Genomic DNA, 72,089 nt, shown 5'->3' on the forward strand with positions numbered 1-72,089 from the left:
TGCCATATGAGGAGCGGCTGAGGAATTTGGGTCTGTACTCAATGGAGTTTAGAAGGATGGAAGATGAAACTTACAAAATACTGAGGCCTAGATAGAGTGGACGCGGAGAAGATGTTTCCACTTGTTGGAGAAAGAAGAACCTGAGGGCACAGGCTCAGACTAAAAACTGAGATGAGGAGGAATTTCTTCAGCCAGAGGGTGGTGAATCTGTGGAACTCTTTGCCGCAAAAGGCTGTGGAGGCCAAATTATTGAGTGTCTTTAAGAAAAAGATAGATTCTTTTTTTAAGTTCTTTTTTTAATATAAATTTAGAGTACCCAATTAATTTTTCCAATTAAGGGGCAATTTAGTGTGGCTAATCCACCTACCCTGCACATCTTTGGGTTGTGGGGTGAGACCCTCGCAGACACGGGGAGAATGTGCGAACTCCACACGGACAGTGACCTGGGGCCGGGATCGAACCCGGGTCCTCAGCGACGTGAGGCAGCAGTCCTAACCACTATGCGACTGTGCCGCACGAGAGATAGATAGGTTCTGGATTAATTAGGGGATCAGACGTTACAGGGAGAAGCAAGAGAATGGAGATGATAAACATATCAGCCATGATTGAATGGTGGATCAGGCCCGATGGGCCAAATGGTCTAATTCTGCTCCTATACCTTATAGTCAGATGGTCCTCCTGTCCTCCTCTGCAGAACTACAGGACCATCTCAACCTCTATCCAACTCCACTACCAAGGCCTCCAGCACTCCATCCGTGGCGCAAAGAAAACTAGAATTAGGAGGAGGAGAAGGCTATTCGGCCCATCGAGCCTATTCCGTCATTCGATAAGATCATTTCACAGAATCACAGAATCTTTACAGTGCAGAAGGAGTCCATTCAGCCCATTAAGTCTGCAGTGGCTGTCTGAAAGAGCATTCTACCTAGTCCCACTGCCTTGCCTTATCTCTTATCATGGCTGATCTGATTGCGGCCTCAACGTCACTGACCAGTCTGTCCCCCAGAACCCTTGACTCCCTTGTCATCCTCAAATCTGTCTAACTCTCCCTTGAATATCCTCGGTGACCAGGCACCACAGCTCTCTGGGAAAGAGAAACCACCCTCTGAGACAAACAAATTCTCCTTATCACAGGCTTGAATGCGTGACTCCTAATTTTTAAACTGTGCTGTCTGATTCTAGACCCCCCCCCGCCACCCCCCCCCACCCTCCACCCACCCCCCCCCGCAACCATTTCCCGCCCCCGACAAGGGGAAACATCCTCTTAGCATCCAGCCTCAGAATCTTACATGTTTTAACAAGATCACCTCTCATTCTTCTAAACTCCAATGGATACAAGGCTCAACCTATTCAACCTTTCCTCATAAGCTCACACCTTCATCCCAGGAATTAGTCGAGTGAACCATCTCTGAACTGCTTCCAATGCAATTACATTTCTTAAGTAGGGGGACCAAAGCTGCACACAGTGCTTCAGATGCGGCTCCCCACTGAGTGAAATGAAATGAAAATCGCTTATTGTCACAAGTAGGCTTCAAATGAAGTTACTGTGAAAAGCCCCTAGTCACCACATTCCGGCGCCTCTTCGGGGAGCTGCAGAGGCAGCCAGCAGCATGTACTCAATTAGACGCTACAATTATGGAAAAGAGGGGCAGCACCAAATTTACTCACTGTCTACCTTCCCACAGAATTGGAGCAGGTAGGTCATAACTTGTGAATCCTCCCCCCTGCACGTGGTAAATGGTGCACACTGACTTTAGCCCTACATATCAATTACTATTTGGGTTTTATATTCGTACCTGGCAGGTAAAATGCAGCTAAAGCACCATGAAAACCTTGATTTTATTTATTAGCTGTTGTCAGATAAGAGTCAGTAAAGCAATGACCAAAGACAGTTAATTTGAAGTTAATTTTTCGGGAGTTGGGAACCTCTGACCCAAGATGTTCCACTCGAGACGATGGGCGCGATTTAACTCATTAGCGAGATTGAAGTTGAATGTAATGTTTAGTGCTCCTTTTTAAAATGTGAAGCTGGCACAATGGTCGCTGAGGGGAACTGAGGAGGTGAGTGGCCGTTTCCATTATCGGGCATACAGCTCAAGGGCACTGGAGCTCCGGTCCCGTGCTCGGGGTGGGGGGTTGGTCTTGGTCAGCGGGGGGGCGGGGGGGCTGAAGCATTCCGGGTCGTCTGTGAGGCCTTCACGCTATCTTTAAATATTGTCGATACCCAGGGCGGCACGGTGGGACAATGGTTAGCACTGCTGCCTATGACGCTGAGGACCTGGGTTCGGATCCCAGCCCTGGGTCACTCCCCATGTCTGCGTGGGTTTCACCCCCCCCAACCCAAAAGATGTGCAGGGTAGGTGGATTGGCCACACTAAATTGCCCCTTAATTGGAAAAAAACTAATTGGGTAATCTCAATTTATTTTTAAAAATATTGTGGATACCCGTTACATCCTGTCTGTCCTACCAAACACTTCCAGGTCCGAGCCCTGTTCTTGGTTATTTGCTGAAGGTCACTTTAACTCCCTTTGACTGTGAGCAAGCTCCAGCTTCACAGCTGCAGGGCTGTTGCTAATAAGAAATTGGCCTTGTTAGTTGTGAGAGCACTTCACAGCTCTCAAATGGCTTCTCTTGGTACACATGCCATGTCTCAAATGATGATTATTGCATCGTATTTCAATCAAACTTTGAAGCCTGAACAGTTTACCTGAACTCTCGAAGCGTCAGCACCAGAGAGGCAGCAGCCAACAATCAAACACTCAAGCACTGGGGATACCCTCATAACCAAAGGATGAGTGTGTGGATCGGAGGAGGCACCTGAGCACAGTCTCCCTAATGTTCCCTGCAGGGGTCTGGGTCTAGGAGCTCCTGCTGTGGGCCGGGGGTGAGTGTGCAGAGTGACGATTTCCAGCACAACTTAATCACTGGATGACTCTGAGAAGGTGGGGCACATGAAGATGGGGGAGGAGGATTTGGAGGTCCCAGGGTGGAAGCCCGAAATGTTTATCTCCTCTAATTCATACAGATTCAAAAATAGATGTTGGTGTGAGTCCCGCAGAGGAGGCCCACACGGTGCTGATGGCAGCCCAGGCGGCCAAACACCAGAGAAGGCAGCTGCGTTGCGGAGGCTGGAGGAGCCACCCCATGTGCAGGGGGCTGTCACACACCCTGAAGACCCGGCCTCCCATCAGGCCGAGGAGGAACCCAGAGGGGGAGGCCAGCAATGGCCCAAGGTGTACAAGCATCATTGATCTTTCGAGGAGATGACAGATAGCATGTGCCGCAGGGAACTGCGTCTCAACTCACCTGTGCCACATCTTCAGGAACTTGGCACTCCGTGGTGGAGAAGGACACCCGTTCCCGGTGGCTGGAAATGTCGCCGCAGCCCCGAAATTCGGTGCCGCAGGTTCATTCCAGGGCTCGAGTGGGGACTTCTGCGGCATTTCACAAGCTACAATTAACAAGTGCATCCTTGAGGTCACGAATGCTTTGTATGCCCAGGCATCAGACTTTATCAACTTTGAGCTGTGCCAAGCCCACTAAGATGCCCGGGCTGCAGGATTCTGCACCATTGCCAGGATGCCCCAAGTCCAGGGGGTAATTGATGACATGCGTGTCATCCTTCTCGCACCGGGGCACCAGGGAGTGCCTTCATTAATAAGAAGGGGTTCCTCTCGCTGAATGAGCAAGTCATGTGCAATCACCGCCTCCGGATCATGCACATGTGTGCACACTTTCCAGGAAGCATGCATGATAGATACGTCATGCATGGAGATCCCCAGTGTCGTCGAGGACAACCCCAGCCTGACGGGTTGGCTCTTGAGGTGCTGAGATCCTGGCTGAGTAAGCTAATGCAGAGGCTGGAGATTGAGATGGAGACCTGATATAATGAGGCCCATGTTGCCACCGGTGCTGTCATTGGGCAGTGTTTCTAACTGTTGCCCTCCACAACCAGGCAGAGGTGGGGCAACAAGCTGGAGGAGGAGGAGGAGGAGGAACATGTGGAGTTGGAAGACGAGCCCAGGTAGAATCTGCAGGAGGATCCGGAGGATGAAGGACGGGTGGCGGCAAGGATTCAGCATGCCTAGAGGATCAGGGAGGCCCTCATCCTCACCTGATTCTCACAGGGCAAGGCTTGGTCCATCAGCTCCCCCCCTCCCCCCATTCCCTTCCTCCCCATTCCCCTCCGACCTCCCCATTCCCCTCCCCCACCATTCCCTTCCACTCCCATACCCCTCCACCTCCATTCCCTTCCTCCCCATTCCCCTCCTCCCCCATTCCCCTCCTTCCTCCCCCATTCCCCTCCTTCCTCCTCCATTCCTCTCCTTTCTCCCCATTCCCCTCTTCCTCCCCCATTCCTCTCCTTCCTCCCCGATTCCCATCCTTCCTCCCCCATTCCTCTCCTTTCTCCCCATTCCCCTCTTCCTCCCCATTCCCCTATTCCTCCCCCATTCCCATCCTTCCTCCTCCATTCCTCTCCTTTCTCCCCTTTCCCCTCTTCCTCCCCCATTCCCCTATTCCTCCCCCATTCCTCTCCTTCCTCCCCATTCCTCTCCTTTCTCCCCAATCCCCTCCTTCCTCACAGAGAAAGCTTCAAACTCCTTTAAGAGCTTCATGACCCCTTCCATGCTGGGGGGGGGAGTTCAAGATTCAGAGGAGCAGGTGATCCGCATAGAGTGAGACTCTATACTCTCTGTCCCCCCTCTGGACACCTCTCCAGCCTTTCATCGTTCTGAGGGCGATCGCTAGTGTCTCGATTGCCAGAGTGAACAGGAGCGGGGACAGTGGGCACCCTGCCTCGTGCCTCTGTGCAGCTGGAAGTATTTAGAGCTGGTGGTGTTTGATGTCCGCTTGCCATGGGAGTTCTGTACAGCGATGAACCTTGGCCCAAATCCAAGCCGTTCCAGTACCTCTATGAGGTACATCCACTCTATTCTGTCGGAGGCCTTTTCTGCGTCCAGGGAGACGATCACCTCTGGTGTTCTCTCCCCGGATGATGTCATTATCACGTTCAGCAGGCGCCTGATGTTCGATGTTAGCTCCCTGTCCTTGACAAAGCCCGTCCGGCCCTCCGCGACCTTGTCTTATCGGCAAGGAGGATGTGTCCCGCCCCCATGGGGGGGGGGGCGTTGTGCCTGGCGCCTCTCCAGCCTCACATCCATGTAATCCATGTAGTGTGGAGCGTAGTCGGAGATTACGATTGCGGAGTATTCCGGTCTTACTACCCCTGGGATCACAGATTTCTTTGCCAATCGCTTAGGCAGGGTGTTTGGCCAGGAATTGTGCATCCATATTGAGCAGTGAGATGGGTCGGTGGGACCCGCACTCAGTCGGGTCTTTGTTCTTTTTGGCTATCAGCGATATTGAGGCTTGTGCCAGTGTTGGTGGCAGTGAGCCCCTTACCAGCGAGTCTGTGAACCTCTCCCACATCGGGCCCCAGAGCCGTCCCCGCCTGCATGGAGTTGATACTCTCCATGACTTCTCGCAGTTCTAATGGTGCTTCCAGGCTCCATCTCCTATCTTCCCCCATGACTGGCATGTCCAGTTCATCAAGGAACCGCTTCATCCCCAAGACCCCTTGGGGGCTCAGAGGTATACAACCCCTTTGTAGAAGTCTCAAAAGACGCATTGATCCTTTCCGGTGTGGCGACTAACCTGCCGTTGTTGTCCCTAACCTGAGCTATTTCCCAGGGCTGGTTTAGCACACTGGGCTAAATCGCTGGCTTTTAAAGCAGACCAAGCAGGCCAGCAGCACGGTTCAATTCCCGTACCAGCCTCCCCAAACAGGCGCCGGAATGTGGCGACTAGGGGCTTTTCACAGTAACTTCATTGAAGCCTACTTGTGATAATAAGTGATTTTCATTTCATTCGTGACTGCCTGCTTTTTCAGCTGGCGAGCCAGCAAGCGGCTGGCTTTATCTCCACATTCGTAAAAGGTCCCGCAGGTCTGGCGGAGCTAGTGCACTGCTTTCCCCGTGGAAAGCAGATCAAAGTCCATTTGTAGCTTCTTCCTCTCCACCAGTAGCTCCATGGTAGGGGCCGCAGAGTACCGCGGGTCCATCTCCACTATAGAGCTGACCAGTTGCTGTCAAGCTGCCCTCTATTTCCTATCTCTGGGCATTTTATACGCAATAATTTCTCCCCTTATCAGTGCCAGAACGTGGAGGGTGAGACCTCCCCATTCTGGTTGTTGATAACGCACCTGCCTGTGGCCTGTGATATTGTTTCGCAAAATGTCTTATCGGCAAGGAGGACGTGTCCCGCCCCCATGGGGGGGGGGGGTTATTCGGAAGAACTGAAGACTACCATTGTCTCCTTGGTGGCAGGCCCATGTTGATCTCCAGCGCTTCCTCCTCCCTGACGGTGCCCGTAGGGCCCTGGGGGGTATCCGTGGGTTGGAGGGGCTGCTGGAGTGAGCTCCAAAGGCCACTGCATCACCTGGCGCTGTCAATCCTGGCACCTCCCTGTTGTCTGTCCCATGGTGTCAACGCCCTGAGTGATGCTCCAGAGTGACTGGGCCACACTCTGCAGTGCACCAGCAATGTCCACATGCGTCAGAGACACATCGCTCAGCAACTGGGACATGATGTAAACGCCCTCGGCCATGGTCATCACTGACTGATCCAAGTCTTGGGCACCACCATCCAAGATGCTGATCTCGTGCTGGAGGCTTTCCACTGCGATCACCACCCTAACAATGTTGGTATCGGTGCCACGAATTGTTGGCATCATCTCCTGCACACGTAGCTTTTGGGACTCCTCAAATCGGCTACGCATTCACTGGTATGTTACTGACATCCACTCCTGAATCTCACGACCGTATCCTAGCATCTGCATCAGCTCCGGGATAACCTTGTCCAGAGGCTCGGCATCTGGCTGGGACACAGCAGAGTCCTGGGATCTAGTAGACCTCTGACAGGTGTCTGCCTTGGATGTTCCTGCCTCCACCTGATGTGCATCAGTAACTGTGGGGTGCTCACCAGATTGTGCCCAAGAAGCCTGTCCACTAATGTCATCCACCAAGGTTTTCTGTCTCTGCGCTGGTGGAAGGTGTGGGTGATACTTGTGACACCTCGATGGTGGTCTCCTCGGAGCTCTCCTCCAAGGTGGTTGCTTGGGTAACAGGGGGGGAGCTACTCCGGCAGGCCCGGCCCCATCAGGTAGAGATCCTGCAAGATAATGGACATGAGGTCAGTGAGAGGGAAGCATCATTTTGTCTGACATGAACAACTCATTTGAGACAGGTCTTCTGGGAAAAGGGGCAGTGAATCCTCACCTCAGCGGCGCAGGCCAACCTCCTGTCCCTCCTCGGACAACCCCTCAATTTCCAGGGCCTGCTCCTCATAGGGGGTGAGGATTCGGATCTCTGGTACTCCTCCCCCCCCAACCCCGCACACACATCCCATCTTGCCCATTTCCCGCTTATTATTGGCTATCTTCTCCTGCGGGCATGAAGAGAGGGCAATGTGAGTCGTGCACTTGATGGATCAGAGGGGTCTGTAGCAGGTGGCATGTGTGGGCACTGCAACTGGACATGAAGGGGTTGTGCTTGTGGTTGTCAGGGGGTGCTGAGGAACAAAGATGAAGATCGGATGTGGGGAGGGTGTGAGGTGTTCACCAGTGATTTGTCAGGCTGGGTTGGGAATTTGAGGGGTGGCAGGCAGAACTAAGTCCAGGACGGAGGTGGTAACTTACCCATGCAGCTTGGATGTTGGTTCTCCTGGTCATGTTGGTCACACTGACAGCCGCTGCCATTGCCTTCAAGGCGGTAATGAGGGCAGCACAGTAGAATAGTGGTTAGCACAGTTGCTTCACAGCTCCAGGGTCCCAGGTTCGATTCCTGGCTTGTGTCACTGGCTGTGTGGAGTCTGCATGTTCTCCCCGTGACTGCGTGGGTTTCCTCCAGGTGCTCCGGTTTCCTCCCACAGCCCAAAGATGTGCAGGTTAGGTGGATTGGCTATGCTAAATTGCCCTTAGTGTCCAAAAAAGGTTAGGTGGGGTTACGGGGATAGGGTGGAGGTGAGGGGAGAGGGTGGAGGTGTGGGCTTGGGTGGGGTGCTCTTTCCAAGGGCTGGTGCAGACTCGATGGACCAAATGGCCTCCTTCTGCACTGCAAATTCTATGAATAAATTATATTCTATCTATTCTATTGGTGACCCTGTTGCTTGTCCTCTGACCCCAAGGGGGGAACAGGATGTCCCATCTTGCATCGATGGTGTCAAGAAATCTGTCCAGGATTACATCCCCAAAACGAGGAGGGGGTCTGCGCAGTGCGAGGCTTGTGTGTTGACTGTTGGTGAGTAGTGAGGGAGCATTTAAAAGTAGCTTCCCCTTGTTAGCGGCAAGACGCTGGAGCACGAGTCTGGCAAATCAAACTGCGAGACAGAAAGTAATGGCGAGACGCCATGGGGCCTCATTTTCGGTACTAAGTGCCGTTGAATATGGGTTACGATCTCGCCAACGCGGCTATCAAGAAACACCCTGTCAATCGCGCCCAAAATGACACATTGACGGGATTCTCTGGCCGCATCCACCTGGCGACCGGAAATTCCATTCCAAGCTCAATGAACCTTTACAAGGTCCACGTTCCACCCCTGGCAATCTTGCGGTGGGCAGGGCAGGGCGGAAGAATCCGGCCCTTAGAATTTTTTCAGCTAACCACAGATTCAGCACAGATGTTGCCAGATCGGCCCAATATTTCCAGCAATTGTCTTCTAATTTCAGATTTCCTGTATCTGAAGTTTTTTTGCTTTTGTCTCTGAGTATTTTCACAGTACTGCACAAGTAAATCCAATAATATTCTTCAAAGTTTCACCATTTATCCAACTATTGTCTTATGGACTTAACCTTTAGTGCCAAATTGCTCAGTTTGAGTGAGAGTTCAAGGCGGCCATTGGAAACATTTTCAAAACATAGTTGGGATGACTTCCTCTATTTACTGTTTTCTGCTAACTGCTTTTTGCTGACGGAATGTTTCTATTGAGAGTTAATGGTAAACTGTTTTTCATTCACTTTTTTAGTCTGATTCCACCGAGTTGTGACTTGGAAGGTGAACCTGACTACTGCCTCCACCTTTCATCGACATGAAATGAAATGAAAAGCGCTTATTGTCACAAGTAGGCTTCAAATGAAGTTACTGTGAAAAGCCCCTAGTCGCCACATTCCAGCGCCTGTTCGGGGAGGCTGTTACGGGAATTGAACCGTGCTGCTGGCCTGCCTTGGTCTGCTTTCAAAGCCAGCGATTTAACCCTGTGCTGTCTCGTCGAGCTTCTGATCCCAGGAAAAATGGAATTGGGAAGATCTGAAATAAAAAAGGAAGATGGTGGAAATGGAGCAGGGGCTGGTTTAGCACAGTGGACCAAACAGCTGGCTTGTAATGCAGAACAAGGCCAGCAGCACGGTTCAATTCCCGTACCGGCCTCCCCAAACAGGTGCCGGATTGTGGCGACTAGGGGCTTTTCACAGTAAGTTCATTGAAGCCTACTTGTGACAATAAGCGGTTATTATTATTATTAGCAAGTCAAGCTGCATCTAAAAATATATAGGTTAGTTTTTCGGTGCCAATGAAGGACCAGACCTAAAATATGAAATATATTTTTTAAAATTTCAAATGTTATACTCATTTGTCACACATACCCACACATTTTTGCCATCTAGTTATTCATTTAGTTACATTCTGCCAGAAAAGGCTAAACTCTATTTATAAGGTCCATTGACTTGACCTCATTATTTATTAACACAAGATATTATAAACCCTTACAATGGTCCTGCCACAATCAGCATCACTTAATTACAACCTTGTTTATTGTGGGAGGCTAAGTTTATTCAAACCACTTCAAGCCCTTTCCATTTTATGCCCCAGTGATTCCATTTTACATTACTTAAGGAGGAAGGTGGTAGAGTTGTCAGTTCAATACGTTCAATTAAAGAATATATGAATTTGGATTTAATTTTATTTTAATTCTTTCAAGCATGTAAACTTCACTTTTCCTTCTGGTTTGCCCATTTAAGACAGAGATGAAGAGGAATGTCTTCACTCGGAGGGTAGTGAATCTGTAGTGAATCTGTGGACTTCTTTACCACAGACGGCTATGGCGGCTGGGTTGTTAAGTGTGTTCCAGGCTCAGATATTCAGATTTTTAATCAACAAGAGAATCACGAGTTATGGGGATACGGCGGTAAAGTGGAGTTGAGGATTATATCAGATCAGCCATGATGTTATGGAATGGTGGAACAGACACGATGGGCCAAGTGGCCGACTTCTGCAGTACATCTTATGGTTGAGCGATTTTCATGAAGATCAAGGCGTAGATTTCTCCTCCTGGGTTAGGTGCGCAGAGATGGGAAAATTCCTGGCCATTTATAAATGGCCCCTCGCAATTGGTATTTTTGTTCTGGGGTGGGAGGAGAGGGGTTGGGGAATGGGATTGGTGAGTGGGCTGGATTGCAAATTAGGCCCACCACCCCCTGAGTGAGTACAGGGGCAGAGGCAAGCTGGGAAAATGACCTGACTCCGTGCTCCGGCACTTGGGGTGGGATTTTCCCATCCCACCTGCAATGGGAATCATTGCTGGTGGGACGGGAAATTTGATGGACCAGCAAAAGGTCCGTTGCCTTCAGGCAGGAATATCTGGTCTCACGGCAGGCAAAACTGGAAAATACCAGCCTTTGTTTAAGTTATTTTTTAAAAGATTTTAAAAAACAGCACTCCAGACCTCACCCCCAACAGACTCCCCATGCCCCATTTATGCCAACACATAGAACATAGCAGCGCAGTACAGGCCCTTCAGCCCTCGATGTTGCACCGAACTGTGAAACTACTCTAAAGCCCATCTACACTATTCCCTTATCATCCATATGTCTATCCAATGACTATTTGAATACCCTTAGTGTTGGCGAGTCCACTACTGTTGCAGGCAGGGCATGCCACGCACTTACTACTCTCTGAGTAAAGAACCTACCTCTGACATCTGTCCTATATCTATCTCCCCTCAATTTAAAGTAAGAAGTCTTACAAAACCAGGTTAAAGTCCAACAGGTTTGTTTCGATGTCACTAGCTTTCGGAGCGCTGCTCCTTCCTCAGGTGAATGAAGAGGTATGTTCCAGAAACAAATATATAGACAAATTCAAAGATGCCAGACAATGCTTGGACTACGAGCATTAGCAGGTATTTAAATCTTTACAGATCCAGAGATGGGGTAACCCCAGGGTAAAGAGGTGTGAATTGTGTCAAGCCAGGACAGTTGGTAGGATTTCGCAGGCCAGATGGTGGGGGATGAATGTAAGGCGATATGAATCCCAGGTCCCGGTTGAGGCCGCACTCATGTGTGCGGAACTTGGCTATAAGTTTCTGCTCTGCGATTCTGCGTTGTCGCGCGTCCTGAAGGCCGCCTTGGAGAACGCTTACACGGAGATCAGAGGCTGAATGCCCTTGACTGCTGAAGTGTTCCCCGGCTGGAAGGGAACATTCCTGCCTGGTGATTGTCGCGCGATGTCCGTTCATTCGTTGTCGCAGCGTCTGCATGGTCTCGCCAATGTACCATGCTTCGGGACATCCTTTCCTGCAGCGTCATCGATGTATCTGGTGTATAACGTCGGTTGAAGGTCCTGTGCGGTGAGTAGGTCCTGTTCAAACTTGTGCATGAAGATGATGGTGTATTGGGGTGCGTATTTGGTCCCCATGGCTGTTCTATGCGTCTGGATGAAGAACTTGTTGTCGAAGGTGAAGACGACAAGACGAAGGTGAAGGTCCAGAATGAAGCGGATGAGTTGCAGAGTTGCAGAATTGCGTCTGGAGATTGGCAGTTGTCAGTGTTGAGTACTGAGGCTGTTGCTGCAAATTTCCTTTGGACACACGGCGAAGAATCACTGAAACGACGACATGATGACATCAATAAGTTCCATCCAACCATCAGACTCACCATGGACTACTCTCCAAAATCAGTTGCATTCTTGGACACATTTGTCTCCATCAAGGACAGTCACCTCAGCACTTCGCTTTACCGCAAACCCACGGATAACCTCACAATGCTCCACTTCTCCAGGTTCCACCCTAAACACATTAAAGAAGCCATCCCCTATGGACAAGCTCTCCGTATACACAGGATCTGCTCAGACGAGGAGGAGCGTAACAGACATCTACAGACGTTGAAAGATGCCCTCGTACGAACGGAATATGGCGCTCGACTCATCGATCGACAGTTCCAACGCGCCACAGCAAAAAACCGCACCGACCTCCTCAGAAGACAAACATGGGACACAACTGACAGAATACCCTTCGTCGTCCAGTACTTTCCCGGAGCGGAGAAACTACGACATCTTCTTCACAGCCTTCAACACGTCATCGATGAAGATGAACATCTTGCCAAGGTCATCCCCACACCCCCACTACTTGCCTTCAAACAACCGCGCAACCTCAAACAAACCACTGTTTGCAGCAAACTACCCAGCCTTCAGAACAGTGACCACGACACCACACAACCCTGCCATGGAAATCTCTGCAAGACGTGCCAGATCATCAACATGGATACCACCAATACACGTGAGAGAACCACCCACCAGGTACGCGGTACATACTCGTGCGACTCGGCCAACCTTGTCTACCTTATACGCTGCAGGAAAGAATGTCCCGAAGCATGGTACATTGGCGAGACCACGCAGACGCTGCGACAACGAATGAACGGTCATCGCGCGACAATCACCAGGCAGGAATGTTCCCTTCCAGTCGGGGAACACTTCAGCAGTCAAGGGCATTCAGCCTCTGATCTCCGGGTAAGCGTTCTCCAAGGCGGCCTTCAGGACGTGCGACAACGCAGAATCGCCGAGCAGAAGTTCCGCACACATGAGTGCGGCCTCAACCGGGGCCTGGGATTCAAAAGAACAAAGAACAAAGAAATGTACAGCACAGGAACAGGCCCTTCGGCCCTCCAAGCCCGTGCCGACCATACTGCCCGACTAAACTACAATCTTCTACACTTCCTGGGTCCGTATCCTTCTATTCCCATCCTATTCATGTCGCCTTACATTCATCTGCCACCAACTGGCCTGCGAAATCCTACCAACTGTCCTGGCTTGACACAATTCACACCTCTTTAACCTGGGGTTACCCCATCTCTGGATCTGTAAAGATTTAATCACCTGCTAATGGTCGCATTCCAAGCATTGTCTGGCATCTTTGAATCTGTCTATATATATGTTTCTGGAACAAACCTCTTCATTCACCTGAGGAAGGAGCAGCGCTCCGAAAGCTAGTGACATTGAAACAAACCTGTTGGACTTTAATCTGGTGTTGTAAGACTTCTTACTGATCTCACCCCAGTCCAACGCCGGCACCTCCACATCATCTCAATTTAAAGCTATGTCCCCTCGTGCTAGACATCACCATCCGAGGAAAAAGGCTCTCACTGTCCACCCTATCCAATCCTCTGATCATCTTGTATGCCTCAATTAAGTCACCTCTTAACCTTCTTCTCTCTGACGAAAACAGCCTCAAGTCCCTCAGCCTCAACTCCCTCCCTCATGCCCCCAGCCACCCACTGTATGCCGACTCTTGCCCCTCTATGCACCTTTATGGATCTTGCTAACATCTATGCCTCCCCGCCCAATGTTCCCATGACCTTTTATTGCCCCTGTGCCAACTTAGTGCCAACTCAGTTGGTTGAACAGCCAATCTGGAGCAGATTGGTGCCAACAGCACATGGTTTGACCCCATTCCAGCTTGGGTGGGTGCAGAAACTGCTGCTATGCCCTACCCATGGTGGAGGTTTGGGAGCTGTGAGCCAGACCTGCCTTTGGGCAGAGATCTGAAGAAGATAAGTGTGCATGGATTGTACTGGCAAGGTTATGAGACGATATTACAGCAGGCAACTGGGTTGCTGGGACAGGAAGAGGATAAAGGTGTGATCTACCAAATGGGAACTGAGTCCCGTAGCCCTGTGCTTAGCTGGGTGTTTCCTGGGGTTCGGAGAGCTGAGAAACACCACGCTATCGAATGGCCATTCGGGTAGATTGGGGGCCTCAGCAGGAATTCACGGCGGAGGCCACAGTTCCGTTTTCTGCACTGAGGAGCTCTGCTCGCCAGAACTCCTCAGTGCAAGGAGAGATCGGGATGCCATTTCTAAATAGTGTCTGGATTTTCTGATCTACTCAAGCCCCAACTCACCTATAAGGGGGTCCTTGGGCATCATACGGACTGGCAAGAGCACCCCCGGGCCCTATTCCTATCACTGGAGAAATGGCACCTTGGCACTGCCAGCCTGGCAGCGCCTCTGCCAGTGGCACCTGGGCACCTTGGCATTGCCAGGGTGGCACCAGCAGTGCCAGGGTGCCACCCTGCCCAGATGGCAAGCACCTGCGAACCTCCGATCACCTGGGGGACCTTCACAAGTGCCATTCCATCTGATCCCTGTTTGTGGAGACCAGAGCTGAACGGCACTTGCCCCAGGTCTCCAAGGTAAGGGGATTAGATCCCATACCTGGGTAGATCGTAGGAGAGCATATTAAAGTGAGAATAGCTGTCTCACTCTAATATGGAGATTTTCTAAAAAGTGATCCTGCCCACAACGGACGGGATTCACATTGCGACGCCTCGCGAGATCCCCTTAGATTTGTGAGGCGTGGCGAGCTGGGTAGATCCGGGAAGAGGGAACTCCCGGCATCTACCGGCTGTGCCGCGCTGCCTTTCAGGCTCAACACGGCGGGTAGATCGCACCCTGAGTGTTTATTTCTTTTTTTTTAAATGAATGACATTTCTGGCTCTCTTGCTCATCCTCTCTGCCATTTCACAGAAAGTTATTGGTGACAAGAATTACAATTGCCTTAAGTGCCTATAACTAAGTTTACTTCGCAATGTGAGAATAAACAGATTCTGTAATGAGGAGTATGGAGCACTCAACTATTTATCTTAGGTATCTTAGGAAAATAAAGTCCCAGATCTCCATTCGTGTTCACTTGCAGAATAAACTAGATATTCCCCTGGTGCCCATTGTGTATTCTCAAGGCATCTGCCCCACTTTAAATTGGAATCCATTTCACCACCAACACAGTTAAAGCTTGGTATTTGTGTTAGGACTTAACACTGATGAAAACTGACAGAGAATCACAGTTTGCAAATTTGAATTGAGAAACAAACATAGCAACATTTAGCGCAAGTTTATTTACACTTAGCCAGTTTGACACAGATACTAAATCATAATTAACATATTCCGAGATGCCACCAATATTTTTATTTGACAGGTGAGCAACAAAGATTTGGGGCGGGATTCTCCGTCAGCCAGATTCGGGAAACGCGATTGGGTGGAGAATCAGCCGAAAATGATGGCTGGCGCCGGGTGCCTGACGGAATGCCATGCCCCGGTGCCTCGCCAGCAGCATCAATGCGTTTAACGTCGCACGTACAGTCAATGCCATTGGCATATCATTAACGGGCCCGACACAATATTGTCTGGGGCTCCCACGATGCTCCGCCTCTGTCAGGGGGAATTACTGATGGCAAGTTTCAATTTTGGTGGGGATTCGGGGATTGATGGGGAGGGGGAAGGGCAGGGTAAAAGGGCGATGTGCCGTGCCCAACCTGGGGGACTTGCCTGTGCCCGCATCCAACATCCGCCCATTCCCCCCCCCCCCCCTCCCTTACCCAGTGGCCCCTCTGCAGCCTGTCCAGTCCAGCCCATCCCTCACGTCCTCCTGAAAGCGCACCAAGACTGTTTGGAACTTTTGTGCACAGGTGTTTATTTTGAACATAAAAGGTGGAACAGGCGAACACCTCTACAATTCTACAATATTTTGTGCTTAAGCCCCTAATAATATCCTGTATCCTGCACCCGTGCCAACTTAACTAGTGTCTACCTTTCTGGCCTTATGGGCCCTAACGTTACGTCTAGGTGGAATCCCAGGGGAAGCCTCCTTTCCGTCCAGGAAACAGAGTTACAGAGTTTCCCATCTATTCTCCACGGCGCCCATTAAAGTCTCGAGCTCTGCGTCTGCAAACCAAGGTGCCGCTCTCCATGCTGCCATCTTGTTGGCTGGAATGAGTGTGTGTGGGGAGTGGAGTGCTTCTATGCAGCTGCAACTTGTCAGCCTCTCGAGTGGCAATCCCGACCCCGGTGAATCCAACATCGTTTTTCATTGGAATTGTACTCTGCGAGGAGCACGAGGAAGACAAGCATTCCCACCCTGTAGGTCCTGTGTGGGATATTACAGGGCTGATACCATGAAAGGCACTATATCAATGCAAATCTTTCTTTCCTGGAATATTGTCTTAAACCCAACTACCTTCAGTTGTTTCATCAATGACCTTCCTTCCATCATAAAATCAGAAGTGGGGATGTTTGCGCATGACTGCAAAATATTCAGCACCATTTCCGACTCCTCAGAAACTGAAGCAGTTCATGTCCAAATGTAGCAAGACTTGGACAATATCCAGGCTTAGTCTGACAAGTGGCAAGTAATATTCACACCACACAAGTGCCAGGCAATGACCATCTCCAACAAGAGAGAATCATTACCCCTTGACATTCAATAGCATCACTATCGCTGAATCCCCCACAATCAACATCCTGGGGGGTTACTATTGATCAGAAACTGAACTGGAATAGCCAGTAAATACTACAAAGCTTTGACAAAAGGTCATCTGGACTCGAACCGTTAGCTCTTTTCTCTCCGTACAGATGCTGCCAGACCTGCTGAGATTTTCCAGCATTTTCTCTTTGGTTTCAGATTCCAGCATCTGCAGTAATTTGCTTTTATCCAAGGTTCTTTCGGCAGCACCTTCCAAATCTTCGACTACTTCCATCTAGAAGAACAAGGGCAGCAGCTACCTGGGAACCCCACCACCTGGAGGATCTCCTCCAAGTCACTCACCACCCTGACTTGGAAATATATCGCTGTCCTTTCACTATCATCCTGGACTAAAATCCTGGAATTCCCTCCCTAATAGCACAGTGGGTGTGCCTACACCTCAGAGAATGCAGCGGTTCACGAAGGCAATTCACCACCACCTGCTGAAGGGCAACTAGAGATGAGCAATAAATGCTGGCCAACCAGTGACGTCCACGTCCCGTAAATGAATTTTAAATAATTTATTCCAGTTTTCTGCTCTTGCCTTTTCCCAATGATCCAATTGCAATAATTACTCTCTATGTAAAGAGCCACATGGATAATCATAGAATCATAGAATTTACAGTGCAGAAGGAGGCCATTCGGCCCTTCGAGTTTGCACAGGCCCTTGGAAAGAGGACCCTACCCAAGCCTGGTAGCATGGTAGCACAGTGGTTAGCACAGTTGCTTCACAGTTCCAGGGTCCCAGGTTCGATTCCCGGCTAGGGTCACTGTCTCTGCGGAGTCTGCACATCCTCCCCGTGTCGGCGTGGGTTTCCTCCGGGTGCTCCGGTTTCCTCCCAAAGTTCAAAGATGTGCAGGTTAGGCAGATTGGCCATGATAAATTGCCCTTAGTATCTAAAAAGGTTAGGTGGGGTTGATGAAATGAAATGAATGAAATGAAAATCGCTTATTGTCACAAGTAGGCTTCAAATGAAGTTACTGTGAAAAGCCCCTAGTCGCCACATTCCGGCGCCTGTTCGGGAAGGCTGTTACAGGAATCGAACCGTGCTGCTGGCCTACCTTGGTCTGCTTTCTAAGCCAGCGATTTAGCCCTGTGCTAAACAGTTAATAGGGTGGAGGCATGGGCTAAGTGGGGTGCTCTTTCCAAGGTCCGGTGCACACTCGATGGGCTGAATGACCTCCTTCTGCACTATAAATTCTATTCCTATGACTAAGCCCACACCTCCACCGTATCCCAGTAATCCCATTCAAACTTTTTGGACACTCAGGGCAATTTAGCATGGCCAATCCACCTAACCTGCACATCTTTGGGCTGTGGGAGGAAACCGGAGCACCCGGAGGAAACCCACGCAGTCACATGGGGAATGTGCAGACTCCACACAGTCAGTGACCCAAGCCGGTAATCGAGCCTGGGACCCTGGAGCTGTGAAGCAACTGTGCTAACCACTCTCACTCTACGATGGAGAGTGTGTTCACTCACTGATGGCTGAGCTGCTGATGCAGTCAGCACAAAGTTGGGTAAAAGATCCCCCAACATTGACGGAGTAGGGCCAATTCGAATTCTGAACAGGCAGTGGAGAAATGATGTGCAAATGAAATGTAAATGCAATGTGGGCAACATCAACTACTTCAAGTTTGATTATGCAACTTGTTGAGCAATGAATGGTTCGGGAATTGGGTAATAATTAGAAGCCTCTACTCCCCTCCCAACTCTTACCTTTTAATTTAATTCTGATAAACGATTAAGGCGGACAGATGTATGCTCCATGGTGCTCAAAAAATTGATGGTGTCTTGGAAATACATATATTTGAGACTTTGCACTAACTACTCCATTCTGTTCATTTGTGTTAGTTGTTGGAAAACTGCCATCTGCATTGCCAACTTCCCAAATCCTACTGGCACAGCCACACCAAGTAGCGTGCCAGCCTATAGTGCTGGCACGAATTGTAAAATATCAATTGTGAATGGTGCTGGCAAGTTATCGCAAAAGCACATTTGAGGCAGCAATATAAAGTCGGTCTCCTTGGCTTGTATGAGAAGCACGGGATCAGAGCTATTGGAGTTTAGTGCATTGAGTTTAGAAAACAAACTAATATCAGCAGTATCTTCTAGACAAACTTCATTTTTCTTTAAATGGCACAGCTACCCAAATTAATATTTAAGATATTTCCCCTAAATATGAATATATTTATGTAATGATGTAAAGTATTGCCATGAACATCTGCCATGACAGTCAGAGTCTGATTGTTACTCCTCTCCTAGTTCAAAGTTCAGCTCCTCATTTTTCACCTGACCTCCCAACTCAAGCTGGGTGTAAACTGTCCAGTGCAACTGGTGCCCGAGTCCTTGTGTCAGGGCGGTTGCAAAGTCAAGGGTAAGGAAACCCCGCCCCATTTTTACAACACTAGCTGTCAGAAAGCAGTTGGGCATAAATGTCTATGAGAAGCCAGGGTGAAGGTAGGTTTGTAAGGTAAATGGGTAAGATTTGGGTTTGCGGGAGTGGCGGGGAGGGGGATGGTGTCAGGTGGTCAGCGGCATGTTTAGTTGGTGGAGAGTTTGGCTGGTTGGGATGGGGATCAGGTGGTCAAAGGTGGTCGGGAAGGTCGAGTGGGGGGTCGGGTGGTCAGTTGGAGGTGGGGCTGGGTGCTCATTGTGTAGTTTGGGTGGTCTGTGGTGGGGGTGGGTGTCAGGTAGTCAGTGGGGGGGTTGAGTGTTCAGGAAGTGTTGGCAATGTGTTCGGAAAATATTAGCAATTACGTCTGGGCAATGTGGATCGGGTGGTCAGTGGGTGGAGATGGATATTCGGGGGTCGTGTGGTCACAGGGTGGGGTTGGATAGGTGGGGGTGGGGTCAGATGGGTAGCAGGGTATCATCAGTGGGGGGTGGTCAGAATGGATGTCAGGTGGTCAGGGTGGTGCAATGTGAGAGTCGGGATAGTCTGGAGGGTAAGGGTTCAGTGGGGCAGTGGGACATATATGGGGAATCCTGTGTGGGTTCTTTGGTGTGGGAGAGCCCTGGGAGCGTTTGGAGGGGATGGGTGGAGATGCCCCATTGCAGGTCGAAGGAGGGGAGGATCAGTACCATAGTTACCCAGCGGGCAGAAATAGATTTAACATTTCCTGGATAACTATTCAGCTAAGACAGTCAGAACCACCCAAAGTTTGCAATTCAGAACATTTTTGGATAGTGCCCAGTGCTACACATATATTAGGCCATGACCATCGGCAACAAAGAAATTCTACTATCTCCCCTTCACATTCAGTGGTATTACCATCACTGAATTACCATTGAGCAGAAACTGAAGTGAACCAGCCATGCCAATACTGTGGCTACAAGAGCAGGTCAGAGGCTGTGAATTCTGCAGTGACTCCCCAAAGACGGTCCACTATCTACAAGGCGCAAGTCAGACATGTGATGAAATACTGTCCACTTGCATGGACGAGTGCAGCTCCAACAACACTCAAGAAACTTGACACCTAATATACTTTAAGAAGGGAAGGAAATCTGCCATCCTTACCTGGTCTGGCCTACATATGCCTACAGACCCACAGCAATGTGGTTGATTATTAAAAATGCCTCTGAAATGGCCTAACAAGCCACTCAGTTCAAGGGGAATTAGAGATTGGCAATAAATGCTGGCCCAGTCAGTAATGCCCCGTATTCAATGAATAGAAAACAAATACCATTCTAGAGAAAGCAACCAATTTGATTGACACTCCATCCACTACCTTAGACATTCACTCCTGCCATCTTTCCATGGTTTACATTGTTTCTGTCTTGGCAAACACCAGATGAGCTAACAAGATCATTTTAGCTTCTCGTTGAATTATGGTATCTGGTAATGACTATAAAAATTTGAAACATCATATAGGACTCGGAAATTATGGAATAAAGTGAGGGGAAGGCTATCACCAGAATAATAATCAGATTGGTAAAGCTTATTGTGATTAATTGCCCAGATGTTAAACATGATACATTATAATTACTTGAATGCTTGCTGCAGTAACATGTCATGTTTCCAGTTCGAATTATAATCCCTTGCTTGTTAAATAAAAAAGTCTTTGACTGTTCTCCTAATTGAACGAATTTTAATTTGTTCGCTATTTTCTAAACAAAGAACAGAAAAACGATGAAGAGTTGTCCTTACTCATCAGCATTGTCAGATTGAGAAAGCACATCTGCCTGGACACAGAGAAAAAAAAATGACAACTGTAATTAAAGTGTAAGATGAAAATGCAAAGTATGCTGCACAATTTGAAATTGCTCTGTGTCTGATGGTGTTGTCCTTTTAAATAAAACCCAATCAGTACCAGAGAAGCCGTCAGCTAATTAGGTGAACATCTGTCTTTCAGTCTCAATGCCTTTGCTGAGTCTTGTTCCCCAAGCACAGCTGTCAAGGTCTGTCACAGCTGTCCGAGGAAGAGATTGAGGAATCAGAGGGACTGAAAGCACATATAATCGTGTCATGGAACTGGGACCAGACCATGAAATAAATGCAGCTTACAGTGCGTGAAAAACTTGACACAGACATCAAAAGGGCCATATTGTAGCAATCAATCAAGTGTTCTTACATTGTCGAAATGGGGTCATGCATGCCCAGATTCAGGAATTCTGCTGAAAGAATAATCGGGAAACAAAGAAATTTTAATCTGCACTGTGTTCTAAAATGGGACAAAGTGTCAGTAACCCAGTATGAGTTTTAATTATACAGGTGAACTTCTTTTCAGATCATCCCCATGTCGTTAACATAAATCCTTATCATTAACAGTAGTTCAGCGAGAAAGATCATTGGCATGTGGCATAAATGTGTTATGAGCCCGCTTTCCACTACCACTAATTCCACCCCCATCATGCAAAAACAAGTTATTTCATCTTGGAGAAGGAAAAGTTGATGCTTGTTGTCTAACTTGCGCTTGTGGAATTATGCCTGCTATAATGACGATAGAATTACGATTGGTGGACATGAAGATATTTGTCTTGCATTCCTATTCCGATAATCTTTTTTTCTGTGTTAATTCGCAGAATGTGGCAGTCGCTGGCCAGTCACTGGAATGAGAAGACATCTAAAATTAACCTTTCCAAGTCTCATAGAAAAACATTGGGCATGTATTGATGCTCCTTTATCATCAGTAGGTCAATATCCTGCAATTTCCTATCTAACACCATTATGAGAGCACCATTGAAAGTGGACTGCACGGGTGCAAGTAAATAGCCCACCATCACCTTCTCAGGACAATGGGAGATGGGCAACACAAGTGTGGCCTTTCATAATAGTCTCAGCTCTAAAGATGCAAAAGGTTGTGTGATATAATTCAGTTATGGAATAATTCAGTTACTCACCTCCCTATCTGTCCATCCACCACTCACACGTTTATGTACTGTCAGGCTCCTTCCTCATAGCCTCGCCCCCTCCCACCCACCCGCACCCCCCCCCCCCCCCCCCCCGCCCCCCCCCCCCCCTCCACAAGGTCACCGATCATCAGAGGAACACAAGCCATTGACACTCATTCTAATCTCTTTTTTCCTTCCTTTCAGGAGAAGAGATGTCAGTACATAAGGGAGAAGGAGAGAACTGGACAGGGCCTCTCCAAACTTCTTGCAGCTGACAAGTGTAAGAGGAAGAGACACCGGAGATCAGTGGAGTTTCAGCATCCTTGGCGACTAGAGAATAGCTGCTCCCGGCTACCTGCTGACTCAGTTAATTAAAAGTCACCTACATGACATACTGCACTCAGAGAATGAAATCTAATCAGCTTCAGAGTGATAACTTGCAGCATATTCCTACCTTTTCCAGGATTAGTAAATGTCCTTTATCTTCCACAGGGTCTCCACAGATGTAGCAGCAGTCAATGGAAGGTGCTAACAATAATTCCTTGGAAGAGTTTAGTCCTTCTGAGGGTGCATCATCGCAGGACTGGTACAGAACTATACCCCAGCTCAGATACTCACACTTGGGCAGGACGAGTAGGACAGATAATGTGTCTTCACTTGTTGACTCACTTCACAATTGAACAAGATAAGATCAGGGAGAGAGAGACAGCAGTGAAGACTCCATGTTGGAGGGCACAGCCCTCTCTAAGCGTGGTTTAGCTGGGCACAGATGCAGTACTTCAAGGGCTGGTGATTAAGTAGATAGGCACTGAGCAGCAGCAGACAACGTGTGATGCACAGGCAAGCCTTCAAAGTGGAATCACCGCCATTACAGAGTTGGGAAGAGTTGACCTCAAGCATGAGGGTGAGTTGCTGTCACAGGCCATGAAGACAATTCTCTCTTCTGTGGACAGACTGATCAGTGGCATCATACCAAACAATCAAATGAGTGCATGCATGTTTCATTACCACGGTGCAGACTTTGGTTGCCAATTTGCTGGATTCTCCGGTTTTGCGGTGAAGTGCCAATGGCGGAGTGGGAACTGTGGCATTCTACGATGCCAAAATCAGGGGCTAGCAGCGGGGCCGGGTAAAACTCCTGGTTCCCGTGCCAAAAACGGCCGGAGAATGGCCGGGTCCTTGACCGCGCACGCGCACGACAACGACCTGCAGCAGTCACACTGTACAACACGGCGCCGGCTGCGGACAGATCAAACCTGCCAGATAATGCCCCCCTGGAACCCCCCTTGCCACCACCGCCCCACTTCCCACCAGTCCCCCAGCCATTGCCGAAGCCTCCCCCCCCAACCAGTGGCATGGCTCCCTCCCCCCCCCCCCCGACTGTGGCAGCGCTGGACACAGTCCGCAGCCGCCACGCGAGGTTGGCGAAAACTGAGCACAAGTGATCCGCGCCGTCATGAACTCGGCCCATCGGGGGCGGAGCATCAGGGGAGGTCCTTCAGGTGACATCCCGAGGCTGTCCCAATGGTTTTCAGCGTACTCCACGATGACACTCTTTTGGAGCGGGCGGAGCATACAAAAACAGGCGCCACCCCCGATTCGATCGTAATAAAGGATTTTCCGCCTGATCGCCGATTACGCTATCGGTGTTGGGCAACGGAGAATCCCACCCAATTTGTCTGCCACCTTAAATGGGCTGACAAGTACCTTAGCCTTGGCATCCCAATGCTGAACCTCACTGTATCAAAGTTCTCTCCAGCATGGCGGAGCAGTAAAGTAGCTGTGTATGAAAAGGTGAAAGTAGAGACACCGCCTTTGACTTCTCCCCTGAGTCCATCTATCAATCAGAGCAGCGCAGCGAGCACCAGAGGCCAAAGAGAGAGCGAACCTGCTGGGGAGCAGCTGATCGGAGTGGCAGGAAAACTTTAAAACTGAATCCAGAGGAAGAGCTCCTGAGGTGAAGCCAGAGAGTGATGTGGGGCAAGAGAAGCAGCTGATTGGGTCAGTGGGGGCAGCTGTGGGCCAGAACTTGGGTCAGTGGGGGCAGGTGTGAGCCAGGACTTGGGTCAGTGGGGGCAGGTGTGAGCCAGGACTTGGGTCAGTGGCAACAGGTGTGAACCAGGACTTGGGTCAGTGGGGGCAGGTGTGGTTCAGGATTTGGATCAGTGGGGACAGGTGTGAGCCAGGACTTGAGTCAGTGGGGACAGGTGTGGTTCAGGATTTGGATCAATGGGGACAGGTGTGGGTCAGGACTTGGGTCAGTGGGGGCAGGTGTGAGCCAGGACTTGGGTCAATGGGGGCAGGTGTGGTTCAGGATTTGGATCAGTGGGGACAGGTGTGGGTCAGGACTTGGGTCAGTGGGGGCAGGTGTGGGTCAGGACTTGGGTCAGTGGGGGCAGGTGTGAGCCAGGACTTGGGTCAGTGGGGGCAGGTGTGAGCCAGGACTTGGGTCAATGGGGGCAGGTGTGGTTCAGGATTTGGATCAGTGGGGACAGGTGTGGGTCAGGACTTGGGTCAGTGGGGGCAGGTGTGGGCCAGGACTTGAGTCAGTGGGGGCAGGTGTGGGTCGGGAATTGGGTCAGTGGGGGCAGGTGTGGGCCAGGACTTGGGTCAGTGGGGACAGGTGTGGGCCAGGACTTGGGTCAGTGGGGGCAGGTGTGGGCCAGGACTTGGGTCAGTGGGGGCAGGTGTGGCCAGGATCCAAGGGATAGCAGTGCAGGAGCCTCAGCCCTTCTCCCTGTCCGACAGGTATGAGATTCTTGCTCCTTGTGTGGATGAGAGAGGGGACTGTCGGGCGGATAAACAAACTGACCATGGCACCATGGTTCAGGGAGCCATTCAAGTGGGGGGAGATAAGACAAATATAATCATGGTTGGAGACAGTACAGTAAGGGAAATTGACTCTGCTCTTTGTAGCCAGAACTTGTAGAAGACTGTGTTGCTTGCCTGGTGCCAGGCATCAGGACATTTGCTCCAGGCTGGAGAGTAACTTGCGATGGGATGGGGAGGATCCGGTGGTTGTGGTCCACATGGGGGCCAACAACAGAAAATGAGGAAGGAGGTTCTGTATAGGCAGTTTAAGGAGTCAGGCACTAAATTAAAGAATAGAATCTCCAAGGTTACAATCTCTGGATTATTACCTGAGCCACGTGCAAATTGGCAAAGGGAATGTAAAATTAGAGAGATGAATATGTGGCTCAAAGACTGGTGTGGGAGAAGTTGGGCAGCACGGTAGCATTGTGGATAGCACAAATGCTTCACAGCTCCAGGGTCCCAGGTTCGACTCCGGCTTGGGTCACTGTCTGTGCGGAGTCTGCACATCCTCCCCGTGTGTGCGTGGGTTTCTTCCGGGTGCTCCAGTTTCCTCCCACAGTCCAAAGATGTGCGGGTTAGGTGGATTGGCCATGCTAAATTGCCCATAGTGTCCAAAATTGCCCTTAGTGTAGGGTGGGGCGACTGGTTATGGGGATGGGGTGGAGGTGTGGACCTTGGGTAGGGTGCTCTTTCCAAGAGCCGGTGCAGACTCGATGGGCCGAATGGCCTCCTTCTGCACTGTACATTCTATGATAATCTATGATAAGTGGGCATCAGTCTGTGAGACATTGGCACCAGTACTGGGGAAAGTGCAGGCTGTACTATTGGGACGGCCTAGATCTGAACCAGGCTGGGACCAGTGTTCTTGAGGACGTTATAACTAGATAAGTAGGGAGGGCTTTAAACTAAAGAGTGGGGTGAGGGTTCAGTTGCTTGGAAAATTAAGAAGTCAAAGTTAAAGGTAGGTGTGCAGGTTAGTGGCCAGTCTGGCTGTCAACAGGAAACAACAGGTCGGGACAGATCATGTGAATATTATATTGCACCAAGGACTCATACAAGACCCCTAACAAGGAGGGGGAGGGTTCCAAAAAATGGAAGGTTTGGAAAATCAGGGATATATGAGAGAGCGGTGGCACAGGACAGTGTGGGAGAACTTAACTGTCATAGTGTGACAGGCCGGGACAGGAACCGTAAACAATATTAGGCAACACAGAGCAAATCCAGAGTTGTAAACAGCTGTAAAAAAAAATCAAAGCTCATATTTTATCTCTGAATGCACAACACATTTGCAACAAGTTAGATTTGTAAAAAAATTAATTCAGAGTACCCAATTCATTTGTTCAATTAAGGGGCAATTTAGCGTGGCCAATCCAATGCAAGCATGGGGAGAATGTGCAAACTCCACACGGACAGTGACCCAGACCCGGGATCGAACCTGGGACTGCAGCGCCGTGAGGCAGCAGGGCTAACCCACTGCGCCACCTTGCATAAATGGGGATGTATAAGGGCAGCACGGTAGCATTGTGGATAGCACAATTGCTTCACAGCTGCTCCAGGGTCCCAGGTTCGATTCCCGGCTTGGGTCACTGTCTGTGCGGAGTCTGCACATCCTCCCCGTGTGTGCGTGGGTTTCCTCCCACAGTCCAAAGATGTGCAGGTTAGGTGGATTAGCCATGCTAAAATTGCTCTTAGTGTCCAAAATTGCCCTTAAGTATTGGGTGGGGTTACTGGGTTATGGGGATAGGGTGGAGGTGTGGACCTTGGGTGGGGTGCTCTTTCCAAGAGCCGGTGCAGACTCGATGGGCCGTATGGCCTCCTTCTGCACTGTAAATTCTATGATAATTCTATGATATCAAGGGCATGTTTGAAGGGAACTGCAACTATCATGGGAGATTTTAATCTGCATATTGATTGGACAGACCAAGCCAGCAAGGGTAGTGTCGATGAAGAATTTGTGGAGTGCATCAGAGATGACTTTTTAGAGCAGTATGTTGTGGAACCTACCCGGGAATGGGTTATTTTAGATTTGATTTTGTATAATGAAGAAGGATTAATAAGGGCTCTTGTGGTTAAGGGTCCCCTCAGGGGTAGTGACCACAATATGATAGAATTCCAGATACAGTTTGAAGGAGAACGCCGTAGGTCCATAACCAGTGTCTTCAACTTAAATAAGGGCAATTATAATGTTATGGAGGGGAATTGTCTAAGGTGAACTCGGTAAACAAGCTGTGGTAAAGATCAGTAGATGAGCAGTGACAGATATTCAAGCAGCTGGTCCATAATGCTCAACAAGAGTTTATCTCAATCAAAAAGAGGGATTCCATGAGAAAGAGGCAAAATCCATGGTTAACAAAGGAGGTCAAGGATAATGTTAAATTGAAAAACAGGATATACAAAGTGGCAAAGGATCATGGTGGATGACTGGGAGGTTTTTAGGATTCAGCAGCAAAAGACTAAAAAGCTCATAAGATGGGATAAAATGAATTTTGAGAGAAAACTTGCATGCAGTATTGATACAAACAGTTGGAGTTTCTATGGATACATAAATAGGAAGTGGGCGGCTAAGGTAAATGTGGAACCTCTACTGAATGAGGCTGGTGAATTAATAATAGCAATCAAAGAAATGTCAAATATGTTAAATAGATTTTTTACATCAGTCTTCACCATGGAAGACATTGCAAATATCCCTAGGATATTAGATGGGCTTGTGGTGATATGCCTGTATGTAATATCACAAGTAACTGGTGATGTGACCTCCAACCAGCAGGTGGCGGTACTGACACGCCAGGCACACCATGCAGTCTCCAGACAGTGGTCATGTGACCAGGCACTCGAATATAAGTGGAGGCACATCCGGCCATCACCAGAAAGAAGATTGAGAGAGTAATAAGATGTACATGTGAATGGTCAGTGCTAGATACAAGTTCCAGAGGAGTAGTTAGCAGACTCCATGATAACGTGCTCTGTGTCAGATTGCTATCTTGTCACACGAGACTCAATAAAGGATTCTGGTTTGGACAAGTCGAAGTGTTTGGTGGATTTCTTCGTAAAGAACAAAGGACCAAACACAACAGGGCTGATTTCAAATAACATGGTAGAACTTACAAAAATTCCAATCACAGGGGATGGAGTATCAGAGAAACTCAAGCTGCTAAAGGTAGACAAATCACTGGGAACCAACGAACTGCACGCTAAGGTTTTAATGGAAGTGGCTGCAGAGATAGTGGGCCCATTGGTTGAAATTTTTCATAACTTGCTAAATTCTGGGAGGGTACCGGAAGATTGGAAAACAACCAATGTGACTCCCTTGTTCAAAAAGGGAGAAAGGCAGAGGGCAGGGAACTATAGGCCAATTAGTTTAACATCTATTATTGCCAAGACGCTGGAGTCAATAATCAAGAGGAAATAGCTAATCATTTAGGAAAGCTGAATATAATGAAACATAGAACATAGAACAGTACAGCACAGTACAGGCCCTTCGGCCCACGATATTGTGCTGACCATTTATCCTAATCTAAGATCAACTTAATCTACACCCCTTCAATTTACTGATGTCCATGTGCCTGTCCAAGAGTCGGTTAAATGTCCCTAATGACTCTGACTCCACCACCTCCGCTGGCAGGGCATTCCACGCACCCACCACTCTCTCTGTAAAGAACCTACCCCTGACATCTCCCCTATATCTTCCTCCAATCACCTTAAAATTATGTCCCCTCGTGACATCCATTTCCACCCTGGGGAAAAGTCTCTGGCTATCCACTCTATCTATGCCTCTCATCACCTTGTACACCTCTATCAAGTCACCTCTCTGCCTTCTTCGCTCCAGTGAGAAAAGCCCTAGCCCCTTCAACGTTTCTTCACAAGACATGCCCTCCAGTCCAGGCAGCAAGCTGGTAAATCCTGGTAAATCTCCTCTGCACCCTCTCCAAAGCATCCACATCCTTCCTATAATGAGGCGACCAGAATTGGTCACAATATTCCAAGTGTGGTTTAACCAGTATTACAGGCGGAATACTTTCCATCCACTACCACTCGCTGTCTTCTTTCAGCCAGCCAATTCTGTATCCAGACAGCCAAATTTCCTTGTATCCCATGCCCCCTAACTTTCTGGATGAGCCTACCATGGGGAACCTTATCAAATGCCTTACTGAAATCCATATACACCATATCCACTGCCCGATCTTCATCATGTTGTGTCTTGTCACATCCTCAAAGAATTCAATGAGGCTTGTGAAGCATGACCTGCCCCTCACAAAGCCATGCTGACTATCTTTAATCAAACTATGTTTTTCTAAATAATCATAAAACCTGGGCGGGATTCTCTGATCCTGAGGCTATGTGTTGACGCCGTCGTAAACGCCATCGCGTTTTACGACGGCATCAACAGGCCCCCAGGAGCAGTGATCCTGAGCCCTACAGGAGGCCAGCAGGGGACTGGAGCGACCCACACCGCTCCAGCTGCCGATACCAGCGTCAAATGGGCGCCGCGGGTCTGTGCATGCGCGGCAGCTCCCTTCTCCGCGCCGACGCCAACGCAACATGGCGTAGGGCTCCAGGGGCCGGCACGGAGCAAATGAGGCCCCCACCACTAGAGGCCGGCCTGCCGATTGGTAGGCCTCGATCGCGAGCCAGGCCATGGTGGAGGCCACCCTGGGGTCGGACCACCCCCCCCGCCCCGGCCAAGCCACTCCCCGCAGGATGAATCCCGAGGTTCTGCCAGGTAAGACCAGATGTGAACGGCGCTGGCGGGACTCGGGTTTTTTTGGGCGGCTCCTCGGCCCATCCCGGGCGGAGAATTGCCAGGGGGACCGCGTAGAACTGCCCTCGACCGGTGACGTGCCGATTCGCGCCCGGCCCGGCAATTCTCCGACCCGGCGTGGGCTGAGAGAATACCGCCCCTATCTCTCAGAATCCTTTCCAATATTTTGCTCACCACAGACATAAGACTGACTGGTCTGTAATTCCCAGGGATTTCCCTCTTCCTTTCTTGAAAGGAGAACAACATTCGCCTCCCTCCAATCATCCGGTACTTCTCCAGTGGAGAGTAAGGATGCAAAGATCATCGCCAACAGCGCAAAATCTCCTCCCTCGCTTCCCGTAGTAACCTTGGGTATACCCCATCAGGCCCAGAGGACTTATCTATCCTGATGCTTTTCTAAATTTCCAGCACATCCTCCTTCTTAATATCAACCTGTTTGAGTCTATTAACCTGGTTCACGCTGTTCTCATGAGCAACCAGTAGCAATCCTGAGATTACTATTCTGCTCGTCCTGCTCTTTAGTTTCCAACCTAACTCCCTAAAATCACTTTTTAGATCCTCATCTCTTTTTTTAGCTATGCCATTGGTGACTATGTGCACCAGGACTTCTGATTGCTCACCCTTCCCCTTAAGAATCGGGTAGACTCGATCCGAGACATCCCTGACCCTGGCACCCGGCAGGCAACATACCTTCTGGGAGTCTCACTCGCAACCACCAGAATCGCCTATCCTTCACCTAACCATTGAGTCTCCTATCACTATCGCTTTTCTATTCTCCCCTCTTCCCTTCTGAGCCACAGAGCCAGGCGCAGTGCCAGAGACCTGGCCGCTAGGGCCTTCCCCAGTAGGTCAACCCCCCAACAGCATCCAAAATGGTATATTTGTTTTGAAGGGGAACGGCCACGAGGGATCCCTGCACTGTCAGCTCATTCCCTTTCCTTCCCCTGACTGTAACCCAGCTACTCTTGTCCTGAACCTTGGGTGTGGCTACCTCCCTGTAACTCCTCTCTATCACCCCCTCTGCCTCCCGGATGACCTGAAGTTCATCCAGCTCCAGCTCCAGTTCCCTAACGCGGTCTCTGAGGAGCTGGAGTTGGGTGCACTTCCCGCAGGTGTAGTCTGTGGGGACACCAGTGGTGTCCCTCATCCCCACATCCTGCAGGAGGAGCATACAACTGCCCTAGCCTCCATCCCCTCCGATCTGAATTCCCGAAGAGATTTAAAAGGAAAAGAAAAGATGAAATGCCCATTAGGCCCTTAAAAATATAAACTGCTGCTACTCTCTCAAGTGAATCCTCTAAAATTGGTGATTCTGCTAAATGATACAAAGATAGCTTGCTGCCCCCCAAAAAACAAAAAAGCAAACAAAAAACAACAACTCTTACCTTACAGAATGTAGCTGCCCTGTGCACCAACTGGAACTCCGCCCTCCGACTCTGCTCCCAGTCAGCACTCTGCAAACTCTCGGCTCCCTTCACGCTCTTTGAGGAAATGTAGGAAATGAAATGAAAGGAGCACCTTGCTCCCTCCTTTCCTAACTCCTTCAGTCACCAAACTCTCACTATAGCACTCAAATGCACCCAAATTCAGCACTCCAGTGCAAAAAAAACGCTAGTCAACATGGTTTTATGAAAAACAAATCATGTTTGCCAAATTTGCCAGAATTCTTTGAGGATGTAACAGGGAGAGTAGATACAGGGGAACCTGTAGTTGTAGTGTATTTAGATTTCCAAAAGGCATTTGACAAGGTGCCGCATAAGAGACTGCTACATAAAGTAATAGCCCATCTAATGGGAGGAAGTGTGTTAGCATGGATTGAAACTGGTTGTCACATAGAAATCAGAAAGTTGGAATAAATGGGTTCTTTTCAGAGTATAAAGATGTAACTAGTGGAGTACCGCCCGTAACTGTTGACTATTTACATTAATCACCTGGAGGAAGGAACAGAATGTAAGGTTTCCAAATTTGCCAATGGTATAAAAATAGGTGGAAGGGCATGTTGTGATGAGGATATTGTGATTCTGCAAAGAGATACAGCTAGATTGGGTGAGTGGGTGAAAACCTGGCAAATGGAATTTAATGTGGGCAAGTGTGAGGTCATGGACTTCGGTAGGAAGAATCAAAAGGCAGACTATTATCTAAATGGAGAGAGACCACAGGTGAGTGAGGTGCAGAGGGATCTAGGTGTTCTCGTGCGTGAATCACAAAAAGCTAGCAGGCAGGTCCAACATGTAATTAAAATGCAAACAGCATTTGGGCCTTTATTGCAAAGGGGTTGGAGTTTAAAAATAGGGAGGTTTTGTTCAGGGTGTTGGTGAGGTCTCACCTGGAATACTCCATACAGTTTTGGCCCCTTATCTAAAAATGGATATCATAACATTGGAGGTGTCATAATATGCATCTATGTATATAATGGAGTGCAGACAGGCAGTGATTGACACATAGGATGACCAGTAAGTACACAGAACAGAGCAGCCAATCACCAGACAGGACACAACCACTATAAAGCCAGAAGGCACCAGTTTTCCCGCTCTCTCGGGACCCAGCCTCTGAGACAGTCAGAGTTCGTGAGCTGGCCAGTGCAAACACCATGTGGTAGCTAGTAAGTCTGGGTGGGCTGGTATCAGGTCTCCAGTCAAGTCAGCATCGTGTCAACCCACAGTTGAACATGTATAATAGTTTAGGTGTTAAATAAAATCGTGTTGCATCTTATCGAGTGTTGGAGGTCTGTCTCTCGCTACACTGCATCAAGTGCAATCCACATCGACCCAGCCTACTGTAGCCATCTGGGATGGCCACTTCCCGATTACAAAATGGACACTTTGCAAAGATTGCAGGGAAAATGGACAATACTGAGAAAACAAGCAGGTTCCGGGTTTGTCTGCATATTGGAGCCGCAGCTTCCAGACAAGACCAAAACTGTAGGCCCATTAGCATACTAATGGCCCATCTCCGGGAACAAAAGAGTAACATTTGAGTAACCGATACTAAGGCAGACAGCCCGGCGCGAGAGGAGACCAGAACAAAACAGGCCAAAGGCCACCTAGGACACGCCCAGCCATCAGGGCACCCACCCCTTTATTGGATGAAATCGATTGGAATGATCGAGAAATGGCCCAATTGATTGGGGCCAAGTTCAAGGCCCGCCCAAAAGAGCGAGAAGCCCCTTAGGGTATAAGAAGGAGCCCCCAAGAGAGAATCGCTCTCTTGCGGCTCCGGCTCTCACCGAGGGGAGACCTGTCCAACAGCTGCACCAGAAACAAGTAAGTCCAAGGTCAACGCTTGCTAATAGACAGACGACCTTAGCTGTTATCCCGTACCAGTTCCACCCCAGCAGCCTCAGAACCGAACAACGACCATTGTTCCTCTGACTGAGTGGGCGCCCGAAGCTAAGTATAGGCTTTAGCAGTGGTGATAGTTTAGTTTGTAGTATTTGTGCATGATTATATTTAACTGTGTGTGTAAATAAATAAGCATTTGACTTTGAACTAACTAACTGGTGTATCGAGTCTTTGATCAGTATTCGGTTTGAACCTTGTGGCGGTATCGAAAGATACCTGGCGACTCTAGAGCAAACGTAATTAGAATTAAGGAAGGCGACCATATTGACCGCCATATTCAGAGCCAATGAAAGAGAGCAACATTTAGCAACTCTACCCAACACATCAGGAGGCAGTCCGAAGGAAATTCACCAGGATAGATCCTGGAATGAGAGGATTGTCCTTTCAAGAGAGACTAAATAGTCTGGGTCTGTATTCCTTGAAGTTTAGAAGAGTGAGGGGTGACCTTATTCAAACACATAAGTTCCTGAGGGGGCTTGACAGGGTAGATGGTGAGATGTTTTCACTCGTGGGAGAGTCTCGAACATGGGGACATAGCTACAAGATAAAGTGCCGGTCATTTAAAACTGAGGTGGGTAGAGATTTCTTCTCGCAGAGGGTGGTGAATCTCAAGAATTCTAAGCCCAAGAGGGTGGCGTAGGCCACAGGCCCTTCAAGCCTGCCCCACCATTTAATGTGATCATGGCTGATCTATGCCGCCCTCAACTCATTTTCTGTGCCATTTCCCCACAGCCCTCTGTTCCTCGGTCTATCAAATATTTACCCACCTCCACTTTAAACACTCCTAATGATCCCGCCTCCACTACCCCTGCTTCTAATTCTTGTGTTCTCATCTTTTGATGACTGAGTCTAGCTGGAACAGTCCTTAACAACAACCTCACAGGCTCCAAAATGCAGGGAACGTTGTTCAGGATTCTCAGCAGCCAGGGTAGGGATGCGGCAGCCTCTCTTTTCCTCTGCCGAAGACAGGAGTATCGCACTGTGTAGGAATAGCAGGAAAAGGAAAATTAATGGGCTGGATTCTCCGACCGCCGACGCCAAAATTGCGTTCGCGATGGGCCGGGGAATCCCCGATTTACTCGGGGAGTACGCCGCACGCCCTATGGACGGCCTCAGGATGTCACCCCTCGATGGGCCGAGTCCCCGATGGCGTTGCTCGTGTGTCCTCACACCGTTCGGGGACCTCGCGCGGCGGCTGCGGACTGTGTCCAGCGCCGCCACAGCCGGGGGGCGGGGGCAGCCGTTCCGCTGGCAGGGGGGGGCTTTGGCGGGGCCTGGAGGGACTGGTGGGAGATGGTCCTGGGTGGTTACAGGGTGGCAGTTTTTGGCAGGCCAGGTCCGCACCCGGCCAGCGCAACATTGCACAGCGCAGCTGCCTAAGGCCGCCGCCGTACACATGCGCGGCCACGGATCCAGCCATTCTCCAGTCGTATTCATATGCATAGCCGGGGGCTTTACACTGTGCGGCTGCTAGCCCCCCCACTGGATGGAGTTCGGTGCGGGGGCGGCGCCGACTTCCTGATTGTAAGACCAGACGGATCCTGCGGACATAGCTGCAGGATTAGAGAATCCAGCCCAATGTTTTGTGCGCACGGATGTCTGATAAAATGATGCATTGTAAGTTTTTGTTATTTAGTCAGGTCACATAAATGTTAATCTTTTTTTATCACCTTCTAGTGTTGTCCATTCTTGGTGCTTGCTTGTTATGTTGCCCAGCAGCCACATTTTAAATGTGCCAAGAGATCAGTGGACATGGGTGCTGATCAAGTTAATAGATTGAATTATACATTAGTACTTTTTCAGCACTGCCACTTGAATCTTTTACCCAAGCTGGACAAATTTCATTTTGATCACGTTGATGATGTGGAAGCCTTTGGCTGACAGATGGTCTTGGTTGTTCTGCGGGTGCTCAGAAAGCCACATGTGCACGGTCAATGGCGGCCTGCACCCACTTTGCAAAACCGGCGACAGTCACAAAGCTGAGAGCCTGCTCATTCTGACTGGCATCATTGGTGGTAAAGTTGACATAATTTAAAAAGTAGGCCATACTCTTGATAAATAAATGAAATGAATGCAACGTTAACTTGTCAAAGCAGACAGCAAGCTGAAACACCACTCTCTCCTGCGTAGAAACCCTCATCCTCTCCCAGAACTGGATTCAATGTAACCCATTACGACAAGCAACATGGCAGCTGGGCCGACTGAATCGCAGAAGAGGCCACACATCAGTCTCCCGGCAACGGGAAAAGTTCCGGCAATTAAATTGGAGGCGAGGATGGGCTCATGGAAGGAAGGGTAGGTTGGCCAAATTAAAGTCCAAAGAATGAATTCCCAGTCGGTAGTTTGGCGACTCAGCGGGTTTCAGACGGAATCTGGTGGTCTTGTGAATTTCACTCGGTAGTCTTCTATATTGAGGTGGTTTAGAATTGCAGCTGGCTGATCTATCTGCTCTTCTGGGGCGAAATTCTCCCCCAACGGCGCGATGTCCGCCGACTGGCGCCAAAAACGGCGCCAATCAGACGGGCATTGCGCCGTCCCAAAGGTGCGGAATGCTCCGCATCTTTGGTGGCCGAGCCCCAACATTGAGGGGCTAAGCCGACGCCGGAGGGATTTCCGCCCCGCCAGCTGGCGGAAATGGCGTTTGTTGCCCCGCCAGCTGGCGCTGAAATGTGGCGCATGCGCGGGAGCGTCAGCGGGCGCCGACAGTTTCCCGCGCATGCGCAGTGGGGAGAGTCACTTCCGCCTCCGCCATGTTGGAGGCCGTGGCGGAGGCGGAAGGGAAAGAGTGCCCCCACGGCACAGGCCCGCCCGCGGATCGGTGGGCCCCGATCGCGGGCCAGGCCACCGTGGGGGCACCCCCCGGGGTCAGATCGCCCCACGCCCCCCCCAGGACCCCGGAGCCCGCCCACGCCGCCTGGTCCCGCCGGTAAAGACCAGCTTTGATTTACGCCGGCGGGACAGGCAATTTCTGGGCGGGACTTCGGCCCATCCGGGCCGGAGAATTGAGCGGGGGGTTCCGCCAACCAGCGCGGCCCGATTCCCGCCCCCGCCCAATCTCCGGTACCGGAGACTTCGGCGGGGGCGGGATTCACGGCGGCCAACGGCCATTCTCCAACCCGGCGGGGGGTCGGAGAATGACGCCCCAGCTGTCTGCATCTCAGTGGGGTTGGAATGTGGAATGTACATAGCAACAAAGAAAATAGGAATAGTTCATTCGGCCATTCGTCCCTGCTCCGCCATTCAATACGATCATGGCTTATCCTCTATCTAAACACCATATTCCCACACTCTCCCCATATTCCTTGACATATTTAGGGGGCAATTTAACTTTAATGCCAGGTAACCCCGCTATCTAATGGCACCTCGCTATCTGATGGCACTTTGTTGCTATTTCGACCCCTGGCGGGGAACACCCCCACCCGTCACCCCCAAGGCTGCTTTTAGCATCATTTCCTGCAATGAGAAGCTCTAAGTTGGGTAACCATTTTTAAATGGCGCCCCAATCTCTCAACCACCCGACCCGACACGGTGTGTGTCATAATATACACCAGTATATGATGGTGCAGATACACACACACTGATGGACACACAGCAACACCAATCAACACACACAACACCGCAGCCAATCACCAGTTAGAGCACACTCACTATAAAGACAGGGGGCATCAGAGTTCCTGCTCATTCCGGATGCAGCCTCTTACAAGGACAGAGCTTACAGCTTACAGCACAGATCATCACCATGTGCTGAGTGCATAGACTGGTTCAGACAGGCATAGGTCTTTACTTTAATCTAACATCGTGTTAACCCACAGTGAAAGTATGTTCTGATTTGCTATGTTGTAGGTGTAACATAATCGGCTTCCTTGTGGTGCACTTGACAAAGGAAGGTTCAGAAGTGAAGATAACTTCAACACGTTTATTAAACTATTTACACTTCTATTACTCGGGTTCGACACTACTGCTAATCCTACTATAGCTACCCAGACTGACTAACCAGCTGCTGCAATCCACGTGGTGGGTGTAATATTGAATCAACCCTGTGTCTGTTCTCACTGACTGTCTCCACTGGAAATAGGCAGATCATGTGTGTGATGTCCTGTATATATGGGTTGATGTAATGCCTCCCTGTGGTCGTGTCACCTCTGTGTGTATCATGAATGTCCATTGGTCGTGTCCTATCTAACTTATCTATTGGTTGAGTGTGTGTGTGTGATGTTTCTGGTGCTCCCTCTAGTGTCTAGCTAGCCTACATGCATTTACATTGATGCACATCACCACATGTTCAACAGTTTCTAACTTAATAAAATAGTGTTGCACTATTTTAACTGTTGGTGGCCTGTATGTGTTCCACGGATCCAGAACAACCAACACATCATGATACCAGGAGTTGAGGGATATTAGAACTTCTTAGACCTACCTGCAAGTGATCTGCCGTCCACCAGCATAAAGTCATCCTGCAAAATGGACAGCGTCCGCCCGCTGCCGCCGCTCCGCATCACCGGTAACCTGGGGGTCAACTGGAAGATATTCAAACAACGCTTCCAGCTCTACCTGGAAGCCGGGAAGATGTCTCGGACACCAGGAAGATCGGTCTCTTCCTATCCACGGCCGGAGACCATGCCATCCACATTTTCAATTCTCTCACCTTTGCTGATGATGAAGATAAATCAAAATTCAAGACGGTCCTCTTCAAATTTGACACTCACGGCAACATAGAGGTGAATGAAAGTTTCGAGCGCTATGTATTCCAACAGCGTTTGCAGGGTAAGGATGAACCTTTCCAGTCCTTTCTCACCCACCTCCGCATCCTTGTGCAGTCCTGTAATTACAGGCCCACCTCCGACTCCATGATACACGACCAGATCGTTTTCGGTGTTCAGTCGGACCCCCTACGCCAGCAGCTCCTCAAGGTAAAGCAGCTCACCCTAGCGATTGCCATCGAGACCTGCGTGCTACACGGACACGCCACTAGTCGGTATTCCCACATCCAAGCAGCTGAAATGGCGCGGCAAGGTCCCCACCAGGCAGAACGGGTCCAAGCAATCGAGCAACTCCAGGGCCTCAGCCTCGAAGGGGGCGGCCATTTCACGCGCTTTTTGCGGACTCCTGCGCTTGTGCGCACCGAACGAGGGGACGGCGACGTCGACGAACATACTGCGCAGGCGCGCACCACATACGGCTGCGATGGTGCAGCGAACATACTGACGCTACAACGTGTGGCAACTGTGGCTCCGCCCACTTAAAGGGGCAATGCCCTGCCATATCCCGACAATGCCTGAGATGTGGCAAACTTGGACACTATGCTGCTTTATGCAGATCAGCTCGGCCTGCCAATTCGTATCGCTCCGGCCAGACTCGCAGCAATGTCCGGGTCATTCAACCCACGGTCACTGAGTCCGATTCGGACCTGCTACCCGATATTGACACCAAGGACCCGAAGGCACCTTTTCGAGTCGGTATCGTTACAAAAAACAGGGTGTCCCCGAAGCAAAGAATCCAGCCTCTTTCGGTATACAGCATCGATCCAGACGATGAGTGGTGTGCCGCCCTTACGGTCAACCAGTCCCAAATACGATTCCGCCTGGACACTGGTGCCTCCGCCAATCTCCAAAGTCTGACCTCCAAGGCCTTCGTGTCAAACCAGCCAGCCTCCCATCAGCCTGCCAGTTATTTGATTATAATGGCAATGCCATTGCTGCCAGCGGCTCGTGTCAACTTGAAGTGATGCACAAGTCACGCAAAGCCATCCTTCCCTTTTAAATCGTGGGCTTCTCGAAAGCCTGCCTGCTTGGTGCGCAGGCATGCAAGCTGTTGAACCTAGTTCAGAGAGTTCACTCTCTCTTTCCTGCTGACGCGTCTGCCTTTCAGGACACCGACTTCAGGGCGCAGCTCGACACCATTATCAACCAGTACCACAAAGCCTTTGAGGGCATGGGCACGCTCCCGTACACCTACAAGATTTTATTAAAACTGAAAGCCACGCCTGTGGTGCACGCACCTCGCAGCGTCCCAGCACCCCTTAAGGACCGCCTCAAGCAGCAGCTGCAGGACCGCCAGAACCAAGGAGTGATTTCCAAAGTCACGGAACCGACCGACTGGTTCCATGGTATGTGTAAAAAAGCCTTCCGGCGAATTGAGAATTTGCATTGATCCCAAGGATCTGAATCGCAATATCATGAGGGAGCACTATCCAATTCCCAAGCACGAAGAGCTCACATGTGAGATGGCTCGCGCCAAGCTCTTCACCAAACTCGACGCCTCAAAAGGATTCTGGCAAATCCAGCTCGATAAATCCAGCAGGAAGCTTTGCACATTTACTACCCCCTTTGGCAGATATTGTTACAACAGGATGCCTTCCGGGATCATATCTGCATCAGAAGTGTTCCATAGGATCATGGAACAAATGATGGAAGGCATTGAAGGTGTTCGCGTCTGTGTCGATGACATAATCATTTGGTCCCCACCCCGCAGGAGCATGTCAGTCGCCTCCAGCGCGTATTCAGACGTATACATGAGCATGGCCTCCGCCTCAACAGGACCAAATGCTCTTTTGGTCAGACAGAACTTAAGTTCCTCAGGGACCACATCTCCCAATTGGGTGTGCAGCCGGATGCGGACAAGGTAGCTGCCATCACAGCTATGAAAACACCAGAGGACAAGAAGGCGGTCCTCCGATTTCTGGGCATGGTCAATTTTTTAGGGAAATTTATCCCTAACCTCGCCTCTCATACCACGGCTCTCAGGAACCTGGTCAGGAAGATGACAGACTTCCAATGGCTCCCTGCCCACGAGCACGAATGGTGAGAACTCAAAACAAAACTGACCACGGCCCGGTCTTAGCTTTCTTTGATCCAGCAAAGGAGACCAAAATTTTGACCGATGCCAGTCAATCCGGCATTGGGACAGTGCTCCTTCAACGTGATGAGTCCTCATCATGGGCCCCCGTTGCATATGCGTCACGTGCGATGACCCCCATGGAGCAGCGCTACGCACAGATAGAAAAGGAGTGCCTGGGCCTTCTGACCGGTGTGGTTAAGTTTCACGATTATGTCTACGGACTTCCTCAATTCACCGTCGAGACCGACCATCGCCCGCTGGTCAATATAATACCGAAAGACTTGAACGATATGACGCCTCGCCTCCAGCGTATTCTTCTCAAGCTCCGGCGATATGACTTCCAGCTGGTATACACCCCAGGCAAAGACCTCATCATTGCTGACGCTCTCTCCAGGGCAGTCAACATTCCGTGTGACCCAACGGGATTTGTCTGCCAGGTTGACGCCCATGTAGCATTCGCGGCCTCCATTCTGCCTGCCTCGGATGAACGCCTCGTCCAAATTCGCCGCGAGACGGCGGCTGACCCCTTGCTACAGCGTGTCATGCGCCACCTAACGGATGGATGTCTCAAGGGCCAATGCCCTCAGTTATATAATATCAGAGATGATCTGGCGGTAGTAGACGGGGTTCTTCTAAAACTGGACCGCATTGTCATCCCGCATAGCATGCGCCAACTTGTCCTGGAACAACTACACGAGGGCCACCTTGGCGTGTAAAAGCGAAGCCGACGGACCAGACAGGCAGTGTACTGGCCCGGCATTAATGAGGACATTGCCAACATAGTGCTCAACTGCCCCACTTGTCAGCGCTTCCAGCCGGCCCAACCACGTGAGACCCTGCAGCCCCATGAGTTGGTCACATCACCATGGACCAAGGTGGGCATCGACCTGTTCCACGCGCTGGGTAGAGGCTATGTCCTGATCGTGGACTACTTTTCAAATTACCCGGAGATGATACGGTTGCACGACATCACCTCGTCTGCCGTCATTCGTGCATGTAAAGAAACATTTGCTCGACATGGCATCCCGCTCACGGTTATGTCGGATAATGGCCCCTGCTTCGCCAGTCAGGAATGGTCCAACTTTGCCAGGCGGTACAATTTTGCCCATGTGACATCCAGTCCCCTGTACCCCCAATCCAACGGCAAAGCGGAGAAGGGAGTACATATAGTCAAACGGCTCCTATGCAAGGCTGCCGATGCTGGGTCAGATTTCCACCTTGCCTTGCTGGCCTATCGCTCCGCCCCGCTGTCCACTGGCCTGTCGCCAGCCCAGTTACTCATGGGTCGCACCCTGAGGACAACGGTGCCGTCTATCCATGTCCCAGACCTCGACCACGTTCCGGTCCTTTGTCGAATGCAGCTGTCACGTGCACAGCACAAGGCGGCTCATGACTCCCGTGCAGCTGATCTCCCTGCTCTGGCTCCAGATGACAACGTCTGCGTCCATCTTCCGGATGGTGGCTGGTCTGCAACCGCTGTTGTCCTTCGGCAGGTGGCCCCCCGCTCGTTCCTGGTTCGTCTCCCGGATGGTTCTATTCTGCGCCGCAATCGACACGCCCTTCGTCTTGTTCCACGCTCGCCACGTGATCCTCCAGTGCCGCCTCGCCCTTCTGCTGACCCTGCCACGGACTATGCAGAGCTCCCTGTCACTCTGCCTCCCCCTGACTCTGACGCAGTCCAGCCCGCTCCTGACCCGGCGGCTCTCGACCCACCCTTGAGGCGGTCAACCAGAATTCGTCGCCCACCTCAGAGACTTAGTTTATGAAATTGCGTACTTATAGACTCTCTGAATTGTTTCGTTGCTTTGTTTGATCGTTTCCCTGGTTTGTATATAGTGTTGATCCCGTTATTCTTGTTGCATACTGCTTCTCTACACCAGGCACCTTCCCATGGAAATAGCTTAGTTCTCATGTACGTAGTCCTGTAAATATGTCTTCGCACCCCACACGTAGTTAGGGACATTCTCACCATACATTATTTATTGCCACACACATACATTCTTTTATAAAAGGGGGGATGTCATGATATACACCAGTATATCATGGTGCAGATACACACACACTGATGGACACACAGCAGGACCAATCAACACACACAACACCGCAGCCAATCACCAGTTAGAGCACACTCACTATAAAGACAGGGGGCATCAGAGTTCCCGCTCATTCGGGATGCAGCCTCCTACAAGGACAGAGCTTTCAGCTTACAACACAGGTCCTCACCATGTGCTGAGTGCATCGACTGGTTCAGACAGGCATAGGTCTTTAGTTTAATCAAACATAGTGTTAACCCACAGTGAAAGTATGTTCAACAGTTTCTAACTTAATAAAATTGTGTTGCACTATTTTAAGTGTTGGTGGCCTATATGTGTTCCACGGATCCAGAACACCCAACACATCAGTGTGGGGGCACGGTCGCACAGTGGTTAGCACAGTTGCTTCAGAGCTCCAGGGTCCCAGGTTCAATTCCCGGCTTGGGTCTCTGTTGGTACGGAGTTTGCACTATCTCCCCATGTCTGTATGGGTTAGGGTTAGGGTTAGGGTTAGCGTTTCCTCCCACAGTCCAAAGATGTGCAGGTTAGGTGGATTGGCCATGTTAGATTGCCCATTAACATTGTCCAAAAAGGTTGGATGGGGTTACTGGGTTACAGGAATAGGGTGGTGTTGTGGGCTTAGGCAGGGGGCTCTTTCCAAGGGCTGGTGCAGACTCGATGGGCTAAATGGCCTCCTTCTGCACTGTAAATTCTACGATTCTATGACCCCCAGACACCTCAACGCAGCTATAAGAAAGTCCGCTGGCGCCCCACCCTCCACCAATTACCGGCAGAGGACCCCTCGGGTCCGACCTGCAGCATGGACAGCCTGACACCTTGGCACTGCGAGCCTGGCACTCTGGCAGTGTCCTTGCCAGCCTGGCAATGCCACTTGAGCACCCTGGCAGTGAAAGGGTGGCACCCGAGTGGCACTACCATACCTGGGTGCAGTCAGGCCAGAGGCCGATCATCCAGGAGTCTTCGATTGCATGGAGGTCCCCCAGGTGCCTTTCCACCTGGACCCCATTTGTGGCACCAGGCTGGATTCTCCTTGCCGATGCTGGTAGATGCCAGGGAGCCATTCGATCTTGTTTAGATATAGTTCAGTGGCTTTTAAGCTTACTTGACTATGCGAGTCTGGATTCCATACATTGTGGGGGGGATCCAGATCGCAACATCTTGCGAGATCTGGTTAGATTCTTCAGGCGTAACGACCATCATGAATCTCAGGAGAGGTCTCTCCCAGGATCTACCAGCTACATCCTGTCCCGATTCCGGCGGGGCGTGGCTGGAAAGTCCTAAATGGCCTATCCGGTATCCTGAGACTTTCACCACTTGTTCTAGAGTCCCCTCCCTCCCCTGCCACTGGCCAGAGGAATCTGCATCCCGCCCATCTAGTCTGTAATAACAATAATAATAGTAATAATAATAATAGCAATAATAATCACTTATTGTCACAAGTAGGCTTCAATGAAGTTACTGTGAAAAGCCCTTAGTCGCCACATGCCGGCGCCTGTTCAGGGAGGCCGGTATGGGAATTGCACCCGCGCTGCTGGCCTTGCATTACAAGCCAGCTGTTCAGCCCACTGTCCTAAAGCAGCCTCTGTCCAGCCCAGTCAGAATTTAAAACGTTTCAATTAGATCCTCTCTCATTCTTCTAAATTCCAGTGAATATAAGCCCAGTCCAGAAATTTCTCCTAATGCAGCAATCCTGCCAATCCAGAAATCAATCTGGCGAGCCTTCACTGCACTTCCTCTATGACAAGTCTATCCTTTCTTAGATAAGGACTCAGGATGGCATTTTCAAAAAAAAGTGGCAGTGTCAGGCTCTGACTGAAAAGCCAGAAACACGGCCAGGTTTTCTATCCAAGTCCTCTGATACTCTGAGGCCTCACAAAGCCAGCAAGCCTGGCACCACTGAGATCAGGGCACCATTTTTAAAGGGCATCCCAATCAGCGAGAATACTGAACTCCCACCCCTCCACAGTCAATGGGGATCCCTCCCACAAGCTTCAGAGAGAGCCCCCCCCCCCAACCATGGAAGTATTGGGGGCACTCTCCCCCCTTTCCCCTGCTCCCATGCATTTTCTGGCACCCCCACTACCCATCGCACATATGAAGACCCCCTCCCCCGATGGAGAAGTGTTTATCCTCTCATAGTGTTCCCTTTGAGTCCCCTTGGCATTCCCAGCGGGAGGTAGCGTAGGGGGCACTGCCAGGGTCCTGGAAGGCAGTGTCCAGCCTTGGCCCTGGGGGGGGGGGGGGGGGGGGGCGGCAGCGAAGACTCCTTTATAGGTGAGTTGGGACAGTGGCGTAGTCCGGGGGTTGCTTCAGGGGGTTGAGAGATCAGAGTGCCATTAAAAGTGGTGTCCCGATCTCCTGCACTGAGAGGTTCCTGTGAGCGGAGCTCCACAGTGCAGAAAATTGGAGTAAGTGCAGCTTTGACGGGGCATTCCTCGCTGAGGTCCCTTTAGATAGCATGGTGTTTCTCGGCGCTGTGAGCACCAGGAAACATCTGAATAAACATGCTTGATCTGCCACGCTCACTGCCCTCGCCCCTTCATAGTCACCTGTGGGCTCGCGTGTACTCTCCCTTAATATCAACACTGCGGCAGGCAGCTTCAATGGCCAACCTCTCATCACATTCAGGGTCAACTGAACATCCATTTGATCCTTAAGGGCTTTAGATCCCCAGGACAATTGGCTGATTACAGCTGGGGTGCTCAACACATTCCCTTCCAATGCCCTGAACCCAACTTTCATCTCTTGTCATAACCGATGTTGTGGCCTTCACTTCTCTAATTGCCCGGCGAAGGACCCTGCTAAATTGGAGGTTGGATAGGCCGCCGGGGTTGGCAGCCTGGCTGGGGGACTCGGATAACTTTCTCTGGTTGAAAAAGATTAAGTTTGAGTTGAGGGGGTCAGCGGAGGGGTTTGAGATGCGGTGTGCGGAACATCTGACTTTAGGCTCACTAATGGATTCAATTGCATTCAAATCAGGTCCTCACCCTTTCTGGGCATAAACCTGATTATGTTAACAGGGAGGGCCTGGAAGATCACACCCAGAGTTCTCACCGGCGCAAATCTGTTTTTCGCCCCCGCCAAGAGTTAGCGGCTATTACTGGATTTGCGCCAGTGACTGGTGGACTGGGAAATATTCTCTTATTATGTCAACATTTACCAATCTATTAACATTTGAATAATACTCTACTATTGAGTTTCTCCATCTGAAGTAGATAACTTCGCATTTATCCACGTAAGACTGCATCTGCCATATATTTTCTCACTCACTCAACTTGTCTAAATCACCTTGAAGCTCTTTAACATCCTCCTCACCACTCACCATCCTACCAAGTGTCATGTCATCAGCAAACTTGGATATATTACTTTTGGTTCCCTCATCCAAATCATTGATGTAGTAATGCAAATTTGGTAGCCATCTTGGCTGGGAGTCCATAAGACCATAAGACACAGGAGGAGAATTAGGCCATTCAGCCCACCCTGTCTGCTCCACTATTCAATCATGACTGACATGTTTCTCTTTCCCATTCTCCTGCCTTGTCCCCATAATGCCTGATCCTCCTATTAATCAAGAACCTATCTATCTCTGTTTTAAAGACAATCAGTGAATTGGCCTCCACAACCTTCTGCAGCAAAGAGTTCCACAGACTCACCACCCTCTGGCTGAAGAAATTCCTCTTCATCTCAGTTTTAAAGGATCGTCCCTTCAGTCTGAGGCTGTGCCCTTGGGTTCTAGTCTCTCCTACTATTGGAAACCTCCTCTCCACGTCCACTCTATCCAGGCCTCGCAGTATCGTGTAAGTTTCAATAAAATCTCCCCTCATCCTTCCAAACTCCAACGAGTACAGACCCAGAGTCCTCAACCGTTCCTCATATGACAAGCTCTTCATTCCAGGGATGATTCTTGCGAACCTCCTCTGGAACGTGTCACTTTAGTTTGTGTTTTAAAGAAAGTCTGTTTATTTAAAAGTTCAATTAATTTTTCCAGCTGGTAGATTGAAAATTACTCTTTGGCAGAAAGCACATCTTCATGATGCCATCAACAAACATTTGAAGAGGCAACATGATGTATTTGACAAAATGCAAGATACATGTCCATTGAAATAAGTTCCTAATGAAATGGAGCTGACCAATGCATGATAGCAAAAAGAAATATTTGCATTTGAGTAGATAATATCAATGAATAGTTCACAATCAAAGGTAGACACCGAGTAAGGGGAATCTTTAGATTGATCGACCAACTGGCCTCAGATGACTAATGGCAAGAGAATAAATTTTGACTTATAGTCACTTTTACCGTTGTCATGTGAGAGTACCTTTAAGAAATGAGTGTTTAAGAAATGTACCTTTAAGAAATGGGTGTTTATCAGTGATGTCAGAGGGTGGGTGGAGCTGGGCTGTCTGTCAGCTTTTTACTTTTGTTACAGGCTGCTTGCTGCAGGGTGTGTTTTAGTTTCGTTTTCAGTGTTGGAACTGAAGCCAGTCAAAGCAGGTGTACTGTTGATCTCTCTGCCATGAAAAGACTATCTCTTGATCATTTAGTGAATCGGAATTACAAATGTTCTCAGCAGTGAATGTAAACCTAATGTGCTTCTGTTAAAAGGTGTTTCTTTTGTCTTCTGGATGTTGTTTGGGAAGTTATTAAGGATTACCTAGTGTTGTATTCTTTGGGGGTTGTATTTGAATTGATGGTTGCTAAGATGTTCACTGTGTGTCTTAAAAAAGTGAACTTGAGTTCATAGAATAAACATTGTTTTGCTTTAAAAAATACTTTTCCATTTCTGCTGCACCACACCTGTAGAGTGGGCCGTGTGCTCCCCACACCACAGTCTATTAAAGGTTGTGGGTCAGGTGATCTCCATGATACACTTTGGGGTTCTCTAAACCCTGGCCCATAACACCGTGTGTGTTTATAGATTTTGGGCTTGGTTTTCTCGCGCTCAAGGCAGTTTGCCGTTGGCCCATGGCAGGATCTTCCGGTCCCATTGATGTCAACGGTGTTTTGCTTGTTCGCCGGCCACGCTGCTGCGGAACCTGTTGTGGGGGTTGCCATGAGCAAGACCAGCAGATCCCACCAATGGGAAAGGCCTGAGAATATGGTCCTATATATAGGATGAGATACTTTACAATGGCCTGGATTCTCTGCCCCGTGACACTGGAAAGCGAATCGCGATCAGGCGTAGAATCGGGTGTGCGCCGAAAATCAAGATTCGCGCCCGGTGATGAACCAAAAGCCATGAACTGGGGCCCCGCTGATACCTGCAACGTGATTTGTGCCCCACGCCGGTGGCAACATGCTAAACCTGCATTTACATGTGTTACCATATCATTTCCGAGTTGGACCTGGTGTTCTCCGTGCTTCCGCGATGCTCCACTCCTGTCAGGCGGAAGTCACGCGAGCACGGTTTACTACAGGTATTTAAAAATGGTGACTGGCTGCTGAGGGAGAGGGAGAAGGTAAGAAAAGTTTGTAAAACTGTTAAAAACTGTAGCGGCTGCTGGGGTTTGGCTGCCAGGGCCGGGGGCAGTAAAAGGGAGTAGCAGGGAGCGACTTGCTGGCATATCAGTGGATTCGGTGTGTCCCCCTCAGGATCGGGGTGGTGGGGCACTGATGGCCATTGCTGCAGCATCTGTTTTGAAAGCAACCATTCGGTACAAGTTACAGACCTCTGGGCTGCTCACTCTGCTGACTGCTCACTGTGTTCTGTAAATGGTCATTTGGGAGCCCATCCAGGACACCCCTCTGGAAACCCTCAGACCCCAGCTGACTCACCAATGGGATGGACGTAGCCAAGCTCAATCAGTGACACACCAGGTGCTGACACTCAGTGCGCTCCGCAGAAGTGCAGCACCACTGCAGGGGAATAGCAGAGCTCACCCCAAACAATGGACACATGCACTCCCACTTCCCGCTATGTTAATTATTGTCGAAGAACATTATTATGCTAGATTAAAAAGACAAACAATTGGGCCACGGAGCACTCACTAACTCCAGAGCATGTGTGAGCCGTGTCGTTCCCAATTCCATATAAACAGCTGATCATGACTGATATGTCAGTCCCTGCACATAATACATCTTGTTTCTTTCGTGCCATTTACATCTGCATGTTCTAACCGTATGCGAGCAGTTATTTACCATGTGGCTAAATTGTGTAAAATCAGTGTCCCAGCACAATAACCCAGTAAATATTGATCTGTCTCATGCTAACATCAGAATTAGAAATCCATGGATAATTGATCATGTTTACTTCACAATTAGGACTCAGAATAAAAAGGAATTCTAGTACTCTAAATTATGACCATCTGGCTGAAATCACTACATAAATATTATGCAATTGGATTTTAGATAAGTACGAGAGTTAAAATAGTTCACTCTCCAGTACAGCTCTATGCTTTAAAGAAAAGATTCCTATCAAACATTATTAGGGCAATTTGTGTTGACTTTGATAAATCAAGACTAAAGATCCTTTTGGTGGAAACTGAACAAAAATCTTGTGTTGAATATTTGTTGCTCTTCATTATTCAATTTAATAACTGAATATTGTTGAAAGTTAAGGATGAAGGGAACAGATATGCTTATTATCTTGTATGTTATACTTTCCAGTTTCTGTCGATCCATCATATATACTTCAATTCAGGTTGCGGAGCCTGCTGTTAAAAAACCCTGCAGTGAAATATGGTAGAACCACAACAATAGTGACTGAGGTTAGCAGACAAGAATCTAATTTCAGTAAAGGCTGTGCGTTATCCTCAGATACAAAGGATTGCGTTGTTACCAATGTAACCCCTACATTTAAGAAATGAGGAAGGGATAAAACAGATAACTATTGACCAGTTGCCCTAATATTGGTACTTGTAACCTTGGTAAGGCCGTAATGTGAAATAAAATCAAAGTTCCTCAGAAAGATAATGGATAATTAAATATAGCCAATATGCATTAATAAAGGAAAAACTACGTCTGATACATTTAATAGAACTGTTTGACGAAATAACACAGAACACTGATAAAGGAAATTCACTGGATGGATGTTGCGCATTAGGTACCAGTGTAAAGGAGGCTTACTGATAAAATTAAGATGCTGGTATTAAATGAAATGTGCCAATTTGACTCGGGAACTAGCTAAAGGACAGAAAACAGAATATTTGTTAGTGGATGCTTTTCAGATTTAAGTGCCATGTACCTCAGTTATTAGTTTTAAAACCATTGCTCCTAAACTTGTCAATCATCTAACTTTGGGTATAAGAAGCACAATTAGCATTTGTTGCAGAAATATGGTTAAATGTGAAGAGAAGTGATTGAAATTAGGACATAGGCAGGTTAGTCGCTGGACAGGCAGATGTTGGATGAACTGCAATGTGGAGATACATTTTGGAAAGAACAATAAGGAGAGGGAGTATACAGTGAATGGTAAACTATTAGAGTATACATTGATAAAGCATTAAGGTAGAACATATACTGATAAAGCATGAGAGTGTACACTGGAAAAACATTTGAGTATAAACTGGTCTATCAATTGAGTATACAATGGAAAATAATTAGGGTATACACTGGCAAAGCATTAGAGTGTACACTGAATGTAAAGAATTAGGGTATACACTCTGATAAAGTATTAGAGTGTACACCGAATGGTAAAGCATATTATCAGATTAGCCAGCAGCTCTCTCAGGCAGGACTTACTCCCCAGTTGTGGGGCGCAACTCTCGCCTGCAGCCATTTAATGCTCATTCAAGTGTGACAGACCACGAGGAACCCGGAGACCCTTTAGATGGTGAGAAGTGAGGCATCGCCATTCAAAAGATTCATGCCATGATGACAAGAATGGGAGGTTTTAGTTACGTGGAGAGACTCGAGAAAAAGGGGCCTTTCAAGAGAACAGAGATGTGATATGGTGTCCAGGATTACAACTGATTTTGATATGGTTATGAAATAGACAAACCTTTTTTAACCAAGCAATTGGTTAGTAACTAAAGACTAATTCAACATCATCAGCAAAATAATGACTGAGCAAGGTTGTTAGCACATGAAATACCCTACCAAATAAAGATGACACCTTATGGACGGCTCGGTAGCACAGTGGTTAGCACTGTCGCTTCACAACTCCAGGGTCCCAGGTTCGATTCCGGCTTGGGTCGCTGTCTGTGCAGAGTCTGCATGTTCTCCCTGTGTCTACGTGGGTTTCCTCCGGGTGCTCCGGTTTCCTCCCACAATCCAAATATGTGCAGGTTAAGTGGATTGGCCATGTTAAATTGCCCTGACTGTCCAAATAGGTTGGGTGGGGTTGCTGGGTTACGCGTATGGGGCGGAGGTGTGAGCTTAAGTTGGGTGCTCTTTCCAAGGGCTGGTGCAAACTCGATGGGCCGAATGCCCTCCTTCTGCACTGTAATTCTATGTCTATGTAAAAAAGAAATGAACGATGAAACCATCAAGTTGAAGATCAGTAAGTCTCAGTTGAGATGTCTTGTAGTGCAGTGGGTAGCATCCCTGCCTCTGGACCAGAAGCTCCAGGCTCAGGTCTAGGCCAGGACTTGATGGCCAAGGAAAATGTGTTCATATCGCGGCCAAGCAGGTTGGCCAACAACTTGTAAATCCTTCCAACACATGCCAGTGACAGGTGATAAGACCGGAGGAGACTCCGGGGCAGCCATGTGGAAAGAAATTAGAGCCCCTACCATCACTATCCATAGCTCCAGACTACAACATCCAAGTGAAAGTGTATGTTACCATAGCAACTCGGATCCCTTGCTAGGGGCTGGATAAATGGCCAGTGTGGATCAGATTGGTGCCAATAGCATTCGAGCCCTTTGTGCAGTCTATTATGAAGGATAATATAATAAATATCCAAAAGGACATAAACTAAGCCAATGCAGCCAGCATGGATTTAGGAGGTTTGAAGCTATGCTTGAGACAATGTCACAACAGGTAAAGAGACCAGAGACACATCTGGCAGGATTCTCCAGCCAAGGCCGGAATCGGGAATCACGATTGGGCGGGGAATCACGCGTCAGCTGGAAATCGAGGCTGGCGCTGGGTGCTCGACTGAATACCATGTTCCAGTGTCTCGACAGCAGCGTCAATGCATTCTACACAGTACAGTAAACGCTGTTGGCATATCATTGATGGGCCCATCCTGGTATTCTCCGGATCTCCTGCAATGCTCTGCATCCACCAGGAGGAATTACCAGCGGCAAGGTTCACTTGTGTTTTAAAAATTGGGAAACAGGCGGAGTGGCTGCTGAGGGAGAGAGAGGAGGTAGGACATTTCCCCGAGGCGCAACTGTGGGTTGCCGGACCTGCCACTGGCATGGCTGGCTGGCGAAGGGGAACATCTGTCGGGGTGAGGGGGAGTAGTGGGGGGTTACTAGGGGAGTGTCTATGGCATCGGGATGACCTCCAGGACCGGGGAGTCCAGGCAGGGATCGCCATTGCCGCGTCCTGCAAGATAGCCATCTTGCTGCACACCCTACAACTGCCCACCATGGTCACTGATTGCGTAGAGTGACACTGGCCGTATGGGTAAACCCCCACCCTCACCCCCCAATGCTTCCCTCCACCCTTCCACCACCCCACCAACCCTCCCTACCCACAACTAGGTGCCAGCGGGGAATCTGCAGCCCACCCAAGGGCAACGCCCACGGTAGCCTCTACAGGAGTGCGCCGCACAGGGGCTGCAGAGTGTACCGCTAACATGGGTAGCATCAGCCACTGGTACCTCTGCCGGCAGGGATGGGTGCCGTGGCGAGAAGCCCCCACAGTGCCAGGCACCAACGCTGCCAGGGGTGTAGTGCAGAAGGCAAAGTGCCAGGGGGAACAGCCAGGGGTGGTTGTAGGATGGGGGAGGAAGGAGACATGCGGGGGCAGGGGTTGCAGTGCAGGCCGGGGCCACCTAGTAGCCCATTGGACCTGGTTGGGCAAGGGGGTATGTGTGATAGTCACCACTGTTGTGTTATATTGTATATATGGGTATTACGGTAAGGCCCCTGTACGACAGGTACGGGGGTAGATCCCTACCCGCTGGCTCCGCCCAGTAGTCGGAGTATAAATGCGTGTGCTCTCCGAACTGCAGCCATTTCATAAGCTGCTGTAGGAGGCCACACATCTCTGTGTAATAAAGCCTCAATTACTCTCTACTCTCGTCTCGTCGTAATTGATAGTGCATCAATTTATTACACAGAGATTTTTCAGAGATGGATCTCCGCATCAAGCCAGATCGCCTGCAGCTGCATCCGCAAGCAGACAACGCCAAAAAGGACTTCCAACATTGGCTCGCTTGCTTTGAAGCATACATCGGGTCTGCGCCAGACCCAATCTCAGAAGCACAGAAGCTCCAGATTCTGTACACACGGCTGTACACACTCGTCCAGGATGCGCCTACCTACACAGAGGCCATGGCGCTACTGAAGGAGAATTACGCTCAGCAGACCAACAAGATCTACGGCAGGCACCTCCTATCCACGTGGCACCATTTCTGGCGTGCCCTGCTCGCCCTGGTGAGTGACTGTGACTGCCAGGCCGTTTCGGCCACTGAACATTCAAACCTGCTAATGAGAGACGCGTTCGTTACGGGCATAGGGTCTGACTACATCCGCCAGCGCCTCTTAGAAGGGGCCACGCTTGACCTCGCGGCGACCAAGAAACTAACGCTCTCGCTTACAGTCGCCTCACGCAACATACAGGCTTATGCCCCCGACCGCACGGCCCACCCCCCCTGTGCATCATGGACCCCGCCAGCGGCCACCCCATCGTGGACCCCATCAGTGACCGCCCTCAGCCAATCCCACGCCTGCGCCGTGCGACAGCCAACCGACCCCGGGGGACCCAAGTGCTACTTCTGTGGACAGACAAAACACCCCCGGCAGCACTGCCCCGCACGGAGCGCGCTCTGCAAGGCCTGTGGCAAGAGGGGACATTTCGCTGCAGTGTGCTAGGCCTGCTCAATCGCCGTTATTGTCCCAGCATCCCCCTCCTGCGGCCATCTTCCTCTCCTCAGACCACATGCGGCCCATAGGCGCCGCCATCTTGCTAGCCTCAGAACTAATGGGCACCGCCCCCTTGCCTGCCCCAGGACACGTGCGGCCCGTGGGTGCCGCCATCTTACCCGCCTCAGGCCCCCTGCTCGTCTGGCACCTCATCGGGACGCTCATCGCCTGCAACCGCCGACGACCAGCCTCGGTCACGATCAACCAGTCTTGACTGCAGAACCTCGCGACTGCTTCGACAAAGGTGAAGGTCGACGGGCACGGGATATCCTGCCTTCTGGACTCCGGGAGCACTGAGAGCTTCATCCACCCCGATACGGTAAGGCGCTGCTCCCTCGCGGTTCACCCCGCTAACCAAAGAACCTCCCTGGCCTCCGGATCCCATTCCGTGGTGATCCGGGGGTACTGCATCACCACCCTCACCATCCAGGGCGTAGAGTTCAGCGGCTTCCGGCTCTACCAACCTCTGCGCTGCCTTGCTACTCGGCTTGGACTTCCAGTGCAACCTCCAGAGCCTAACCCTGAAATTTGACGGGTCCCTAGCACCCCTTACTGTCTGCGGCCCCACGACCCTTAAGGTCGACCCACCTTCCCTGTTTGCAAACCTCACCCCGGATTGCAAATCCGTCGCCACCAGGAGAAGATGGTACAGCGCCCAGGACAGGTCCTTCATCAGGTCTGAGGTCCAGCGGCTGCTGCGGGAAGGTATCATCAAGGCCAGCAACAGCCCCTGGAGAGCGCAGGTGGTAGTGGTGAAAACCGGGGAGAAAAACAGGATGGTCGTTGACTACAGTCAGAGCATCAATCGGTACACGCGGCTCAACGCGTTCCCCCTCCCACGCATATCTGATATGGCCAATCAGATTGCACAGTATCGGGTCTTCTCCACAGTGGACCTGAAATCTGCCTACCACCAGCTCCCCATCCTAACTTACAACAAGGAGAAGTGTGTGTTCAGCACGAACCAATGAGCCAGCCTTGGCTATGTGGTTCAGAACGCAGTTCTTGGGCCCAACCCCGATTGCATGTGCCCCCTCATGGATCTCCCCCTCCCCCACTGCCCCAAGGCCCTCAAACGATGACTGGGGTTCTTTTCCTATTACGCCCTGTGGGTCCCAAATTATGCGGGCAAGGCTCGCCCACTCATTCAATCCACCGCTTTCCCACTGACGGCCGAGGCTCACCAGGCCTTCAACCGTATCAAGGCCGACATCGCCAGGGCCGCGATGCACGCGGTCGACGAGACGCTCCCCTTCCAAGTCGAGAGCGATGCATCAGAGTTCGCTCTGGCCGCCACCCTCAACCAGGCAGGCAGGCCCGTGGCATTCTTTTCCCGCACCCTCCATGCCTCCGAAATTCGGCACTTCTCCGTCCAAAAGGAGGCCCAAGCCATCGTTGAAGCTGTGCGACATTGGAGTCATTACCTGGCCAGCAGGAGATTCACACTCCTCACTGACCAACGGTCAGTTGCCTTCATGTTTAATAACACACAGCGGGGTAAGATCAAAAATGATAAAATCTTGAGGTGGAGGATCGAGCTCTCCACCTACAATTACGAGATTTTGTCTTGCCCCAGTAAGCTCAACGAGCCCCCCGATGCCCTGTCCCGAGGTACATGTGCCAGCGCACAAGTGGCCCAACTCCGGACCCTGCACAATGATCTCTGTCACCTGGGAGTCACCCGCTTTTACCACTTCATTAAGGCCTGCAATCTGCCCTACTCCATCGAGGAAGTCAGGGCTATCACCAGAGACTGCCAGGTCTGCGTGGAGTGTAAACCGCACTTCTACCGGCCAGACCGTGTGCGCCTGGTGAAGGCCTCCCGCCCCTTTGAATGCCTGAGCGTGGATTTCATGGACCCCTCCCCTCCACCGACCGCAACACGTACTTTCTTAATGTGGTCGACGAGTATTCTCAATTCCCCTTCGCCGTCCCATGCCCCGATATGAAGTCTGCCACCCTCATCAAAGCCCTCAACACCATCTTCGCTCTGTTCGGTTTCCCCACCTACGTCCACAGCGACCAGGGATCCTCATTTATGAGCGAGGAGCTGCCCCAGTTCCTGCTCAACAGGGGCATTGCCTCGAGCAGGACGACCAGCTACAACCCCAGGGGAAACGGGCAGGTGGAGCGGGAGAATGGGACGGTCTGGAGGATCATCCAGCTGGCCCTACGGTCCAGAACTCTCCCGGCCTCCTGCTGGCAGGAGGTCCTCCCCGACGCACTTCACTCCATTCGGTCGTTCCTGTGAACCGCGACCAACGAAACCCCCCATGAACGTCTCTTTGCCTTCCCCAGGAAGTCCACCTCCGGGGTTTTGCTCCCAACGTGGCTGGCAGCTCCACGACCCATTCTCCTCCGCAAGCACGTCAGGCTCCACAAGGCGGACCCATTGGTTGAGAGAGTACAGCTACTCCACGCAAACCCGCAGTGCGCCTACGTAGCGTACCCTGACGGCTACCAATCTACACTCTCACCCTCAGGGATCTGGCACCAGCTGAGTCCTCACACACACCCCCCCCTGCCCCGGATCCACCCTCACCTCCCCGGCGCACTCCACCGCAGCCCCCGCTCGAGGAAAATCCATCCTCCCCTTGCTCCCACCCGGGGATGAAGAGGATTTCGACACGCTCCCAGATCACCGAAGACCAAGCCGACGCCTGAGTTGCCACCATCACTGCGGCGCTCTCAACGACAGATCAAGGCGCCCAATCGCCTAAATTTTTATCCTTCTCTGTAATTTTAAAACCAATCTGTATGTATATAGTTTTCCACCACCCCCCGCTGGACTCATTTTTAACAGGGAGTGAATGTGGTAGTCACCACTGTTGTATTATATTGTATATCTGGGTATTACGGTAAGGCCCCTGTACTACAGGTACGGGGGTAGATCCCTGCCTGCTGGCTCCGCCCAGTAGGCGGAGTATAAATGTGTGTGCTCTCCGAACAACAGCCATTTCGTAAGCTGCTGTAGGAGGCCACACATCTCTGTGTAATAAAGTATTGATTATATTCTATTCTCGTCTCGTCGTAATTGATAGTGCATCAGTATGCACCTTGCTAACATGTCTGCCTTTCACCTCCTGCAGACAATGGATTTCGGAACCCAACTAGGAATGGTTGCCATCTGCCTTGCCGCGCAGCCCTGGGGGATGCTCTGATGCTGTGCAAGCAGCAGAAGCTCATGGAGGACCCTGCATCAGCGGAGCTTGCCCCGGAGGAACAGGAGCCAGCCAGTGAGGATGGAGAGCCGAGGAAGAGGTGGGAAGGAGGCACCGCATTAGGCCACGTGTGTACTGGCAGTGCCTGTCACTCGAGGACCTGCCTGACCAGGCATGTTATTGAAGACTCCAGCTGAGCAGCGGAACCATATGGCATATCTGCCGGACCATGGCACACCTGGAGCTGGGAGAGTGTGGAGAAGGACACCCGATCCCGGTGGCCATCAAGCTGACGGTAGCCCTGAACATTTTTGCCACTGGGTCCTTCTAGGCGGCGAGTGGGGACCTGTCTGGTATCTTGCAGACTTCAGTGCACATGTGCATCCATGCTATCATGGAGGCCCTGTATGCCCGCTCGGCACAATATAAAAGGTTCAATGTGCACCAAGCCCATCAGGATGCCCACCGCCGCATGAGGGGGTGATCGTCACAAACCGAAAGGGGTTCCACTTCACAAACCTGCAGCTCGTGTGTAACTGTGAGATGCAGATCATGCATGTCTGCGCCCGTTACCCGGGCAGTGTGCATGACGCCTTCATCCTGGCATCGATGGTTCCTGACACATTCGAGGCGCTCCCCCAGGTGAGGCGTTGGCTCCTGGGTGACAGGGGTTATCCACTGCAGTCATGGCTGATGACGCCCATCAAGAGGCCACATACCCACTACAATGATGCTCATGCTGCGACCAGGGTGTTGTTCAGGTGCCTGGACCACTCTGTAGGAACCCTCCAGTATAGCGCTAGGAGAGTATCCCGCATCGGGGTGGTTTGCTGCATCCTCCACAACATCGTACAGCAGAGTGGTGACATGCTGGAGGACGGGAATGAATGCCAGGCCTTGTCCGACAAGGAGGATGGGGGAGGGCAAGAATGGGCAGGGCATGGGCTCGGGCAGGCACAGGAGGCCGCACAACATGTGCGCCAGGGTCGGCATGCACGGGACGCTCTAATCACCTCCAGGTTCTCTGACTAGGGGGCCAAGCCGATAGCAGCACAAATATCCAGTCCCACCCCACAACCCCCTCAGCCTCAGCCGACCACCCCTCCCATGGCCACCTGCCCTGCATCAACCCACACCCGCCCAGCACCTGCAATCCTCTCTGTGATTCTGAATGCCTAACTACGGTGTGCAGGCCCTGGGTTGGCAGTAACAGTGGGTCTGGTCCGTGAGATGGAGGATGATGACAACCTGCTCTGCGATGAGCACTAGTGCTCCACATCGTTGGACTCCTGCCTACGTCCTCCTGGATGATCCCTGCATGCGAGCTGGCCATTCCATCACACGGTCTCACCAAACCCTTGGGGTGGCCTTTGTGACCAGGGCACTTGGCCATGGTGGGCGGTATGGGTGCTGGCACATGTGGCGCAGGGGAAGTGCGAGCAGACTGTCGGTGGGTGGGGTTCGGTCACCCTCGAGGTGTGGGGGAGGAGAGGGTGGTTATGGGTGTGTGGGATAGGGATTTGTGCCAGGGGCATGGCGTTGGTTACTCATCCTGGATGCTCTGAGGAGATTGTGTACCTTTTTCCGGCACTGTTGGCTAGTCCTGGCGATGGGGCCCATGGCACTCACGGCCTCAGCCACCTGCGCCCAGGCCCAGTGTATGCCGACAGGTGGCAGCCTCCTTCCCACCCTGGGGTTCAGGATTCTCCGCCTCACCTCCACGCCATCTAGCAGGATCTCGAGCTCTGCATCTGCAAAATGGGGTGCCACTCTTCAGGTTGCCATCTTGTTGGCTGGAATGAGTGTGTATGGGGAGTGGTGCTGATATGCAGCTGCAGCTTATCAGCCTCTCAAGTGCCAATCCTGACCCTGGCGAAGCAGGCACCGTTTTTTCATTGGAATTGCTCGAGTTCCATATGGTGCCAGTGTTAGCCCAGTAACAAATCCTGAAATGTTCCGGGACCGCGCCGCATCCGTGGTTAAAGAACACCACCAATTTAGTCCCAGGGGAGGATTGCACACCTGGTCCCCAATTTTAAGATAATGATAGGACTACTATAGGTTGCTTTTCACTTATAACGAGAAGACGGAGATGCTATGGAAGCTTTAGAATTGATTCCAAGCGACTATTCTGCTGTGTACAGAAGTTAACCAGAAGGGATTTGTTGTGATTTCGTGTTTGTTCCTGATCGGGACAAGGGCACTTTAAGAGTTTGATTATGCAGCATACTGATGATGTCATCAGCAGTTTGGGCAGGCTAACAGTCAGTCTAGTCTCGCAGCCTGTAGAGTGAACACCTTTCCAATAAAGCTCTTGTTTGTTTGTACCTTTGTGGTCTGTAAGCCTATCCTTTAAAAATGCCACAGGGTTAGATTTACAAATTAAAGACAACAAGAGAAATGGGGAAAGCAGAAGGAACCTCCTTGCTCAATACTAGAATTCTCGACCTGAACCTCTCTGCCGTACCATTCCCTACATTGAGAAATTGGAATTATGTGGGTAGCTCTGGCACAGGCATGGTGAGCTCTGTAAAATTCTGTGACGTTCCAAGGGAAAGAAAATTGAACATGGGTAAGGACACAAAATGGATGGAAAGACCTGTGCGGATCGTTATACTAGAGATACCCTGAGCTAGATTCTCCGCCGGTGGGATGCTCCATTTTTCCGGCAGCCCGGGGGTTTCCTGACGGCGTGGGGGTGCTCCACAATGGGAAACCCCATTGACCGGCCGGCGTAACGGAGCATCCTGCCGACGGGGTGAACCTGAAATGTGGCGCGGCGTGGCGGAGAATCCAGCCCCCTATATTCTATTTGATTTGATTTATTACTGTCACATGTATTCGTATACTGTGAAAAGTGTTGTTTCTCGCATGCTGTACAAACAATGCATACCGTACATAAGGAAGGACGGAGAGACTGCAGAATATGTTACAGTTATAGCAAGGTGTAGAGAAAAGATCAACTTAATACGAGGTAAGTCCATTCAATGGTCTGACGGCAGTAGGGAAGAAACTGTTCTTGAGTCGGTTGGTACATGACCTCAAACTTTGGCATCTTTTTCCTGACGGAAGAAGGTGGAAGAGAGTATGTCCGAGGTGCGTGGGGTCCTTAATTATGCTGGCTGCCTTTCCGAGGCAGCGGGAATTGTAGACAGAGTCGATGGATGGGAGGCTGGTTTGCGTGATGGACTGGGTTACATTCACGACCTTTTGTAATTTCCTGCGGTCTTGGGCAGAGCAGGCTCCATACCAAGCTGTGATACAACCAGAAAGAATGTTTTCTATGGTGCATCTGTAGAAGTTGGTGAGAGTTGTAGGTGACATGCCAAATTTCCTTAGTCTTCTGAGAAAGTAGAGTCGTTGGTGGGCTTTCTTAACTATAGTGTCGGCATGAGGGGACCAGGACAGGTTGTTGGTGATCTGGACACCTAAAAACTTGAAGCTCTCGACCCTTTCTACTTTGTTCCCATTGATGTAGACAGGGGCATGTTCTCCACTACGCTTCCTGAAGTCGATGACAATCTCCTTCGTTTGTTGACATTGAGGGAGAGATTATTGTTGTCGCACCAGTTCACCAGATTCTCTATCTCATTCCTATACCCTGTCTCGTCATTGTTTGAAATCCGACCCACTATGGTGGTGTCATCAGCAAATTTGAAAATCGAGTTGGAGGGGAATTTGGCCACACAGTCATACGTGTATAAGGAGTATAGTAGCGGGCTGAGGACACAGCCTTGTGGGGCACCGGTGTTAAGGATGATCGTGGAGGAGGTGTTGTTGCCTATCCTTACTGATTGTGGTCTGTGGGTTAGAAAGTTCAGGATCCAGTCGCAGAGGGAGGAGCTGAGGCCAAGGCCACGTAGTTTGGAGATGAGTTTCGTAGGAATGATGGTGTTGAAGGCTGAGCTGTAGTTGATAAATAGGAGTCTGACATAGGTGTCTTTGTTATCTCGGTGTTCCAGGGTAGAGTGCAGGGCCATGGAGATGGTGTCTGCTGTGGACCTGTTGCAGCGGTAGGCAAACTGTAGTGGATCAAGGCAATCCGGGAGGCTGGAGTTGATTCGTGCCATGATTAACCTTTCTAAGCACTTCATGATGATGGATGTCAGAGCCACTGGACGATAGTCATTAAGGCACGCTGCTTGACTTTTTTTTAGTACAGGGATGATGGTCGTCTTCTTGAAGCAGATAGGGACCTCAGATTGTTGTAAAGAGAGATTGAAGATGTCGGCGATTACCCCCGCCAGCTGATCCGTGCAAGACCTGAGTGCCCGTCCGGGTACCCCATCTGGGCCTGTGGCTTTCCGTGGATTGACCTTCGAGAAGGCTGCTCTGACGTCTGCAATGGTGATCTCAGATACAAGTTCATCCGAGGCTTCTGGGGTGGAGGGCTTGCTCTCGCTGACCTCTTGTTCAAAGCGCGCATAGAATGCGTTGAGCTCATCAGGGAGGGGTGCATTGGAGCATGTCTTTATCTTGTCGCCTGTTATGTCTTGCAGACCTTGCCATAGTCGGCAGGGGTCCGTGTGGCTAGCCTGGGACTCGAGCTTGGTCCGGTACTGTCTTTTGGCATCTTTGATGGATTTCCTTAGATCATATCTGGCTTTTTTGCACAGGTCAGGGTCGCCTGACTTGAATGCCTCAGACCTAGACTTCAGCAAGCAGTGGATGTCCCTGTTCATCCAGGGTTTCCGGTTGTGAAACACACGGATTTGTTTCTTTGGCACACAGTCTTCTACACACTTACTAATGAAGCCAGTTACTGTAATGGCGTACTCGTTCAGGCTGGTTGCAGAGTTTTTAAATACTGACTCGCCAGTGTTGCTACATCTAAACACCAGGAGGTGTTGATTAGGAGGCAGACCCCACCTCCCCTAGCCTTGCCTGAGGCCACCATACGGACCATTTGGTGGATTGAGAAGCCCTCTGGTTGTAGGGCACAGTCCGTTGAAGCAGGAGTGAGCCATGTCTCCGTGAAACAGAGCACACAGCAGTCCCTCAGTTCTCTTTGGAATGTGAGCCTGGCTTTTTTTCCAGAGATTGGACATTTGCTCTGAGTAAGCGAGGGGCTGGTTTAGCACAGTGGGTTAAACAGCTGACTTGTAATGCAGAACTAAGGCCAGCAGCGTGGGTTCAATTCCTGTACCGGCCTCCCTGAACAGGCGCCAGAATGTGGCGACTAGAGGCTTTTCACAGTAACTTCATTGAAGCCTACGTGTGACAATGAGCGATTATTATTATTATTTAGAGGGGCTTTGGGGCCGTGTTGTTTCACTCTCACCTGCAGGCCTACACGTTTTCCATGCTTCCTGGAGTGACGGCTTCTTTTTGAGCCAAGAAGAGGTGAGAGTATGCGGTGTTAAGGGTATAGTTGAGTCCAATGAGGTTCTTCACTCTGGTCGGTGTGTGGATTGGGGATTTTTTGCCTTACTTCCGGTTCATGCCTCGGAAAATGGGTCTGCGCGGTCGAGTGTCCCGGGTCGCTGTCGGGCTGCGGTTTGTCTTCACAGGTCGGTGGATGTCCAGACCACGCTCCGGCGTGGATGGGGTGAAGGCCGGTAAGTGTATGACGTCTCGGGGGTCGCGGTTGCGATGAGGCGATGGCCGGGTCCATGTGTTGGGGTCCACAGGGTCCTTTCCAGATCGCGGTATTCCTTCAGAGGTCGGAGGATATCTAGACCTACAAGTAAATTCAAAAGAGCAGTATTAGTAATTGTTAGGTTGTGGGAGTTGATTTTTAGGATTGTGGGGCGACTGTAGAGGGGAGGAGTGGAGGGAGTGCTTGGGGCCTGCAGGGGGTCGCAGCTCTACGGGTCAGAGGTTTTTACGAGCTGGGGGGAGAGGGCTCCAGCTGTTGGGATGCTGGTCTGGTCGTTGGAGAGCAGCAGAGTGAAGGTCCCGGCTTCTGCGGTGTTCTCCAGGTCTCTGGGAGCCTGTAGAGTGAAGGCCCTGGCTTCTAGGGTGTTTTCCTGGTCTCTGGCAGCCGCTGTAGGAGAATCTCCAGGCCTGGGACTGCAGCTCCGGCAGCTGCTCACACGTGGTCGGCTGGTCCGGGTCGATTTCAAGTCGTCAGTTTCAGTGAAGCCAGTGGAATAGAACACCAGGAATTTGAGTGAAGCCAGTGGAATAGAGCACCAGGAAAAAAAGCCAGTTTGTTAGTCCTTGTTTTCCCTAACATCCACTATTGATTCTGTGTCTGTCTCACTCTCTCTCTCTCTTTCCATAAGGTAACCTTTTTAGGTGATCTCTAGGAACATTTGTCTCAAACGTTTTACTGTTTAAATCATGAATTTTTGGGAAGAATGACTTGGGGAAGACCCTTGTTCTGCCAGGATGTCTACAGCTTTCTGGCATTGAGCCCATTCTTCTTCCATCTACACTACTTCCCTCAATGGCCAGTGCATATCACTGGTGGGATGTATTCAATTTTGCTTGGTTACATCACACACAGAAATACCTTGTTGTGTATTACATAGTAAGTATGCACATGAACAGAAATGTTGAGCGATGAGGAGTGAGCCTATTGAGGACATGGATAAATAGTCTGGAATGTTGCTGATTCTGATGAGAACAGTTGGAGCAGTGTGCCCCATCACAAGATACTCTGCAGTAACACACCAAATCTTCTTTGACAGTACTTTCCAAACTCACAACCTCTACCACTGAGAATTGGACAAGGCCAGCAGGCGCATGGGAACACCATCACCTCCTAGTCTCCCTCCAGGTCACACACCATCCAGAAATATGTTGTCGTACCTTCCCTGGCGCTGGGTGAGATCCTGGCACTCCCCCTCCTCACAGCATTGTGGGTGTATCTATGCCACATGGATGGAGTGGTTCAATAAGACAGCTCACCACCACGTTCTCAAGGACAAGTAGGGATGAGCATCAAATACTGGTCTTGGCAGCGACGCTCACATCCTTTGAATTCTACTGGTGCTGTTGTGGTCAAGTTCATGCCCATTGATTGTTTTTGTCTACATCTCCATACCTTGGATTGGATAATGAGTTCATGTCAGAGTTGGAGGGTCTTATTTTCTGTTTCAGACACAAGAATTAATAGAATAATGGAACACACTTAAGACCATAAGACATAGGAGCGGAAGTAAGGCCATTCGGCCCATCAAGTCCACTCCACCATTCAATCATGGCTGATTTCAACTCCATTTACCCGCTCTCTCGCCATAGCCCTTAATTCCTCGAGAAATCAAGAATTTATCAACTTCTGTCTTAAAGACACTCAACGTCCCGGCCTCCACCGCCCTCTGTAGCAATGAATTCCACAGACCCACCACTCTCTGGCTGAAGAAATTTCTCCTCATCTCTGTTCTAAAGTGACTCCCTTTTATTCTAAGGCTGTGCCCCCGGGTCCTCGTCTCCCCTGCTAATGGAAACAACTTCCCTACATCCACCCTATCTAAGCCATTCATTATCTTGTAAGGTTCTAATAGATCTCCCCTCAACCTCCTAAACTCCAATGAATATAATCCCTGGATCCTCAGACGTTCATCGTATGTTAGGCCTACCATTCCTGGGATCATCCGTGTGAATCTCCGCTGGACCCGCTCCAGTGCCCGTATGTCCTTCCTGAGGTGTGGGGCCCAAAATTGCTCACAGTATTCTAAATGGGGCCTAACTAATGCTTTATAAAGCTTCAGAAGTACATCCCTGCTTTTATATTCCAAGCCTCTTGAGATAAATGACAACATTGCATTTGCTTTCTTAATTACGGACCCAACCTGCAAGTTTACCTTTAGAGAATCCTGGACTAGGACTCCCAAGTCCCTTTGCACTTCAGCATTATGAATTTTGTCACCGTTTAGAAAATAGTCCATGCCTCTATTCTTTTTTCCAAAGTGCAAGACCTCGCACTTGCCCACGTTGAATTTCATCAGCCATTTCTTGGACCGCTCTCCTAAACTGTCTAAATCTTTCTGCAGCCTCCCCACCTCCTCCATACTACCTGCCCCTCCACCTACCTTTGTATCATCGGCAAACCTAGCCAGAGTGCCCCCAGTTCCATCATCTAGATCGTTAATATATAAAGAGAACAGCTGTGGCCCCAACACTGAACCCTGCGGGTCACCACTCGTCACCGGTTGCCATTCCGAAAAAGAACCTTTTATCCCAACTCTCTGCCTTCTGCCTGACAGCCAATCGTCAATCCATGTTAGTACCTTGCCTCGAATACCATGGGCCCTTATTTTACTCAGCAGTCTCCCGTGAGGCACCTTATCAAAGGCCTTTTGGAAGTCAAGATAGATAACATCCATTGGCTCTCCTTGGTCTAACCTATTTGTTATCTCTTCAAAGAACTCTAACAGGTTTGTCAGGCACGACCTCCCCTTACTAAATCCATGCTGACTTGTCCTAATCCGACCCTGCACTTCCAAGAATTTAGAAATCTCATCCTTAACAATGGATTCTAGAATCTTGCCAACAACCGAGGTTAGGCTAATTGACCTATAATTTTCCATCTTTTTCCTTGTTCCCTTCTTGAACAGGGGGGTTACAACAGCGATTTTCCAATCCTCTGGGACTTTCCCTGACTCCAGTGACTTTTGAAAGATCATAACTAATGCATCCACTATTTCTTCAGCTATCTCCTTTAGAACTCTAGGATGTAGCCCATCTGGGCCTGGAGATTTATCAATTTTTAGACCTCTTAGTTTCTATTGCACTTTCTCCTTTGTGATGGCTACCATATTCAACTCTGCCCCCTGACTCTCCTGAATTGTTGGGATATTACTCATGTCTTCTACTGTGAAGACTGACGCAAAGTACTTATTTAGTTCCTCAGCTATTTCCTTGTCTCCCATCACTAGATTACCAGCGTCATTTTTGAACGGCCCAATGTCTACATTTGCCTCCCGCTTGTTTTTAATGTATTTAAAGAAACTTTTACTATCATTCCTAATGTTACTGGCTAGCCTACCTTCATATTTGATCCTCTCTTTCCTTATTTCTCTCTTTGTTATCCTCTGTTTGTTTTTGTAGCCTTTCCAATCTTCTGACTTCCCACTACTCTTTGCCACATTATAGGCTTTCTCTTTTGCTTTGATGCATTCCCTAACTTCCTTTGTCAGCCATGGCTGCCTAATCCCCCCTCTGATAACCTTTCTTTTCTTTGGGATGAACCTCTGTACTGTGTCCTCAATTACTCCCAGAAACTCCTGCCATTGCTGTTCTACTGTCTTTCCCACTAGGCTCTGCTCCCAGTCGATTTTCGTCAGTTCCTCCCTCATGCCTTGTAGTTACCTTTATTTAACTGTAACACCTTTACATCTGATTCTACCTTCTTTCTTTCAAATTGGAGATTGAATTCTACCATATTATGATCACTGCCTCCTAAGTGTTCCCTTACTTTAAGATCTTTTATCAAGTCTGGCTCATTACATATCACTAAGTCCAGAATGGCCTGTTCCCTCGTGGGCTCCATCACAAGCTGTTCCAAAAAGCCCTCCTGTAAACATTCAATGAATTCCCTTTCCTTGGGTCCACTGGCAGCATTATTTACCCAGTCCACCTGCATATTGAAGTCCCCCATGATCACTGTGACCTTGCCTTTCTGACATGCACTTTCTATTTCGTGGTGCATTTTGTGCCCGCGGTCCTGACCACTGTTAGGAGGCCTGTACATAACTCCCATTATGGTTTTTTTGCCTTTGTGGTTCCTCAACTCTACCCACACAGACTCCACGTCATCTGACCCTATGTCGTTTAGTGCTATTGATTTAATTTCATTCCTAATTAACAAGGCAACCCCGCCCCCTCTGCCCACCTCTCTGTCTTTTCGATAGGTTGTGAATCCCTGGATGTTTAAATGCCAGTCCTGAACCCCCTGCAACCATGTCTCTGTGATGCCTACCACATCATACCTGCCAGTCACAATCTGGGCCACAAGCTCATCTACCTTGTTCCGTACACTGCGCGCATTTAAATATAGCACCTTTAATTCTCTATTGACCGTCCCTTTTTGTTTTCTTAGTGTAGTGGACCTTGGTTTACTGAGCCTTTCCATACACTGTGTCATATTTTGTGGGATTGGGACTATCGTAACCTCTCCTGAGTTTTGTCTTTTTGTGCTTTTTTTGTATTCCTAAGCAGCTACGCTTCCCACTGATTACGTCACCTCTTGGTTCCCTAACTTTCCCTTCCCCCCCAATCTCTAGTTTAAAGTCCTATTGACCACCCTATTTACTCTTTTCACCAGAACACTGGTCCCAGCTCGGTTCAGGTGGAAACCATCCCAACGGTATATGTCCCCCCTGTCCCAAAACTGATGCCTGTCCCAAAACTAAAGCACAAAGTCAAATGTAAGTGAGTTACTTCAGGTATCCAAAAATTCATCTGGACAGTGGCCTTTTAAAAACTTCTTTCACAGGATGTGGGCGTCGCTGCCTGGGCCAGCATTTATTGCCCATCCCTAGTTGCCCTTGAGAAGGTGGTGGTGAGCTACCTTCCTGAATGTGGTGTAGGTTTACCTAAAGTGCTATTAGGAAGGAAGTTACAGGATTTTGACCCAGCTACAGTGAAGGAACAGTGATATATTTCCAAGTCAGGATGGTGTGTGATTTGGAGGGGAACTTCCAGGTGGTGGTGTTCCCAGGTGTCTGTTGCCCTTCTAGATGGTTGTTGTTGTGGGTTTGGAACGTGCTGTCTAAGGAACCTTGGTGAGTTCCTGCAGTGCGTCTTGTAGATGGTACACACGGCTGTAACTAGTGGAGGGAGTGAATGTTTGCGGAAGGGGTGCTGATCTGTCCTGGATGGTGTTGAGCTCTTTGAGTGTTGTTGGAGCTGCACTCAGCCAGGCAAGTGGAGAGTATTCTATTACACTCCTGACTTGTGCTTTACAGACGGTGGACAGGCTTTGTGGAGTCAGGAGGTGAGTTACTTGCTGCAGGATCCTTAGCCTCTGACCTGCTCTTGTAGCCACAGTATTTATATGGCTAGTGTAGTTCAGTTTCTGATCAATGGTAATCCCCGAATGTTGATAATGCGGGATTCAGTGATGGTAATGACCTTGTCGGGAGGCGATTGTTAGATTCTCTCTTATTGGAGAAGGTCATTGCCTGGCACCTGTGTGGTGCGAATGTTACTTGGCACATGTCAGTCCAAACCTGGATCTTGACCAGGCCTTGTTGCATTTGGACATGGACTGCTTCTGTGTCTGAGGAGTCGTGGTGCTGAACATTGTGCAGTCATCTGCGAACATCCCCACTTCAGACCTTATGATGGAAGGAAGGTCATTGATGAAGCAGCTGGAGACTTTTGGGCCCAGGACACTACCCTGAGGAACTCCTGCAGTGATCCTGGAGCTGAGATCATAGAATTATAGAATCGTAGCACCCTGCAGTGCAGAATGGGCAGCAGGGTAGCACAGTGGTTAGCACGGTTGCTCCACAGCTCCAGGTCCCAGTTTCGATTCCCAGCCTGGGTCACTGTCTGTGCGGAGTCTGCACGTTCTCCACGTGTCTGTGTGGGTTTTCTCCGGGTGCTCCGATTTCCTCCCACAGTCCAAAGATGTGCAGGTTAGGCGGATTTGTTAATTGCTAAATTGCCCTTAGTGTCCAAAAAGGTTAGGTGGGGTTACTGGGTTACGGTGATAGGGTGGAGGCTTGGGCTTAAGTAGGGTGCTCGTTCCAAGAGCCGGTGCAGACTGGATGGGCCAAATGGCCTCCTTCTGCACTGTAATTCTATGAAATCAAGAAGGAGGCTTTGGGCCCATCGGGTTTTCACCGAACGTTTGAATAAGTTTGAATAAGTATCTGCTCCCCTGTTCACTCCGCCCTATCCCCATATCCTAATCTGCACATCCCTGGACACTAAGGGGCAATTTAGCGTGGCCAATCCACCTAATCTGCACATCTTTGGACTGGAGGAGGAAACCAGAGCACCCGGAGGAAACCCACAGAGACACAGGGAGAACATATAAACTCCTCACAGACAGTGACCCAAGGCTGGAATTGAACCCGGCTCCCTGGTGCTATGAGGCAGCCGTGCTAACCACTGTGCCCGTGATAATTGACCTGCAACAACTGCATTTATCTTCCTTTGTGATAAGCATGTCCCAACAGCAAAGAGTTTTCCCCTGATTCCCATTGACTCCAGTTTAGCTCGGACTCCTTGATGCCATACTCGATCAAATGTGGCCTTCAGACCAAGGACAATAACTCTCACCTCTGCCATTCAGCTCCTTTATCCATATTTGAACCATGAGGTCAGGAGCTGAGTGACCCTGGTGGAACCCAAGCTGAGTGTCAGTGAGCAGGTTATTGCTGAGTAAGTGCTGCTTGATAGCACTGTTGATGACCCCTTCCAACACTTTGCAGATGGTGGAAGATAGACTGATAAGTGGGGGGAGGGGGTGGGGGGGGGGGGGGGTGGGGGTTACAAAGAACAAAGAACAAAGAAATGTACAGCACAGGAACAGGCCCTTCAGCCCTCCAAGCCCGTGCCGACCATACTGCCCGACTAAACTACAATCTTCTACACTTCCTGGGTCCGTATCCTTCTATTCCCATCCTATTCATATATTTGTCAAGATGCCCCTTAAATGTCCCTATCGTCCCTGCTTCCACTACCTCCTCCGGTAGCGAGTTCCAGGTACCCACTACCCTCTGTGTAAAAAACTTGCCTCGTACATCTACTCTAAACCTTGCCCCTCTCACCTTAAACCTATGCCCCCTAGTAATTGACCCCTCTACCCTGGGGAAAAGCCCCTGACTATCCACTCTGTCTATGCCCCTCATAATTTTGTATACCTCTATCAGGTCGCCCCTCAACCTCCTTCGTTCCGGTGAGAACAAACCGAGTTTATTCAACCGCTCCTCATAGCTTATGCCCTCCATACCAGGCAACATTCTGGTAAATCTCTTCTGCACCCTCTCTAAAGCCTCCACATCCTTCTGGTAGTGTGGCGACCAGAATTGAACACTATACTCCAAGTGTGGCCTAACTAAGGTTCTATACAGCTGCAACATGACTTGCCAATTCTTATACTCAATGCCTCGGCCAATGAAGGCAAGCATGCCGTATGCCTTCTTGACTACCTTCTCCACCTGTGTTGCCCCTTTCAATGACCTGTGGACCTGTACTCCTAGATCTCTTTGACTTTCAATACTCTTGAGGGTTCTACCATTCACTGTATATTCCCTACCTGCATTAGACCTTCCAAAATGCATTACCTCACATTTGTCCGGATTAAACTCCATCTGCCATCTCTCCGCCCAAGTCTCCAGACAATCTAAATCCTGCTGTATCCTCAGACAGTCCTCATCGCTATCCGCAATTCCACCAACCTTTGTGTCGTCTGCAAACTTACTAATCAGACCAGTTACATTTTCCTCCAAATCATTTATATATACTACAAAGAGCAAAGGTCCCAGCACTGATCCCTGTGGAACACCACTGGTCACAGCCCTCCAATTAGAAAAGCATCCCTCCATTGCTACCCTCTGCCTTCTATGGCCTAGCCAGTTCTGTATCCACCTTGCCAGTTCACCCCTGATCCCATGTGACTTCACCTTTTGTACTAGTCTACCATGAGGGACCTTGTCAAAGGCCTTACTGAAGTCCATATAGACAACATCTACTGCCCTACCTGCATCAATCATCTTAGTGACCTCCTCGAAAAACTCTATCAAGTTAGTGAGACACGACCTCCCCTTCACAAAACCGTGCTGCCTCTCACTAATACGTCCATTTGCTTCCAAATGGGAGTAGATCCTGTCTCTAAGAATTCTCTCCAGTAATTTCCCTACCACTGACGTAAGGCTCACCGGCCTGTAGTTCCCGGGATTATCCTTGCTACCCTTCTTAAACAGAGGAACAACATTGGCTATTCTCCAGTCCTCCGGGACATCCCCTGAAGACAGCGAGGATCCAAAGATTTCTGTCAAGGCCTCAGCAATTTCCTCTCCAGCCTCCTTCAGTATTCTGGGGTAGATCCCATCAGGCCCTGGGGACTTATCTACCTTAATATTTTTTAAGACACCCAACACCTCGTCTTTTTGGATCACAATGTGACCCAGGCTATCTACACCCCCTTCTCCAGACTCAACATCTACCAATTCCTTCTCTTTGGTGAATACTGATGCAAAGTATTCATTTAGTACCTCACCCATTTCCTCTGGCTCCACACATAGATTCCCTTGCCTATCCTTCAGTGGGCCAACCCTTTCCCTGGCTACCCTCTTGCTTTTTATGTACGTGTAAAAAGCCTTGGGATTTTCCTTAACCCTATTTGCTAATGACTTTTCGTGACCCCTTCTAGCCCTCCTGACTCCTTGCTTAAGTTCCTTCCTACTTTCCTTATATGCCACACAGGCTTCGTCTGTTCCCAGCCTTTTAGCCCTGACAAATGCCTCCTTTTTCTTTTTGACGAGGCCTACAATATCACTCGTCATCCAAGGTTCCCGAAAATTGCCGTATTTATCTTTCTTCCTCACAGGAACATGCCGGTCCTGTATTCCTTTCAACTGACACTTGAAAGCCTCCCACATGTCAGATGTTGATTTGCCCTCAAACATCCGCCCCCAATCTATGTTCTTCAGTTCCCGCCTAATATTGTTATAATTAGCCTTCCCCCAATTTAGCACATTCATCCTCGGACCACTCTTGTCCTTGTCCACCAGTACTTTAAAACTTACTGAATTGTGGTCACTGTTACCGAAATGCTCCCCTACTGAAACATCTACCACCTGGCCGGGCTCATTCCCCAATACCAGGTCCAGTACCGCCCCTTCCCTAGTTGGACTGTTTACATATTGTTTTAAGAAGCCCTCCTGGATGCTCCTTACAAACTCCGCCCCGTCTAAGCCCCTGGCACTAAGTGAGTCCCAGTCAATATTGGGGAAGTTGAAGTCTCCCATCACCGCAACCCTGTTGTTTTTACTCTTTTCCAAAATCTGTCTACCTATCTGCTCCTCTATCTCCCGCTGGCTGTTGGGAGGCCTGTAGTATACCCCCAACATTGTGACTGCACCCTTCTTATTCCTGATCTCTACCCATATAGCCTCACTGCCCTCTGAGGTGTCCTCTCGCAGTATAGCTGTGATATTCTCCCGAACAAGTAGCGCAACTCCACCTCCCCTTTTACATCCCCCTCTATCCCGGCTGAAACATCTAAATCCTGGAACGTTTAGCTGCCAATCCTGCCCTTCCCTCAACCAGGTCTCTGTAATGGCAACAACATCATAGTTCCAAGTACTAATCCAAGCTCTAAGTTCATCTGCCTTACCCGTAATGCTCCTTGCATTAAAACATATGCACTTCAAGCCACCAGACCCGCTGTGTTCAGCAACTTCTCCCCGTCTGCTCTGCCTCAGAGCCACACTGTCCCTATTCCCTAGTTCTCCCTCAATGCTCTCGCCTACTGACCTATTGCTCCTGTGCCCACCCCCCTGCCATACTAGTTTAAACCCTCCCGTGTGACACTAGCAAACCTCGCGGCCAGGATATTTATGCCTCTCCGGTTTAGATGCAACTCGTCCTTCTTATACAGGTCACACCTGCCCCGGAAGAGCTCCCAGTGGTCCAGATAATGGAAACCCTCCCTCCTACACTAGCTGTTTAGCCATGTGTTTATCCGCTCTATCTTCCTATTTCTAGCCTCACTGGCACGTGGCACAGGGAGTAATCCCGAGATTACAACCCTCGAGGTCCTGTCTTTTATCTTTCTGCCTAGCTCCCTGAACTCCTGCTGCAGGACCTCATGCCCCTTCCTGCCTATGTCGTTAGTACCAATATGTACAACGACCTCTGCCTGTTTGCCCTCCCCCTTGAGGATTCCCTCTACCCGTTCGGAGACATCCTGGACCCTGGCACCAGGGAGGCAACATACCATCCTGGAGTCTCTTTCACGTCCACAGAAGCGCCTATCTGTGCCCCTGACTATAGAGTCCCCTATTACTATTACTCTTCTGTTACTATTACTCTTCTGATTAATTGATTAATTGGCTGTATTGGATTTTAGTGGACAGGACATACCTGGGCAAATTTTCATATTGCCAGGCAGATGCCAGCAAGTTCTGGAGTACTATTATTGGTCTTTGTCAATGCCCAAATGTCCAATCACATGCTGACCCCTTGGCCTGAGACAGTTCACCTTGATGCAACCCATATTTCTTTGATCTCATTCAGTGATTCACCATCATGCAAAGACCAGCTTCAACAGTTGGGGATTATTGGCACTGCCATCACCCCTGCCAGGTGGCAGTGCCACCCAGGCACCTTGACAGAGCTAGGCTTGTAC

This window comes from Scyliorhinus torazame, chromosome 1, assembly GCF_047496885.1.
Source record: "Scyliorhinus torazame isolate Kashiwa2021f chromosome 1, sScyTor2.1, whole genome shotgun sequence".
Taxonomy (NCBI): Eukaryota; Metazoa; Chordata; class Chondrichthyes; order Carcharhiniformes; family Scyliorhinidae; genus Scyliorhinus; species Scyliorhinus torazame.